This window comes from Salvelinus namaycush, chromosome 29 (assembly GCF_016432855.1).
Source record: "Salvelinus namaycush isolate Seneca chromosome 29, SaNama_1.0, whole genome shotgun sequence".
NCBI lineage: Eukaryota > Metazoa > Chordata > Actinopteri > Salmoniformes > Salmonidae > Salvelinus > Salvelinus namaycush.
The window spans coordinates 13173911-13245999 of NC_052335.1; the positions used below are offsets into that span (position 1 = coordinate 13173911).

General features: G+C 41.1%; 2 protein-coding genes across 2 annotated transcripts in view; both read right to left on the reverse strand.

The window, feature by feature from the left end:
- Positions 1-5319: 5319 nt before the first annotated feature.
- Positions 5320-41300, reverse strand: LOC120023961 (ankyrin repeat and SOCS box protein 2-like). The gene is made up of 8 exons (XM_038968061.1): positions 41101-41300; positions 22991-23160; positions 22031-22186; positions 21283-21528; positions 20952-21123; positions 8958-9531; positions 8571-8724; positions 5320-5477 (listed from the first exon to the last, which is right to left on the reverse strand). The coding sequence occupies exons 1-8, from the start codon at positions 41298-41300 to the stop codon at positions 5320-5322; spliced, it is 1830 nt and encodes a 609-aa protein (XP_038823989.1).
- A 20399-nt stretch (positions 41301-61699) lies between these two features.
- LOC120023962 (ankyrin repeat and SOCS box protein 2-like) overlaps positions 61700-72089 on the reverse strand; it is a 13132-nt gene continuing 2742 nt past the window's right edge. Inside the window, exons 5-8 of the mRNA XM_038968062.1 lie at positions 71670-71841; positions 70998-71586; positions 70723-70876; positions 61700-61830 (exon numbers count right to left, since the gene is read on the reverse strand). Coding sequence (XP_038823990.1) covers positions 61700-61830; positions 70723-70876; positions 70998-71586; positions 71670-71841 — 1046 coding nt within the window. The remainder of the gene's footprint in view (positions 61831-70722; positions 70877-70997; positions 71587-71669; positions 71842-72089) is intronic.

The window sequence follows — 72089 nt, forward strand, 5'->3', positions numbered from 1 at the left end:
AGTTATTCGGAAGATAACAGCTCTATAAACATTCTTTCGTGGTGCCCCGACTTTCTAGTTAATTACATTTACATGATTAGTTCAATCAGGTAATATTAATTACAGAGAAATTATTTTATAGAATAGCATGTCATATCACTTAATCCGGCATAGCAAAGACACAACATATAGTTATAGACAACTGCAAAAGTGTTTCTATACCTCTCAACAACATTGCTGCCCAACTTAGCTTGTGCTATCGACAAAAGCACAGTGGAAGAAAGTTATGAGAGACTACTTTCTGGAGGACAATTCCATGCTGGCTCGTGTTAACATGCGAATTCTTAAAGAGATGGGGGGGGGGGGGGGGGGGGAGTCGCCTCTACACTGTTGACGTTGAGACTGGTGTTTTGCGGGTACTATTTAATGAAGCTGCCAGTTGAGGACTTGTGAGGTGTCTGTTTCTCAAACTAGACACTCTAATGTACTTGTCCTCTTGCTCAGTTGTGCACCGGGTCCTCCCACTCCTCTTTCTATTCTGGTTCGAGTCAGTTTGCGCTGTTCTGTGAAGGGAGTAGTACACAGCGTTGTAAGAGATGTTCAATTTCTTGGCAATTTCTCGCATGGAATCTCCTTCATTTCTCAGAACAAGAATAGAACTCCATTGGAACACTGGAGTGATGGTTGCTGATAATGGGCCTCTGTACGCCTATGTAGATATTCCATAAAAAACAGCCGTTTCCAGCTACAATAGTCATTTACAACATTAACAATGCCTACACTGTATTTCTGATCAATTTGATGTCCTTTTAATGGACAAAAAATGTGCTTTTCTTTCAAACACAAGGGAATTTCTAAGTGACCCCGGTAGTGTATATTGAACGGTAGTGTATATTTTTAATCCAGGCCCCCGTCCCCGCAGGCAGCCTTTTGCCTTTTGCGGGGACGTCGTTGTAAATAAGAATTTGTTCCTAACTGACTTGCCTAGTTAAATAAAGGTTAAATAAAAAATAAATAAAGAATGAATGTGGTATAACCATGCTCCAGTCTAACAATATAACTGCAGCAGTGAAGCCTGCTGAGGGGAGGACAGCTCATAATAATGGCTGGAACGGAAAAAATGGAATGGCATCAAACCATGATTTTTGTTATACAAAACTATGTGGACACCCCTTCAAATTAGTTGATTCGGCTATTTCAGCCACACCCATTGCTGACAGGTGTATCAAATCGAGCACACAGCCATGCAATCTCCATAGACAAACATTGGCAGTAGAATGGCCTTAGTGAAGAGCTCAGTGACTTTCAACGTGGCACCGTCATAGGATGCCACCTTTCCAACAAGTCAGATCATCAAATTTCTGCCCTGCTAGAGCTGCCCCGGTCAACTGTAAGTGCTGTTTTTGTGAAGTGGAAACGTCTAGGAGCAATAACGGCTCAGCCGCAAGTGGTAGGCCACACAAGCTCACAGAACATGACCGCCGAGTACTGAAGCGCATAAAAATCGTCTGTCCTCGGTTGCAACACTCACTACCGAGTTCCAAACTGCCTCTGGGAGCAAGGTCAGCACAAGAACTGTTATTTGGGAGCGTAATGAAATGGGTTTCCATGACCGAGCAGCCGCACACAAGCCTAAGATCACCATGCGCAATGCCAAGCGTCGGCTGGAGTGGTGTAAAGCTCGCCGCCATTGGACTCTGGAGCAGAGGAAACGTGTTCTCTGAAGTGATGAATCATGATTCTCCATCTGGCAGTCTGACGGACGAATCTGGGTTTGGCGGATGTCAGGAGAACGCTACCTCCCCCAATGCATAGTGCTAACTAGTTTGGTGGAGGAGGAATAATGGTCTGGGGCTGTTTTTCATGGTTAAGGCTAGGCCCCTTAGTTTCATTGAAGGGAAATCTTAACGCTACAGCATACAATAACATTCTAGACCATTCTGTGCTTGCAACTTTGTGGTAACAGTTTGGGGAAGGCCCTTTTCTGTTTCAGCATGACAATGACCCCACGCACAAAGCGAGGTCCATACAGAAATGGCTTGTCGAGATTGGTGTGGAAGAACTTGACTGGCCTGCACAGAGCCCTGACCTCAACCCTATTGAACACCTTTGGGATGAATTGGAACGCTGACTGCGAGTCAGGCCTAATTGCCCATCATCAGTGCCTGACCTCACTAATGCTTGTAGCTGAATGGAAGCAAGTCCCTGCAGCAATGTCCTAGCATCTAGTGGAAAGCCTTCCCAGAATAGTGGAGGTTGTTATAGCAGCAAAGGGGGGACCAACTCCATATTAATGCCCATGATTTTGGAATGAGAAATTCAACGACCAGGTGTCCATATACTTTTGTTCTTGTAGTGTCTTTGATACCATACCACCAATTCCGCTCCAGCCATTACCACGAGCCCGTCCTCCCTAATTAAGGTTCCACCAACCTCCTGTGATCTACAGCAGTAGTTCTGTCCAACGCTAGAAAGCAAGAGGGATGAAGGTATAAACACAACTTTATCCATAGAGCAATCCTCTGTGAAGTCATTTGGTACCGTCATGAGGATTTTGTCTGAAGTGAAGTGCAAGCATGCACACACACACATTCTAATCAGCAATCACTATTTATTCAGGAATGCTAGACCCTAAAACTGGAATCGCAAACTATGTAATTATTGCATATCCCAATGAATACAATCAATTAGTATTTTTTTAACTGTTAATTACTGGACTAATGGATTATTTGATGACTAATGCTCAACCCATAGAAATTGATATTCAAATTATGTTTATTTTTTTCCAGACACAAGATTGAATTGTTTCCATGATCGGAAATAAAAGTACATGGAGGTCACCTTCTAGAGAAATATACCCAAATATTAGAAAAAGGTGACCCTTACCTCAGATGTCATACAGAATACTGCAAATACACAAATTGGAATCTATTTACACATATCAAATTAAATATAGTGCTTTGTTCTCATATTCTCAATCTCTCCTGTGAAATTTACTTTCAGGAAATGCTGTAAACCTTAATGTTCAACTGCTATCTTTGGCATAAGTTAAAATGTACAAATTTAATATTTACAAAAACACAACGTATATATACAGTTGAAGTCGAAATTTTACATACACTTAGGTTGGAGTCAATAATTCTTGTTTTTCAACCACTCCACATATTTCTTGTTAACAAACTATAGTTTTGGCAAGTCGGTTAGGACATCTACTTTGTGCATGACACAAGTAATTCACTTAATCAAAATTCCAGTGGGTCAGAGGTTTACATACAATAAATTGACTGTGCCTTTAAACAGCTTGGAAAATTACAGAAAATGATGTCATGGCTTTAGAAGCTTCTGATAGGCTAATTGACATCATTTGAGTCAATTGGAGGTGTACCTGTGGATGTATTTCAAGGCCTTCCTTCAAACTCAGTGCCTCTTTGCTTGACATCATGGGAAAATCAAAATAAATCAGCCAAGATCTCAGAAAATAAATTGTAGACCTCCACAAGTCTGGTTCATCCTTGGGAGCAATTTCCAAACGCCTGAAGGTACCACGTTCATCTGTACAAACAATAGTACGCAAGTATAAACACCATGGGACCACGCAGCCGTCATACCGCTCAGGAAGGAGAAGCGTTCTGTCTCCTAGAGATAGAGACTTTGGTGCGAAAAGTGCAAATCAATCCCAGAACAACAGCAAAGGACCTTGTGAAGATGCTGGAGGAAACGGGTACAAAAGTATCTATATCCACAGTAAAACGAGTCCTATATCGACATAACCTGAAAGGCCGCTCAGCAAGGAAAAAGCCATTGCTCCAAAACCACCCCAAAAAAGCCAGACTACGGTTTGCAACTGCACATGGGGACAAAGATCGTACTTTTTGGACAAATGTCCTCTGGTCTGATGAAAGAACTGTTTGGCCATAATGACCATCATTATGTTTGGAGGAAAAAGGGGGAGGCTTGCAAGCCAAAAAACACCATCCCAACCATGAAGCATGGGGGTGGCAGGATCATGTTGTGGGGTGCTTTGCTGCAGGAGGGACTGGTGCATTTCACAATATAGATGGCATCACGAGGAAGGAAAATTATGTGGATATATTGAAGCAACATCTGAAGACATCAGTCAGGAAGTTAAAGCTTGGTCACAAATGGGTCTTCCAAATGGGCAATGACCCCAATCAAACCTCCAAAGTTGTGGCAAAATGGCTTAAGGAAAACAAAGTCAAGGTATTGGAGTGGCCATCACAAAGCCCTGACCTCAATCCCATAGAACATTTGTGGGCAGAACTGAAAATGCGTGTGCGAGCAAGGAGGCCTACAAACCTGACCCAGTTACATCAGCTCTATCAGGAGGAATGGGCCAAAATTCACCCAACTTATTGTGGGAAGCTTGTGGAAGGCTACCCGAATCATTTGACCCAAGTTAAACAATTTAAAGGCAATGCTACCATATACTAATTGAGTGTATGTAAACTTCTGACCCACTGGGAATGTGATGAAAGAAATAAAAGCTGAAATAAATCATTCTCTCTACTATTATTCTGATATTTCACATTCTTAAAATAAAGTAGTGATCCTAACTGACCTAAGACAGGGAATTTTTATTAGGATAACATTTCAGGAATTGTGAAAAACTGAGTTTAAATGTATTTGACTAAGGTGTATGTATACTTCCGACTTCAACTGTACATATAAGGTAGCCTAAAAGAGTAAAATGTTTCCCCAAAAATACTGTGCAATCAAATAGGCAGCTTTCCAAACCTTGACAAAAATCCATTTGTGTATTTCTTTCATATTTATCTTCCATTGAGAAATTGAATAGACTATTCTCAATAACAATATTATGAAGTCTCAACTAAGGTTGAACTTACAAATTCATAAAAGCTTGCCTTACAGGGTCCTATAACGCCCCAAAATTACTGTACACTTAAACATGTAGATTTTCTAAACTTGACAAAATTCCCATTTCAATATTTGTTTAAAAATGTTGCTTAAATTGGTCTCACTGAAACAAACAAGTAATGAATATGTTATTACTATAATTAGCATTTTACCATGTACTTGCGAATACCTAGTAATTTAAATAAAAGTAATTACTAGAAAGTACCTAGTAATGTCTACAACAGTCAAATAAAATGCTACCAACTTTGGTAAGTCTACCTGTCGGGTGAGCTTATTAAATTACTATATAAGTCTGATCTTAAAGTTTAATTGTGAAATGTAACTGTACTCTACATTACTGCTCAAATATCAGTAAAAATATTCACACCATAAACACTGATTATGTCAATCGATTTTGTGAGGCATTCCCTCTGTCATCTCTTGTTTTGACTATGATGTCACTCTCTAGAATGCACAAAACTCTTCTTGGTTGCGCTCTTCGTGGTTAAGGTACTTGATTACTCGTGGTGGGAGGGGCAGTTTGTTGATGCACCTCAGTCTGTGGATTCCAACCTGCTGCCGGATCTTCAGCCTACACAGCTGCATCAGTGGACGCGGTGGCGCTGGAAGACAATGGCAACAGATACGGTAATATGTGACGCTTGTACATTATATAAACAGTGTACATATAACATGTGCACAAGTCACTCAAAATAAGTGCCTGTTTGGGCATTGGCGTGTGTGGCTGTGTGTGCACGCGTGCATGACATCCCCCCTCATCACAGAAGTAACCCCAGCAGCTGCTAGACATTAGCTCTGTGATCCAGGTCACGGCACCACTGTAACAGGCTCTTATTGAACCCTGGTTATCAACCACGCATACAGTACCGCTACACCAAAATTCTACCTTCTGTTGTGTAATAAACTCTTAGAAAAAAAGGGTTATTCGGCTGTAGGGGAACCCTTAAGGGTTCTTTGGCTGTAGGAGAACCCTTAGAATAACCCTTTTTGGTTCCATGTAGAAACCTTTTTGGTTCCAGATACATTTGAAGTCGGAAGTTCACATACACCTTAGCCAAACACATTTAAACTCAGTTTTTCACCATTCCTGACATTTAATCTTCGTAAAAAATCCCTGTCTTAGGTCAGTTAGGATCACCACTTATTTTAAGAATGTGATATGTCAGAATAACAGTAGAAAGTGATTTATTTCAGCTTTTATTTCTTTCATCACATTCCCAGTGGGTCGGAAGTTTACATTCACTCAATTAGTATTTGGTAGCGTTGCCTTTAAATTGTACACCTCCAATTGATTCAAATGATGTCAATTAGCCTATCGGTAGCTTCTAAAGCCATGACATAATTTTCTGTAATTTTCCAAGCTGTTTAAAGGCACAGTCAACTTAGTGTATGTAAACTTCTGACCCACTGGAATTGTGATACAGTGAAATAATCTGTCTGTAAACAATTGTTGGAAAAATTACTTGTGTCATGCACAAAGTAGATGTCCTAACCGACTTGCCAAAACTATAGTTTGTTAACAAGAAATTTGTGGAGTGATTGAAAAATGAGTTAACTTTTACCGCCTCTCAACCCCGTATCCGGGATCACCCCCCACCCCCCCCACACTGATTAGCATCGCTAGCATAGCTTCACAAGTAAATAGTAGCATCTAAATATCATTAAATCACAAGTCCAAGACACCAGATGAAAGATACAGATCTTGTGAATAAACCCATCATTTCTGTTTTTTAAAATGTTTTACAGGGAAGACACAATATGTAAATCTATTAGCTAACCACGTTAGCAAAATACACCATCTTTCTTTGTCCACCATTTTCTCTCTCCACCACTAGCTATCACCAATTCGGCTAAACTAAGATATTGATAGCAACAAACCAAGACAAAAACTCATCAGATGACAGTCTGATAACATATTTATGGTATAGGATAGGTGTTGTTAGAAAAAAGTGCATATTTCAGGTAGAAATCACAGTTTACAATTGCACCGACCATCACAAATCGACTAGAATTACTAGATAGAGCAACGTGTATGACCAATTTACTCATCATAAAACATTTCATAAAAATAGACAAAGCATAGCAATGGAAAGACACAGTTCTTGTGATTTCAGACCATATTTCAGATTTTCTAAGCGTTTTTCAGCGAAAACACAATAAATCGATAAGTTAGCATACCACATGTGAAAACGTTAGTAGAGTATGAATTCAAGGCAAAGGGAGCTATAACGTTATCATCGCCAAAATATATTAATTTTTTCACTAACCTTCTCAGAATTCTTCCGATGACACTCCTGTAACATCATTTTACAACATACATATACAGTTTGTTCGAAAAGGTGCATATTTAGCCATACAAAACCGTGGTTATACAATGGAAATAGTCACAACTCAAGCATCAAAATGAGGGACGTCAGCTTTCAGAGTGATCTAGTTTAATCGAAAGCTAATCATATACTTGACTAAAAAATACAGAGTTGACAGGAATCGAAAGACAAATTAGTTCTTAATGCAACCGCTGACTTACATTTTTAAAATTATCCTTACTTTTCAATACAGGGTTCGCCAAGTGAAGCTATACCAAACAAAATGGCGAAATATGCGTTTAAAATATTTCGACAGAACAACGATTTATCATATTAAATATTGCTTACTTTGAGCTGTTCTTCCATCAGATTCTTGGGCAATGTATTCTTTCTTGGGTTTAATCTTCTTTTGGTCGAAAGATGTCCTTTGTCCGTCTAAATGCCCGCTAACGTTCGACCGGGACCCCGAAATGTGCCCGGTGCTTCACATAGAAATGCATCAAAATCGCACTAAACGGATATAAATTGCTATAAAACGGTTTAAATTAACTACCTTATGATGTTTCTAAGTCCTATATCGAATTAAATTACAGACGGATACATTTTACGTTGATAACCGAGCCTTTGAAAATGGCATCCGGAGGTGTCTTCCTGCGTAAAGGCGAGCGTCGAAAGGGGGGCTACCCTCACTCCTTGGTCCTTTATAACCTCTGAGAGCTACGCAGAAGGCCCATTCCACTTCTCATTGGTTACTGACATCCAGGGGAAGGCGGGTGCAGTTCGTGTCGTTCCATAGGATATACACAGACTTTTAAAACTGATCTGAAATCAGAGCTTCGCTCTCAGACCTTTCACTGTCTGTCATGGATTTCGCTGTAGAAAGAGTTCTGGGTCACCCACAGACATCATTCCAACTTTGTATGAAACTAGAAAGTGTTTTCTATCCAATAGAATTAATAATATGCATATTGTACGAGCAAGAATTGAGTACTAGGCAGTTTAATTTGGAGACGACAAAATGCTAATTCGGAACAGCACCCCCTGTAGTCGCAAGAATTAAGGACGCCAACCTAAGTGTATGTAATCTTCTGACTTCAATTGTATAACCCTTTTAAGTTCCATGTAAAACCCGCTGTAGAAAGGGTTCTACATGGAACCCAAAAGGATTCTACCTGGAACCAAAAATGGTTATTCTAAGGGTTCTCCTGCAGCCGATGAATCCTTAAAGGTTCTAGATAGCACTTTTCTAAGAGTGTGTGTGTGTGTGTGTGTGTGTGTGTGTGTGTGTGTGTGTGTGTGTGTGTGTGTGTGTGTGTGTGTGTGTGTGTGTGTGTGTGTACAGTATGGGTACGTGTGTGTGTGCTTGTTTGCAAGTCTGGGGACACTCACTTGCTTTCTCCTTGATGGCTTCCCAGTCCTCAAAGCTATCTAGGTGTTCAGTAAGTCTGGAGCAGAGTTTCACATGGCCAACATAATCCAGGAGTATGTCTATGATGGGTCCTGCCCAGCGGTTTATTGCCTGAGTTGAGATTATCTCACAGAACTATTGATGGAAACACAAAAAGCGATGGTAGGCTATGGTATATTGTATTTTTAAGTCCCCACAAGAAAGTGTTCCAAATACCTGTGCTAACATGACAGCATGACAGTTACATAGGAGATTACAGTGTAGGTAAACATTGTTACAAAGTACTTACAGCTGTTATACCTGGCTGTGGTATAATTAGTACTACTATGTAGTATAATAACTTTAACTCCCATGTACATTTTGTTTACCTGAACAGCTTTCCCAGTATTCCTGCGTGTATCGTTATTGTAGCGCAAGTCATCCCTCTCAGATGTCTCTTGAATGGGTGGATGTGGACCACTGCCGTAAGTGCAACTAAAACAGGAGTGGGCATCACAGCCATTGTCCATCAAATACTTCAGCATGGACAGGTACTTCATACTGAACATGACAGTGGCCGGGAATGAGGTGGGGTGAGTGGGGACGTAGGCGTTAACGTTGGCCCCGTTCTCCACCAGCAAAGTGACCAATTCGATACTACCCTGCCTCACGGCCACCAGTAGCGTGTTGAAGGTGTCTAGGTTGGGGTTGGCACCGGCTTCTAGAAGCATGGTGGTCGCTTCCACATTGCCGTTGGTGACGGCAAAGTATAGAATTGTGCTGCGATGATCCTCGTACATCTTGGAGCGGTCCTCTGACAGCATGGCATTGACATCATAGCCGGCCTCGATTAGGACCCCCAGGACTTCATCCCTGTTGCACTCGGCGGCAAGATGGAGGGGACTGATGCCACTGCGATTCACTCTGGACTTGCTGGTGGCTTTGATCAGCAACGACACGATACTGAAATAGAAAACCACACAGGGGAAATTAGAGGGTGCCCAGAGTTGAGGATCAAGGGGTAGGGTTGCAAAATTCCCCCAAAACGTCCACGTTTTTCAGAAATCCCAGTTGGAGTATTCCCAGATGGAGAATGCCATCCCTGGTTTTTACCCTCCTGATTGTGGGAATCCTCCAACCGGAATTGTGTGCTCTACAAACTGAATGATTACTGTAGCATTATCATTAGTTGAGAATCCCTTTCTAACTTCTGTTACTTCCAGTTGATGTGCGGACTCCTGGAGGACTGTGCAAGTGAGAGGGAAGTCGATAGAGTTGGAAACATAAACTAGGGGGTAGGGTAGTGTAAAGGATAGAGGCAAGGCGGAGAGCACTATCATTATTTAAAAAAAGATATAACATGTGGTTGCAAGCAGCAATGAACAGGGTTCACTGGATCACAGAAAGGTCAAAAGATCAGTTGAATAACAAAGCAAGCACTCTATCATGTAGAAACTATCTTCCTTTATGTGGAATCAGTGAAAGCATTACCATGTTTATCTCGCAATACCACAAGGATGACGCAAGTTAAGTTTAGTCTAGTGCTGTAGGTTGGTTATATTTCTCAAATTCATTAGAGGCGACTTCACTGAATCTATAGGTACAATACTCCCATATTAGAATGTAGCAACTATTTTTTTCTCAAAACCATTAAAGACTGATGTAATGAGTCTAAATACAAAATCTGGAGTGAATCTGAAGTATGGTTAATGAGGAAAAGATGATTGCAGATGATTTTCAGCATTAGTGTTACATATGCAAATTAGTTGTTAATAGTTTCTTTGTTTTTTGAGACATCAAAAAGTCTGGTTAATCTTAGGGATGTCCTCGATAGCGATGACACGTTTCAAGTTGATAAGCCACTGTGGAGCCATTTTACAGGGGTTTAAATGGACACCTAAAATCAGATTTTTGATTTGTCAATAACTCAGTCATCTTTTTACCAATCCCTTAGATTTTCTGAAACTAAGTTAAGAAATGTACCATGGGCATACATTCCAAATTGTTGCATTTGGTCCTAGTGTTCATGACAATAAGAATTTTTAAGTGTTTTTAGCGTATCGTAGCATATCAATTTTATTTTCTGAAACTCTTTACGGACTATTGTGATGAGTCCAAAGACCACATTTGGAGTGAATCTGACTTTTAGTCCACAAGAAGATTTTTTATGATTATTTAAGCACTAGCGTTATATAGGCAACAATTAACGATGCACTATGCAGAAATCACACCAACATTTCCTTTTTGCTCAAATTTGAATAAGTTGCATAATTTCAGTTCATGTGACAAAAAAGCAAGTATAGTATAGATAATCATTGTATCATCTTTCCGTAACCAAAAATATTGTATTTTCAGCTGTGAAGCTGGTGTACAAGAAATGTACTTAATAAGGGGAAGCATAGCAATAGCACACACAGAACAGATCTACTGCTTCATAGACTTGCTTTCAATGAGAATGACAGATCTATAACTCACATTTCTATGTGGATTTGGTCAGGTCTCCCAAAAAGTTACACATTGCTGCTTTAAAGGGATAGTTCAAGTTTCCAAAATTACATATTGGTTTCCTTATCTTGTAAGCAGTCTATGGACAAGGTATGAAAGGTATTCGCATTTGTGGCAAAAACCCAAATTGAAATCATGGGACCGATATTAAAACATTTTCGTGCATCATGTACAAATCTGAACGTATCGAAAAATGTATTACAATGCTTAACATAGTCACTTATAGATGATTTGGGTGAGCTACCTTAAAATGGTAAAAAAGAAACAGAAATAGCTTCTTAGCAAATAGCAAACTCTCAAGCAAGAATGTTGCTAGTACTGTCTGGGAGTGGTCTGTGTGGGGATGGGAAAACTGAAAAGTAGCAGTAATTGGCATAGAGATTTGGAACTATTTTATTAACAAATTTATCACCAGGCATGCCAAAACTCCATCCTCCCAAAACAGGCTGAAAACAGGCTGAAATTGTTAAGTATTCCTTTTAAAATAATGACGTAATGGTGGAAGACTGTATATAAGCAATTTGCTCACCTTGTTCAAGCCCATGATTACATACAGTGCCTTCGGAAAGTATCCAGACCATTTTACTTTTTACACGTTGTTACGTTACAGCCTTTATCTAAAATGGATGAAATAAATCCTCAGTAATCTACACACAATACCGCATAAATGACAAAGCAAAAACTGGTTTTAGAAACTTTTGCACATTTATTAAAAATAAAGAACAGAAATACCTTATTTATATAAGTATTCAGCCCCTTTCATATGAGACTCGAAATTTAGCTCAGGTGCTTCCTGTTTCCATAGATCATCCTTGAGATGTTTCTTTCTGTGGTAAACTCAGTTGATTGGACATGATTTGGAAAGGCACACATCTGTCTATACAAAGTCCCACAGTTGACAGTGAATGTCAGAGCAAAAACCAAGACATGAGGTCGAAGGAATTGTCTGTAGAGCTCCGAGACTGGATTATGTCGAGGCACAGATCTAGGCAAGGGTACCAAAAAATGTCCTCGAAGACAGTGGCCTCCATCATTCTTAAATGGAAGACGTTTGAAACCACCAAGTCTCTTAATAGAGTTGGCCGCCTGGCCAAACTGAGCAATCGGGGGAGAAGGGCCTTGGTTAGGGAGGTGAACAGGAACCCAATGGTCAGTCTGACAGAGATCTAGAGTTCCTCTGTGGAGATGGGAGAACCTTCCAGAAGGACAACCATCTCTGCAGCACTCCACCATTCAGGCCTTTATGGTAGAGTGGCCAGACGGAAGCCTTTCCTCAGTAAAAAGCACGACAGACAGCTTGGAGTTTGCCAAAAGGCACCTAAAGACTCTCAGACCATGACAAACAAGATTCTCTGGTCTGATGAAACCAAGACTGAACTCTTTGGCCTCAAGGCCAAGAGTCACTTCTGGAGGAAACATTGCACCACGCCTATGGTGAAGCATGGTGGTGGGAGCATCATGCTGTGGGGATGTTGTTCAGCGGCAAGGACTGGGAGACTAGTCAGGATCGATGCAAAGATTAACGGAGCAACGTACAGACAGATCCTTGATGAAAACCTGCTCCAGAGCGCTCAGGACCTCAGACTGGGGCAAAGATTCCCCTTCCAACAGGACAACGACCCTAAGCACACAGCCAAGACAACGCAGGAGTGGCTTCGGGACAAGTCTCTGAATGTCCTTGAGTTGCCCAGTTAGAGACCGGACTTGGAACACGATCGAACGTCTCTGGAGAGACCTGAAAATAGCTTGAGAGGATCTGCAGAGAAGAAATGGGAGAAACTTCCCAAATACAGGGGTGCCAAGCTGGAGCGTCATACCCAAGAAGACTTGAGACTGTAATCGCTGCCGAAGGTGCTTCAACGAAGTATTGAGTAAAGGGTCTGAATACTTTTGTAAATGTGATAGCAGTTTTTATTGTTAATAAATGTGCAAAAATGTCTAAAATCCTGTTTTTGTTTTGTCATTATGGGGTATTGTGTGTAGATTGATGAGGGAGAAAAAACGATTTAATCAATTTTAGAATAAGGCTGTAACCTAAGAAAATGTGGAAAATGTCAAGGGGTCTGAATACTTTCCAAAGGCACTGTAGATGGCCATGACATGAGCGGCTCCCACGAAGGGAGTCAATAAATCATCAGTATCACCACAAGGGGAACAGCAACATTACCAGCTATTAAGACTATTTATATTATATATCTTAAATATATCTTAAATTAGCTCTTGCTGAAGCAAGCACACTGTTTTTTAGTGTTTTAGTATTATATAAAACTAGAAAAGTACATTTCCTGAAGAAAATGTGGTGTGCTTGCTAACTTGTTTTACAGTATTTATGGTTTTGAAAAGTTTAGAAAATGTTAATGTTATTTTAATGTTTATAGCTTAAACGGTTAAAGAGCAGTGCTAATAATGCTAATTAGCACTGTTTATAGTTTATAAAGGTGTTATATAATTTGAAGTTAGGATAGCCTGAACATGTGAAAGTTGGTTTGGTGTCACTAGCTTGAATGGTTCAAGAGTTACCGTCGATTAGTTATTTTATGCTAATTTATGCAAATATATACAGTACCTGTCAAAAGTTTGGACACACGTTCTCAATCAAGGGATTTTCTTTATTTTTACTATTTTCTACATTGTAGAATAATAGTGAAGACATGAAAACGATGAAATAACACATATGGAATCATGTAGTAACCAAAAAAGTGTTAAACAAATATGTTTTATATTTGAGATTCTTCAAAGTAGCCACTTTTTGCCTTGATGACAGCTTTGCACACTCTTGGCATACTCTCAACCAGCTTCACCTGGAATGCTTTTCCAACAGTGTGCTTTTACAAACATTTAAAATGGTTATAGTTCTAGCATGCTAGCAGATACCCATAGTCTTTGCGCCAACTCTAGTTTGCAATTACGCTAGTGCTAGTTAGCAACTTCCTTCAAACTGCAATCAGAGACATTAAAATGGTGTCCACGAGTTCTTCTGACTCTGGGGAAGTAGATAAAGGGCCTCATCGCCAAATTCCCGAAGTGTCCTTTTAACGTTGAGTTGGAGTTGATAAATGGTGAAAGAGTTTAGGGGCCTTTGAAATCGAAATGCATTGGGAGCTTATTTAAATATTGTTGTACTTCAAAAAGTATAAATGCTGTCAAAAATATTTTTTCAAGCAATCTAAGTTGGGGAAGTCTGGACATTTGGAAGTTGGTTTTGTCTTAATAGCTTAAATTGTTGAAACTCTAGAGCGGGCGGAAGAAATACAATAAGAAGAAGACAGAGAAATCTAGAGTTGTGCTTTGCCTTTAGCAAGCACACCTAATTACACTGAACAAAAATATAAACGCAACATGTAAAGTGTTGGTCATATGTTTCATGAGCTGAAATAAAAGATCCTAGAAATGTTCCATACGCACAAAAGCTTATTTCTATAAAATGTTGTGCATAAATTTGTTTACATCCCTGTTAGTGAGCATTTCTCCTTTGCCAAGATAATCCATCCAACTGACAGGTGTGGCATATCAAGAAGCTGATTAAACATCATGATCATTATACAGGTGCACCTTGTGCTGGGGACAATAAAAGGCCACTCTAAAATGTGCAGTTTTGTCACACAACACAATGCCACAGATGTCTCAAGTTTTGAGGAAGCGTACAACTAGCATGCTGACTGCGGGACTGTCCACCAAAGCTGTTGCCAGATAATTTAATGTTAATTTCTCTACCACAACCAGCCTCCAATCTCATTTTAGGGAATTTCGCAGTACGTCCAACCGGCCTTATGATATGGGCAGGCATAAGCTATGGATAACGAACATGATTGCATTTTATTAATGACCATTTGAATACACAGAAATACCGTGATGAGATTGTGAGGCCCATTTTTTTAAGGTGTCTATGACCAACATATGCATATCTGTATTTCCAGTCATGTGAAATCTATAGATTAGGACCTAATGAATTTATTTCAATTGCCTGATTTCCTCATATGAACTGTAACTCAGTAAAATCTTTGAAATTGTTGTATGTTGAGTTTATATTTTTGTTCATTTATATATTAATTTACTTCTGCCCAATGCATTCGACAAACATTTAGCATTTTCATGCATTTTTGCACTTGAAGTCTATTCAAAAGAATGGACACCAGCAGTGAAATCACAGCGTTGGACCGAGGTTACCTGAACGTATCCTCCTGAACTTGAATTGCGTCATCAGTAACCAATCAGAATGGTTATCTGTGGCAAGCTTACATAATGTAGAATGATTCATTATATTTCTATAGACAAGATGGCATCTTGCATAGCATCAAACTGAAGTTGTTTGCACTTTTAAAACTATCTTTTGCTAAATATATGGAATGTAACGTCTTTCCATCTTGTTGGTTTGGAAGTTATAATCCATGTGTCAGCGGAAAAATTTGTCCACTTTAGTGAGGCAAAGGTTTGATGGTAAATTGTTCCCTACAAGCCCCTGATCAAATTTATATCTGATACCCTCTCCAAGAAATGTGCTTTCTATGTTTTCCACACCTTTATATATCTTGTTGTAGTGAGTCTATGCAATAGAATGTTCACAGGCTGATAAAGGAATGTTAAAGGAATAATTAATAAAGGAATAATTATCATTGGACACATTCTACCTACAGTATTATTGAAAGAGTTGTGTCAATGTTAGACCAATCCAATTAAAACCAATGGAGCCGTTTGGTGGCCATATTGGAAAATGTGTACAATAGCAAGCCATCAATGTTTAGGCTTTTCCTAGCTTCATGTAAAGTTTGGTGCACTCATTATGATCTAATTACACCAATTATTTTAAACATTTTTGGGACCAGATGGTGAATCGATTTATCAGCTTTGGAGCCGTTTTCCAACATCCAACTCACTTTGTGTGAGCAGGTCTCCTCTGATACTGTAATGCTATAATGCTAAAAGCTTAGATAATTCTGTTGTCATACCACACACATTGAACACATGGGGATGAACATCATGGATATCATGCCACTCAATGGATTGAGTGTGAATGATTACATTAACCGACATTAATGACAAAAAAAACACATTAAAAAGCTAACCCAAAGTAAACCTCCATAAACAAAGCAATGGTTACAGAAAACATGAAAATATTAATATACAACAATATTACAGAGGACCAAAAAACATTCCAGAGATAACGTTTAAATAACGCATAAATAAATATTCTACTGAGCAAAGCTTGGGTTAAAGTCACATGTTAAAGGAGCGCTTATCTACCACATCTTCGTTGGCAACTCCAGTCAGACATAGGCACTTACTTAACTGACTTGTCATAATTGTAGAAGTCATAGGTCAGCAGGGTTTTTCTGGAAACAATAAAACAATGTATGATATTAATATATATATATAATAATAATAATAATAATAATAATAAGTGGGCCAGGGGTAAGCAACATAATTATAATAATTTGGCTATCCCTGGTGTAGGCTATTTGTAAAATGGAAATTGAGAATAAACATATAGTGTCTTCAGAAAGTATTTATAGCCCTTGACTTATTCCTTTATCGTTACACCCTGAATTCAAAATGGATTAAAAAAAAAAAAAAAATCTCACCCAGCTACACACAATACCCCATAATGACAAAGTGAAAACATGTTTTTAGAAATGTTGCAAATTTATTGAAAATAAAGTACAGAAATATCTAATTTACTTCAGTATTCACACACGTTGCTATGACACTCCAAATTGAGCTCAGGTTCATCCAATTTCCTTTGATCATGCTTGAGATTTCACTACAACTTGATAGGAGTCCACCTGTGGTCAATTCAATTGTTTGGATATGATTTAGAAAGAAACACACCTGTCTATATAAGGTCCCACAGTCCAAGGTACTGTCCGTAGATCTCCGAGATATAATTGTGATGAAGCATATATCTTGGGAAGGGTATAAAACAATTTCTAGTGTTGAAAGTTTCCAAGAGCACAGTGGTCTCCATCATTGAGAAATTGAAAAAATATGTAACTACCCAGACTCTGCCTAGAGCTGGCCGTCCGACCAAACTGAGCAGCTGGGCTAGAAGGACCTTGGTCAGGGAGGTGACCGAGAACCTAATGACCACTCTGACGGAACTACAGAGTTCCTTGGCTGAGATAGGAGAACCTGTAGAAGGACAACAGTCTCTACAGCACATCCCCAATCTTTGCTTTATGGGAGAGTGGCCAGATGGACGCCACTCCTGAGAAAAAGGCACATGACAGCAAGCCTGGAGTTTGCACAATGGCACGTGAAAGACAGAGAGCATAGGCAAAAATATAACTCTTTGGCCTGAATGCCAAGCGCTATGTCTTGTGAAAACCAGGCACAGCTAATCACCTGTCTAACACCATCCCTACCGTGAAGCATGGTGGTGTCAGCATCATGCTATGGGGAAGTTTTCAGTGGCAGAGACTGGGAGACCGAAGATAGAGGGAACAATGAATGGAGCCAAACACAAGAAAATCCTTGATGAGAACCTGTTTCAGTGCAAATTACCTTCGACTGGGTCAAAGATTTACGTTCCAACAGGACTGACCCAAAGCATACTGCCAAAGCAATGCTGGAATGGCTTCAGAACAAGAATGTGAAAGTCCTTGAGTGTCCCAACCAAAGCCCAGACTTGAATCCCATTGAAAATCTATGGAAAGACTTGAAGACTGCTGTTTGTAATGTCCCGCTGTTTAGATTGAGGTTCTGGCAGATTCTGTATGGCTTTGATTTTCTTTGGATCAAATGCCCTTCTCTGAGAAAACATAGCCATAAAACTCAAGTGTTGTTTTGCTGTATTCGCATTTTTCTTTGTTCAGCGTGAGATTTTTCTCTCTCAATCTCTGAAACACAGCTTTGAGACTTGTGTTGTGTTCATCTTGAGGTCTACCTTAGACTAGGATGTCATTGCTCATGTTTCTCACATTGGGAATTCTCACATTGGGAAATTTAGGCCAAAGTTCAGTCTGGTGTATCTCCAGCGGCCAGTATGTGTAGTGACGGTTGTGATATATCTTGAGTCTGGATGTAACTTAAGCTGGTGGTATCCAGCATTAAGATCTAGCTTGGAGAACACCACTGCCCCATTCAGATCATGGATGAGATCATCAACCGTTGGTGTGATTTGTCATTCACGTTGTATTGCTGTGTTCAGAAGGCGCATGTCGACACAGACAAACTTTACCAGGGGTCTTGGGTTTTGGTCTGGGATACCCATAGTGTTGGCCCGCTGATTTTTTTCAACGATGTCTTGGCTTTGTAGTGTGTAAAGCTCCTGTTGAACTTTTTCTTTCATGTGGAAAAAAATCCTCCTATGTGGTTGTACTGCTGTTTGAAATGTGTCATCAATGTGCAGCTTCACTTGAAAGTCTTTGAGTTTTCCAATGCCTTGGAAGAGGTCCTGGTATTCGTTTGTAAACTGGCTTATGAATGAACCATCAGCTGGTTCACTTGGAGTGGACAGAGAGTTTATTATTTTCAGAAGTCCAAGGTCTGTTGCTGTCTGACAGCGAAGTAGTGAGCCAGAGTCACATTTGACTGCATAGAAAGTGGTATCCACCATCTTAGTCTTGGAGCAGACTGGTACTGTGCATTTTCCTTTCAGTGGAAGTGGTTCGGAGCCATAAGCAAAGATGTTTGTTTTAGCCTGTTTTAATTCACAGCTGGGCTTTAACTTGTCATATGTGACATCAATGTTAACGCTTGCTCCCGAATCAACAATAACATCCATAGTTGTGTTCAAATTGGTAACTTGGATGTGTGGTTGGGATGGTTTCTGTAGTGTACACACAACATACACATAATCATCATCAGAGCTTGGTGAGGTGTCTTGTTTTTGTGTCTTTTTGTTGTCTTGTGATTGCACTTTATGCACTTTGTTTCGGACGCTGTTGGGTTAGTTTGTCAGCAACTGGAGGAGTGGACTCGGTGGTTTGTGATCTACAGCATTTTTTAAAGTGATTCAACTTTCCACATCTTTTCCTTTTTTTCCCACTTGCAGGGCAATTTGCTTGTCCTCCTTCGTTGTGGGAATTTTTCTCCACAGTTATTGCGTATTCTGTTTTGACTTTTGTCGCTTTCATTTTTGTAGCCCTGGCTTTTGTTATATTTTTTATTTTGTACAGTGCACACTGAAAGTTATTTTTGTGATTTTGAATGAGCATTCTCCATGCCTGCAGCTTGTTTATCCGACATCTCTTGTGCGCTGCATGTATCAAGTAGTTGTTGGAGAGCCATTGAACCATCTTTTAGCCCCATCCGGTGGATGCTAATTGCTTCAATCTTGTGTGGTAAGCATCCAAGGTTTCGTTTTCATTTTGTCTCGCTTGTCTGAAAACGTAGGTTCCATATTCTGTGTTGACTTTTGGACAGAAATTTGCATTGAGCTTGGCTACAGCTGTAACATAGTCATCAGCTGCTCCGGTATCTTGCAGTTTGTCAAGTATACCGTACACATCCGACCCTGCATAGTGTAACAGTAATGCCATTTTCTGTGTGTTATCCGCAATGTCTAATGCAACTAGAAAATTCTTGAATCTGTTGATCCATTTTTTCCACCTCGAGCCGATTGAGTTGGGCTCTAGCTTTCGTGGTATTGTACCGTAATGTACGATGTTAGCTGAATATTATGTTAGCTAGGCTGTTGTTGCTATCTGTGTTTACTCACATAGGTACGTAGTTTGTCTTGTATATTGCGTTCTTCTCTTGCGCGTTTCACTCGTCGCCAATGGTAACATCCCGCTGTTTAGATTGCTTATGTTTATAAGAACTGAGGTCGGAGGCATTCGTATACTTTAGTTTAACTTTACTCAGAAGTATGCTGACATTACATGGTTCACATGGCATATCACTCCCACTGTCTGGCTACTGTAAAACTTGGAACTGGAATCCCACAGTATGAATACAGACTGGATTATGGCATAATGTTCACTACATTACACTGTTCACCTTCTCTCCCCATGTAATTTAACAGAGTTTGAGAAAATCTGCAACGGGGGAAATCCCCAAATCCAGATGTACAAAACTGATACCCACGTACCCAAGATGACTCAAAGCTGTAATCTCTGCCAAAGGTTTTTCTACATAGTATTGACTCAGAGGTGTGAATAGTTATGTAAATTAGATATTTCTGTATTTCATTTTCAATAAATATGACAAATTCTAAAAACATGGTTTCACTTTGTGGTCTAGAGCACTGCATCGCAGTGCTAGCTGTGCCACCAGAGTCTCTGGGTTCACGCCCAGGCTCTGTCGCAGCCGGCCGCAACCGGGAGGGCCGTGGGGCGACGCACAATTGGCATAGCGTCGTCCGGGTTAGGGAGGGTTTGGCCGGTAGGGATATCCTTGTCTCAGTATGTAAATGTAATAAAATGTATGCACTCAACTGTAAGTCGCTCTGGATAAGAGCGTCTGCTAAATGACTAAAATGTCAAATGTCAAATGTTGTTGTCATGGGGTTTTGCGTGTAGATGGGTGAGAGAAAAAAAACAGTTTAATCAATTTTGAATTCAGGCTTTAACACACAAAATGTGGAATAAGACAAAGGGTATGAATATTTTCCGAAGGCACTGTGCCTCTCATATAATGAGACATACAGCATCAAAAATCATCTATAAGTAACTTCATTGAGCTGATTTGGACTTGAAGTGCGAAAAATGCTAATATCGGTAGCATTGCCTTGGATTTGTGCCACAGCATTTGGAAACAGTGGCCAGGCAAACAAAACATGGATTGCTGTCATACCTTGTCCACAGACTGCTCACAGGGTAAAGAAACCAATATGTAATTTTGTAATTTGGGCAAACTATCCCTTTAAGTGTACTGTGCGGGGATGTCTGTGCGGGGATGTCTTCCCATATTTCAAGGTTATTTAAGCTAATTGCGCCTACCCATCAGTTCCTCGTTGGGCAGCGATATGTAGTGGCAGAAGTCCTTTCTTGCCCGCTTTGTTGGCATCAGCATTCTGAGAAAGAAGAAGCTTCACAATGTCTTCATGGCCATTCTTAGCCGCCTCATACAGAGCTGTGGCCCCATCGCTGGCCTCGCTGTTGATATCAGCACCTACAACATATATTCAGTGTAACATACAGTAAGAAACGTCAACCAAAGATCCATGGTTAGAGCTCCATAACAGCTCTATGTGGTGTGTGGACTGTCTCAATTCGGTGTAATGTCATTTGGCCTACAGAATTCACCCGCTTTTCGAAGGGAAAATCGTACCGTGTTTAATGAGAAATCGAAGTGTTTCCACGCATCCACTCTGGGCTGCAGTAAACAGGGGCGTGATACCGTACATGTTGGTTGGGCTGAGCTTAGCCCCGGCCTGGACCAACATCTCACATATCTCCACACTGTTGCGGCTCACAGCCTCCTGGAGAGCCGTCCAGCCCTGGATGCAGTGTTTGTTCACCACAGCACCGTGATTCAGAAGCATGGCCACAATCTCAGCATTCTCCCTCTCACAAGCTGTGGAATACGGTCAAAGATTGACAGACAGGGGAGAAATGGAAGATTTCCCAGCCTTTGTTAGTCATGGTAGGCAGTGTTTCCTAAACAAGGGTTTGAGGTTATTCCCAGGGTACAGCTTGCAGGTACTGGGAGAGCGAATCTGTAATGGCAGATTTTGGGTGTAGTTGTATTGGTCTTCCAATCACCTCTCCTTCTCCGGAAGTGTGCACTTGTTCACTAGTACTCCCCACAAATGTAAAAGCATTCGATCGGTGTAGGCATGGTCTGGAGGGATTTTCCACCACCATGTTTCTTATACCAGTGATTTTCTTTCAAATCTGCAGCCCAGCCAACCCAAAGGCTAGTTTTTCAGCCAAGGTTTTCTCACAGTGTTGCTGCCCAACAAGTTATTTTACTGTCAGTCAAGTAGTCTATGACTTACTACGCTTAGAATAAAAGGATAATGACAAAGAGGTTGGAAGATATAGGTCTTAGTTGGTCTCTAAGGCAAATGTGTTACCTTTGTAGAGGGGGGTCTCTCTCTCCTTGGTGGCGAGTTCTGGGTCTGCCCCTTTCTCCAGAAGCGCCTTTACACAGGCCACCCTTTCCCTGCCCACCGCCAAGATAAGAGCAGTCTGGCCTTTCAGGTCGCATTTGTTAATCATTCCAGGTTGAGCTTGAAAAGTGGAAAGAAGAACACAGGAGACAAACATGAGAATTTTTACTTTATTTTATACCGTTTTTTTAAATCAGCTATTTAGCTGGCATTTACATGGAAAACTGTAAAATACTTGGTAATTAAATGTTAACCATAAAAGCGCCCACAGGGGTACATTTAGAATAACATCATTTCGAAACCCTTTTTTTAATGCTTCTGAATGTTTTTTACTTTGTCAACCAACTACTTACAGACAAAAATATATAATTTATCATGAGTTCTGTGTTAATATGGAGGAATGAAAAATTATATTTATTTTGTATACTAGTGAGGGGTGGCACGTTGCGTAATGGTTAGAGCATTGGGCCAGTAACAGAAAGGTTGCTAGTTCAGTATTATTAATGTTGTATGGCTAAGCTGAAAATGTGGGCTCAATAGTAAACTTTGTGGTAAAAGCACAACATTTGGCACAGTTGTACATGTATGTACCCTGAAAACGTAAATCTATTTACTTGTATTACAAAAGGTTAATAAATGAAAAGTGTTAATGCTTGACAGACAGTGTTTCTTTGCAATGAATACCAATTTGGGGTAAAAAATGACCCCCGTGCTTTTAAGCAAAAAAATATGTTGGCGTTTTTAGGGTTAAAATGGGTGTACTATTTGGTATGGACTACTATTGCGTTCAATTGTAAAAAAAATAATAATAATAATTGTCGTGAGCCCAGAAAATGTCCATTGTTAAACCAAAAAGGACAACAATAATCCAATTAAGGACTTTGCATCACTATTAACATCTATGGAGTTTTGAATTGCACTTACCCCCAAGAAGAACCCTGACACACTGGTCTTGGCCATAATATGCAGCCTCGTGCAGCGGGATCCATCCATACTTGTCAGGCCGCAGTATGTTATTCCCGGTGTCTTTAGCCATAGCTCGTAACGTAGTCACATCACCATTCATGATCGCTTTCACAATAGTGTCCTCTTCTCTAATAGGCAAACATACCCACCATCATCCACTTACCCTTTTTCACCTAGTCCACATACAATGCCTTCAGAAAGTATTCATACCCCTTGACTTATTCCACATTTTGTTGTGTTACAGTCTGAATTCAAAATGGATTCACTTTTTTTACCCATCTACACAATACCCCATAATGACAAAGTGAAAACATGTCTTTAGACATTTTTGCTAATTTATAAAAAATGAAATACAGAAATCTAATTTACATAAGTATTCACACCCCTGAGTCAATACATGCTAGAATCACCTTTGGCAGCGATTAAAGCTGTGCGTTTTTCTGGGTAAGTCTCTAAGAGCTTTGCACACCTGGATTGTGCAATATTTTAACATTATTATTTAAAAAACTCAAGCTCTGTCATGTTGGTTGTTGAACATTGCTAGACAGCAGGCTGAGGGGAGAACAGCTCATAATAATGGTCAGAATGGAGTGAATGGAATGGCATCAAACACTTGGAAACCATCACATTAAACATCTCCAATCCAAAATTAAATCTAGAATCGGCTTCCTATATCGCAACAAAGAATCCTTCACTCATGCTGCCAAACATACCCTCGTAAAACTGACCATCCTACCGATCCTCGACTTTGGTGATGTCCTTTATAAAATAGCCTTCAACACTCTACTCAACAAACTGGATGCAGTCTATCACAGTGCCATCCGTTTTGTCACCAAAGCCCCATACACTACCCACCATTGCGACCTGTACGCTCTCGTTGGTTGGCCTTCGCTTCATACTCGTCGCCAAACCCACTGGCTACAGGTTATCTACAAGTCTCTGCTAGGTAAAGCCCCACCTTATCTCAGCTCACTGGTCACCATAGCAGCACCCACTTGTAGCACGCGCTCCAGCAGGTATATCTCACTGGTCACCCCCAAAGCCAATTCCTCCTTTGGTCGTCTTTCCTTCCAGTTCTCTACTGCCAATGACTGGAACGAACTGCAAAAATCTCTGAAACTGGAAACACTTATCTCCCTCACTAGCTTTAAGCACCAGCTGTCAGAGCAGCTCACAGATTACTGCACCTGTACATAGCCCATCTATAATTTAGCCCAAACAACTACCTCTTCCCCTACTGTATTTATTTCTTTATTTTGCTCCTTTGCACCCCATTATTTCTATTTCTACTTTGCACATTCTTCCACTGCAAATCTACCATTCCAGTGTTTTACTTGCTATATTGTATTTACCTCGCCACCATGGCCTTTTTTTGCCTTTACCTCCCTTATCTCACCTCCTTTGCTCACATTGTATATAGACTTATTTTTCTGCTGTATTATTGACTGTATGTTTTGTTTATTCCATGTATAACTCTGTGTTGCTGTATGTGTCGAATTGCTATGCTTTATCTTGGCCAGGTCGCAGTTGCAAATGAGAACTTGTTCTTAACTAGCCTAACTGGTTAAATAAAGGTTAAATAAATAAATAAATAAAAATGTGTTTGATGTATTTGATATCATTCCACTGATTCCGCTCCAGTCATTACCACGAGCCCGTTCCCAATTAAGGTGCCACCAACCTCCTGTGCTAGACAGCCATGTTCAAGTCTTGCGATAGATTGTCAAGCCAATTTAAGTCGAACTGTAATTAGGCAACTCAGGAACATTCAATGTCGTCTGGGTAAGTAACTCCAGTGTATATTTGGCCTTGTGGTTTAGGTTATTGTCGTGCTGAAAGGTGAATTTGTCTCCCAGTGTCTGGTGGAAAGCAGACACAAGCAGGTTTTCCCTCTAGGATTTTGCCTGAGCTTAGCTCTATTACGTTTCTTTTTATCCTAAAAAACTCCCTAGTCCTTGCCGATGACAAGCATACCCATGGTACATGATGCGGCCACCACCATGCTTGAAAATGTGAAGAGTGGTAATCAGTGATGTGTTGTTTTGGATTTGCAAAAAAAAAGCGGTTTGTATTCAGCACATAAAATTCCTTTCTTTGCCACATTTTTTTCAGTTTTACTTTAGGGCCTTATTGCAAAAGAGGATGCATGTTTTGGAATATTTTTTATTCTGTAGAAGCTTCCTTCTTTTCACTCTATCATTTAGGTTAGTATTGTGTATTGACTGAGGATGGATCAACAACATTGCAGTTTTCTCCTATCACAGCCATTAAACTGTAAATGTTTTAAAGTCACCAATCCCTGGAAGGACGCTTGTATCTTTGCAGTAACTGAGTATTGATACACCATGCAAATGGCAATTAATAACTTCACCATGCTAAAAGAGATATTCAATGTCTTTTTTTTTTTTTATACCCGTCTACCAATAGGTGCCCTTTGTGAGGCATTGGAAAAGCTCCCTGGTCTTAGTGGTTGAATCTGTGTTTGAAATTCAGTGCTCGACTGAGGGACCTTACAGATACTTTAATTGTATATGTTGGGTACAGAGATGAGGTAGTCATAACAAAACAATGTTAAACACTATTATTGCACACATAGTGAGTCCATGCAATGTATTACTTGTTAAGCACCAAGTATGTGTCTTGTTAATCACATTTTTTATAACTTATTTTTACTTGCCATAACAAAATGGTTGGATACTTATTGACTCAAAACATTTCAGCTTTTCATTTTTTATTAATTAGTAAACATTTCTAAAATCATAATCCCACATTGACATAATGGGGTATTGTGTGTAGTAGGCCAGTTACACAAAATCTCAATTTAATACATTTTAAATGTATTGGTTAATTTAAAGGGGAATTCCACTACTTTTCAACCTCATATTCATTATCTCCAGCACCATAGTGTCTATATAAAGTATGTGAAAGTAGTGTTGTAGTTTAAATAAGATTAAAAAAGTGTCATTTTTTATTAATTATTATCATCATCATTGTTATTATTTTGAACCCACCTCCCACATATGGGGGATTAAACTATATATATATTTTTTTTATTCTTTATTATTCCAAATATTTAAAGTATTTTTTTTTGCAAGGAGACGTTTTTTTACTACATTATTTGGGGTATTTCTTTCCTTGTCTTCCTTCCCATCACTAACATGTCAGAGCCTGCAGGGTGCTCTTTTAATGAAGTTAGATCAAAGCTAAATCAATGTCATGATCACATAATGATTCATTAGTGTTCTGCATAACATAACCGAATATAATAGTATAACATTACCGTTAAGACAAAAGCACCACCAAATTTCTTATGACATTTAGGATGATAGTTGGAATGTTCTCATTTCTCTCTCAGCGCACGCCACCAGGCCTGCTCTAAAATTCACTCACGATGCAACACTACATAATTCAAGAAAATATTAATTCATATTCCCATGAAACTGATCGAGATCAAATGGTTAGCAGGAATGATCAATTCACGATTGAGAGTTACTAAAGGGAGAGTAAGCAGCAGCTAAGGAAAAAAGATGTGTTTGTAAAGTAGGCCTCCAGGGGAGGAACTGGTGGTTTGATCACACAGCCTTAGCCTTTTAACTACAGAATGTAGAAATGCGTCCAGAGTGTGAATTATACCATGAAATCCGAGGGAGCCTCTATATTGGGCCTTAATCGTAAAGACGTAATGTAAGGGTAAAAATGTATTACATTTGTGGCATGAACACAACCAGTCATGATGTTTTCATCTGATTGTTAAACAAATCACTTAAAAAAAAGTAGGATACCTGCGGCATCAAAATAATTCCAGCATCCAACTGTGCATGCTCCATTTGATGAATGTAACAGATGTCTCTTTCCAAACACCATAAGTGTAATGACATTCAGCGATTGTCATAAGGCCTACTACAGAGGTGTGTATTCATGGATGCCAAGGCAAGCCATGCTCCCCCAAAATGTGAACAATAACATTTTTAAAAACCTATCATGTATCATAATTTTCCTTCAGTTTGCAGTAAGTGGCTGAAAGCATCTGAGCGAGTGAAACAGCGCCCCCTCTCTCAGTATATGCAGCCCATGTATCAAAAAGAGTATGATGTGAGATTGATGCATCTTGCTGTCGGCACGGGTCTCTGTCAAATTCTGTATATTTAGAGACCCCCTAAAGTTGGACATTTGTTGCCTTTAGAGGAGCCTATTTCTCATTCTGTCCCGTAATTCGCACTTGGAATGCGTCATTTTAACATATGTAGACACTGATATGGTGCCAGAGATGAGGTTAAAAGTGGTGGAATTTCCCTTCAACAGATCTTTCCCAGCAGGTTTGTATCCTATAAAGTGGGAAAATAATGTAAAACGTACAACAAATGTCATCACATATAATATACAAACATCATTACATATCCTAAAGTGTTCAAGTCTTGGTGTGAAAGCAATATTTGTTGTCTTTTGTGAAAGGACACACTTACTCCTTTGCCTCTGGCACGTACTAAATGGAGCCATTGCCTGTGATATGCCAGCATGCGCTTTCCACCAAGTGAGTCACTGCAACGTCGTCATATTTCCTCCTCCTGCTAGATGTGAGATACAGTGCCTATTATAAGTATTCACCCGAGTTGAATTTATTAATATTTTAATGAAACAATATATACTAATATATCTTGATTAGATAAGTATGCAATACATGATAGAAACACCCTTCACAGCGATTACAACTGAGTCTTTTTTGGTAAGTCTCTAAGAGCTTTGCATACCTGGATTGTGCAATATTTCAACATGGGTCTGGCTCCAGCAGTTACCTTTTCACGCCACAGACGCTGTGAGACATGCAAGGTCAGGCAGGATGTCGAATGGTGCCAGAGAGTATGGTGTGTTACCACCACCAACAGCATGTGTAGTGAAATTACATTTAGAATGTGCTAGTGTACTAGCTAGCTCCACAAGCAACAGTAAGCAACAGTATTAAAACCTACCCTAACCAGAAACCGTGGATAGATGGCGGAATTCAAGCAAAACTGAAAGCGCAAACCACCGCATTTAACCATGGAAAGGTGACTGGGAATATGGCAGAATACAAACAGTGTAGTTATTCCCTCCGCAAGGCAATCAAACAAGCGAAATATCCGTATAGAAAAAAGTGGAGTCGCAATTCAACGGCTCAGACACGAGACATATGTGGCAGGGTTTACAGACAATCACAGACTACAAAAGGAAAACCCGCCACATCACGGACTCTGACGTCTTTCTACCAGACAAACTAAACACCTTCTTTGCCCGTTTTGAGGATAATACAGTGCCACTGACATGGCCCGCGACCAAGGACTGTGGTCGCTCCTTCTCTGTGGCCGACGTGAGTAAGACATTTAAACGTGTTAACCCTCGCAAGGCTGCCGGCCCAGACGGCATCCCTAGCCGCGTACTCAGAGCATGCGCAGACCAGCTGGCTGATGTGTTTACGGACATATTCAATCTCTCCCTATCCCAGTCTGCTGTCCCCACATCCTTCAAGATGGCCACCATTGTTCCTGTACCCAAGAAAGGAAAGGTAACTGAACTAAATGACTATCGCCCCGTAGCACTCCTGTCATCGTGAAGTGCTTTGAGAGACTAGTCAAGCATCATATCACCTCCACCTTGCCTGTCACCCTAGACCCACTTCAATTTGCTTACCGCCCCAATAGGTCCACAGACGATGCAATCAGCATCACACTGCACACTGCCTTATCCCATCTGGACAAGAGGAATACCTACAGTTGAAGTCGGAAGTTTACATACACCTTTGCCAAAAACATTTAAACTCAGTTTTTCATCTAATCCTTGCAAAAAAATTCCCTGTCTTAGGTCAGTTAGGATCAATACTTTACTTTAAGAATGTGAAATGTCAGAATAATAGTACTGAGAATGATTTATTCCTGCTTTTATTTCTTTCATCTTTCAAACACAAACAACGCACTGACATGAAAAGAGTGAATAACACCGGAGGAAAGAACCAAGAAGAGTGACCGATATAGGGAAAATAGTCAAGGGGGTAATGGAGTACAGGTGAGTGTCATGAGGCGCAGTTGCGTGAGAGGATGGTGACAGGTGTGCGGGATAATCAGCAGCCTGATGACCTAGAGGGGGGAGTATACGTGACCAAGCAGCCTTCATTAAATTCTTGGGTCATTTTAGAAAAACCTAACTTGTTTTGATAAAACACAGAGTATGTTGCTGTAGTTGGTCCATAAATCAGAAAAATGGTATACTAGTTGAAGTTTACATTAAACTATAATATGTATTACTTAAAAACACAATGTCTTTGGACATGTTTCTCTTTACCGTAAATTGCTGTAAAAACTTCCGTAATTGTTTTAATAAAGTTGAATTCACCCATGATGCATCTTCTAGAGGAGTAGTCCTTAGCATACTTTCATTACATTTTTTTCATGTATATGCCTTCAGAATAGGGTTGCAAAGGGTCAGAATTTTTTACCCTGGAAATTTTCAATGGGAAGTTAGGCTGGGAATTCTGCTTAAATTCATCAAGAAAGTTAGCTTATAACAATGTACACATAAGGCAATTCTAGGTCTTGTGGCATATTTTGGTTAAACTATCCCCAATTCAATGAAATTGCAACCCTCTGCATGCACAGTGCATTCTTCCATCACATGTGCAGTGCACTCTTCCACCACATGTACAGCTGATTCTCAAGATCTTGCACACTAATGAGATGCTATTGAGCCCACACTACTACACTGTCTGAGCAAAGGACTACATGCTTTCTGGTAAGTTTTTATTACAATACTGTCACGATCGTCGTATGGTGGAAGAGAGGACCAAGGCGCAGCGGGATAACAATACATCTTCTCTTTTAATGAAACGAAGACGAAACGAAGAACACTTTACAAACTAAACAAAAACAACAAACCGACGAACGTGAAGTTATATAAACAATGTGCTGACATGCAACATAGACATAGACAATCACCCACGAACTACCTAGTGAATATGGCTGCCTAAATATGGTTCCCAATCAGAGACAACGATAGACAGCTGTCTAATTGAGAACCAATCTAGGCAACCATAGACATACACCTAGACTAGACACTTTAACCAACTAAGCCACAGCACCCATAAACATACAAAACTCCTAAACAATACAAAACACATACATCCCCCATGTCACACCCTGACCTAACTAAAATAATAAAGAAAACAAAGCTAACTAAGGCCAGGGTGTGACAAATACTGGGTGGGGTGAATATATTTTATATGACATACATGATTTTTTGTTAACCAGTTAATAGTAGCCTACAGCAAAGTGTGTTTAAATTATTTTTGCTACTGTAACGGCAGTCTAGCTCTTCCTCCTCCTCGGACGAGGAGAGGCGAGAAGGATCGGAGGACCAATGTACAGCGTGGTAAGTTTCCATGATTTAATATATACGAAGACAAGACACTATACAAAATAACAAACGTACTAACCGTCACAGTCCCGTGTGGCACAAACACTGACACAGGAAACAACCACCCACAAAATCCCAACACAAAACAAGCCACCTATATATGATTCTCAATCAGGGACAACGATTGACAGCTGCCTCTGATTGAGAACCATATTAGGCCGAACACAGAAACAGACAAACTAGACACACAACATAGAATGCCCACCCAGCTCACGTCCTGACCAACACTAAAACAAGCAAAACACATAAGCCCTATGGTCAGGACGTGACAGCTACCATGTGGGTTTTAGCTTGCTTGAGCCTGCTAACTGAGTGGTGTTAATTCACCTGTTTCTATACATGTTTCATTTTAAAACATTTATCTTACAAAGGAGTTGTTTAATCTAACTACTTAACTATTTATCTGTACATGGAATTGTGTGTGTATATATATATATATATATATATTATTATTTATTGTTTTACTCATTCTTTTCTAATCTTTACAGGAAAATGCCACGGGCACTATCTGATGTGTGGAGACATTTCACTGCAGCTAATGTAGAAGGAAAAGCTGTGTACATTTGCAAATACTGTGCCAAATCATATGTGAAGAATGCAACAAAGATGCAGAATCATCTGGCCAAGTTCATAAAGTTCCCTCAGCGCTCACAACAAGCAACTTCTGACAAAAGTCCTTCTACTTCTATTCGAGGTGAAAATGATGAATCAGACACCTTATCGATAGCAACAGCTCATAGTCCTCCTGGAATCATATGTTTTTTGACTCAATGGAGGAACGGAGTCAGAGAAATGCTGATAAATGTCTTGCTCGAGCTGTGTATGCAACTGGTTCACCTCTGATGCTCACAGGCAATGTGTATTGGAAGAGATTTCTGAATGTTCTTCGCCCAGCATACACCCCTCAAACCAGACATCCTTTATCTACTAATTTGCTGGATGCAGAGTTCAACAGAGTTGAAGTGAAGGTCAAGTAAATCATAGAGAAAGCAGACTGTATTGCAATCATTTCTGATGGGTGGTTGAATGTTCATGGGCAAGGAATAATTAACTACATCATCTCCACCCCTCAACCAGTATTCTACAAGAGCCCAGACACAAGGGACAACAGACACACCGGTCTCTACATTGCAGATGAGCTGAAGGCAATCATCAATGACCTTGGACCACAGAAGGTATTTGCACTGGTGCAGCATTATCTGTCGAACATGAAGGCTGCTTGGTCTACGGTTGAGGCATCCTACCCTCACATCGCACCCATTGGCTGCGCACCCATTACTGCTCATGCATTGAATCTGCTCCCCAAGGACATCATGGCACTGAAAACAATGGATACACTTTACAAGAGAGCCAAGGAAATGGTTAGGTATGTTAAGGGTCATCAAGTTATAGCAGTAATCTACCTCACCAAGCAAAGTGAGAAGAATAAGAGCACCACATTGAAGCTGCCCAGCAACACTCGTTGGGGTGGTGTTGTCATCATGTTTGACATTCTCCTGGAGGGGAAGGAGTCTCTCCAAGAAATGGCCATATCACAGTCTGCCGATATGGACAGCCCCATCAAGAGGATCCTCCTGGATGATGTATTTTTGGGAGAGAGTGGTAAGCAGCCTGAAACTCCTGAAACCTATAGCAGTAGCCATTGCACGGACTGAGGGAGACAATGCTATCCTGTCTGATGTTCAGACTCTGCTTGCAGATGTAAGAGAAGAAATCCTTACTGCCCTGCCCACTTCACTGTTGCTCCAAGCAAGGAAACTGCAGTTCTGAAATACATCAAAAAGCGTGAAGACTTCTGCCTGAAGCCCATACATGCCGCAGCATACATGTTGGACCCCAAGTATGCTGGCATGAGCATCCTGTCTGGTGCAGAGATCAGCAAGGCCTATGGTTTCATCACTACCGTGTCTCGCCACCTTGGCCTGGATGAGGGCAAGGTTCTTGGCAGTCTGGCGAAGTACACTTCCAAGCAAGGGCTTTGGGATGGAGATGCATTATGGCAGTGGCGCTAGCATATCTCATCAGCTACCTGGTGGAAGGGGCTTTGTAGATATGAGGCTCTTTCCCCTGTTGCCTCCATTATTCTCCAAATCCCACCAACATCAGTCGCTTCAGAGTGCAACTGGTCCTTGTTTGGGAACACGCAAGCAACAGGCTGACCAATACAAGGGTTGAAAAATTGGTGGCCATCCGGGCAAATTTTGGGCTTTTTGAGCCTGATATAATATTCCGTATCTTTTCTTGTTCAGTGAAATCATCCCATGTGAAGAGTCAACTCATTAAATTAAAGTTCAATTCGTAACTAAATCGTTTAAAAAAAAATTCTATTGGAGGGATTTAATCATTTGCCATTATGTCTACTTATGACAAGGTAAAAGGTTTATGTTTCTGTCTCCATATGATATGGTAAATATATCCAATGCAAAAAACTAATATTAATTCCCATATATTCCCATTTTGAATCCCACCGTACCTTCTCCACTATGCAATCTGGTTTCTGAGCTGGTCATGGGTGCACCTCAGCCACGCTCAAGTTCCTAAACGATATCATAACCGTCATCGATAAGAGACAGTACTGTGCAGCCGTCTTCATCGACTTGGCCAAGGCTTTCGACTCTGTCAATCACCACATTCTTATGATTTTATTGTCAAAATACTTTTTGTCAAGTGCCAGTTTCATGAGAATCACCCAAGTACATATAGGTAACTACCAAAATAATGGAAACACTTGAGTAAATCAGGGATAAACTGGGTATATTGAAAGCAGGTGCTTCCACACAGGTGTGGTTCCTGATTTAATTAAGCAATGAACATCCCATTGTGCTTTGGGTCATGTATAAAAATGCTGGGCAGGCCATTATTTTGACTACCATGGCTATGCCACCAAGTGAATGGTTTGATGATCATGAAAAAGATGTAACCCATATGCCATGGCTGTCTCATTCAACAGATCTCAACCCAATTCAAATCAATATTGACAAAGCGGAAACAGGTTTTTAGAAATATTAATATAAGTATTCAGACCCTTTGCTTTGAGATTTAAAAATTGACCTCAGAGGAGATCACGTGACCCCTGAACGAGATGGCCGCATGAACTAGGAGCTCTGCACAAGTAGTTTCCAATTCCTAATCTTACCTCCACTTCAAGTTTAAACTCATTTAGCTTTAGTCAAAAAGTCATGGCGGCTACAAAAGGCGACACTGCAGGTGACATTTTTACCCGGACTCGAGCACTAGCGACGGAAAAAGCCTCCAAGAAGCAGCTAGCTTCAGAAAAAGCTAGCGCCATTAGCCAGGAGCAAGAGGACCCGTTCCCCCCCGAGGCCCAACGAATGCCAACCTCGCACTCTGTCAAAGACATCTTTTCTGAGCTGAGATCCCAACGTACAGAACTCAACACTAAACTAGATGCCATTAACGCTCAGCTCAGTGCGATAGGGGGCAAGGTGACAATCCTGGAAAATGCTTTGCCTGACATAAACAACAAGATAACCATAAACGCGGGGCGCCTGGACGAGGCAGAGGGGCGAATCCTATCCACATTTATTTTCTCCCATTTGTAATGGGGTCTGGACGGGGGCTACGTTGTCACTTACTCAATGCGGGGCGGAGAGGATGAGGCATTTCTTTGGTGGGGAGGGGGAGACGTTGTGCGTTGCTAACTGTTCCCGGTTTTTTGTTGTTGTTGTTGGAACACAGAATTGTGACTGAGCGGGGAGGTAATAGATCCAACGGGATATGTCGAGTTGTTTGGGAACTCGGCTGGGGTGTTCAGAGATTGTTATTTTATGTAAACCATTTATTTTCCTTTTATGTGAACGCAGCTGTAACTACTATCCACCTTTACCCAGAGATGACTTGCACTAAAGTTCGATTACTGTTCGATGACGATGACTAGTACCTTAAATCTATTGACATGGAACTGCCATGGTCTAGGTCATGCAATAAAACGGAAAAAGATACTATGTGCTCTAAAAAAGGAAAAAGCAGACATCGCGCTATTGCAAGAGACACACCTCTGTGATGCTGAACATGTCAAACTCCGCAGAGCTTGGGTGGGACAGGTGTATTTCTCATCTTTCAAATCAAACAGTAGAGGTACAGCCATACTTATCCATAAGAATGTTCCATTCATAATTGACAAAAACATATCTGATCCGGAGGGGAGATTTATTTTGATAACTGGGTCACTGTATGGGCAACCAATTACTATTTTAAACATATACGCCCCTAACATAGATACTCCTGCTTTTATGTCGAAAATGATAACCCTGTTCAATGAGCATTGTGTTTCCTTTGGAGTTTTGGCCGGAGATTTTAATTGTACCCGGAACCCAACCATAGACAAATCATCTCAAGTCCCCACCACAAATCCTAGATCTGCAAAGATGTTGAACTCTCTTACTAAAGAGATGGGACTGATAGATATCTGGAGAGAGACTAATAGCTCATCTATGGACTATACATACTACTCTAATGTCCATAACACCTACTCCCATATAGATTACATTTTTATCCCAACGAGTTTCATAAATTCAGCCACGTGTACAATCGGACCCATAGCGCTTTCGGATCACGCCTTTGTCCACCTCCGCTTTGACCTCTGCAAAAACATCCCGAGGTCAAAGAGCTGGAAATTCAACACCTCCATGCTATCAAACGAAGCATTCCATACATTGGTAACTACATGGATAGACAACTACACACAAGACAACAAAGATTCTCCTGTTTCTCCGGCCACAATGTGGGACGCTGCTAAAGCCACACTAAGAGGTCATCTAATTGCATATGCTTCCTCTAAGAAAAAAGCAATGGAAGCACACAGGCTAGATCTGGAGAGGGAGCTGGAACGCTGTGAAAAAGTACATAAACAATCCCCAGACAGCACCTCCTGGAGTCAACTCAAAGCAGCCAAAGCCAAACTGAATTTGGACTATACTCGGGAGATAAAAAAAAAGGTTTTCTTTACTAAACAGAAATACCATGAGTATAGCAATAGGCCTAGTAGATTGCTTGCTTATCAATTAAAAAAAGAGCAGTCAGAGCGTACAATTATGGCTATCCGAACAGCAGAGGACGAGGTCACATATGACCCAAAAAATATAAATTTAACTTTTCATGATTTTTACTGCAAACTATATACCTCTGAGAGAAAACACACGGAGGCAGAACTCCACTCCTTCCTAGAGGGAATCTCGCTACCTAAACTATCAGAGACCGACCAAGAAGATCTCAACTCCCCCTTCACTCCTGAGGAGATCCTGGAGGCAATTACCTCCATGCCACCTAACAAGTCCCCAGGCCCAGATGGATTCCCCAGAGAGTTCTACAAAGCTTTTTGGCCCCAGCTTAGCCCTATTTTCATGCCAATGCTGGAGGATTTTTGCAAAAACGGAGTTCTCCCAGACTCAATGCACACAGCTCGCATTACAGTGTTGCTCAAAAAAGACAAGGACCCCCTATCCTGCTCCTCCTTCCGTCCCATAAGCTTGTTGGATTTCGACTACAAAATAATTACCAAATTGCTCGCCAAAAGACTAAACACTCTTCTTCCCAAAATAATAAAAGCGGACCAAACGGGATTTATTAGAGATAACTGATAACTCTTCTGATAACATTCGCCGTCTTTTTGATATTATTGATCAAGTAAACGCACAGAAGACCCCTGTCCTGCTGGCTTCACTGGATGCTGAGAAGGCGTTCGACAGGATGGAGTGGAGCTTTCTGTTCTCAGTCTTAGAAAAGTTCAATATGGGCCCAAACTTTATTAAATGGATCAAATCACTATACTCTCATCCAAATGCCATGGTGACTACTAACGGACTGAACTCTGACAGATTCCCTTTGGGACGGGGCACAAGACAAGGGTGCTCGCTGTCCCCCCTGCTCTACTTGTTGGGGGCGGAGCCTCTGGCAGAGTTGATAAGGAGCAATCCAAGTATTATAGGTGTTCCTGCAGGCGGCCTGCAGCACAAGATTTCGCTTTACGCGGATGATGTCTTGCTCTACATATCCAACCCTGAGAAATCCCTTCCTCCCATTTTAGACACAATTGCTCAGTATGGCACGTTTTCAGGTTATAAGATTAATTTTAACAAATCCACTGTCTGCCCTCTCAATATTACACTCACCAGTTCTATGAAGACACTATGCCCATTCCAATGGAAGACACAGGGGTTTCAATACCTTGGGATATTCATAACACCAGATCTGAATAGGCTTTTCAAGGAGAATTATCTTCCACTCCTGGATCGAATCAAGAACAACCTCCAAACCTGGATCTCCCTCCCAATTAGCTTAGTAGGAAGAATTAATGTAATCCGTATGAACATCCTCCCTAGACTGAACTATTTATTTCAGATGCTCCCATGCTATCTCCCAGCTTCCTTTTTCAAAACAATTAACCAAAGCATCACCAAATTTATATGGGGCAATAAAAAACCTAGGATCAAGCTCTCCACTCTATCGAAACCTGAATCTAAGGGTGGTCTTGCCCTTCCCTCCCTTCAATTGTACTACTGGTCTGCCCAAATCCGCAACATGCTAACATGGATCACAAACAGACAAGAGTCAACGTGGATCCAGATAGAAGCCCAATCCTGTGGTTCATTGCCACTAAGCTCAACTATATTCATTAATAACTTTAGTGAAGTGGGCAACATAGCCAAAACATTTGTGATTTACAGCACCCTACTAGCGTGGAGGGACTGTGAGAAATACCTCGGCATCTCCTCCCAAATATGTTCTCACTCGCCTATAGTAGGCAACCCAGACTTGCCAAAAGCCCTGAGGGATGCCAACTTTAATCTTTGGCATACTCTAGGAATCAGGACCTTTTCAGACCTATTTCATCAGAAGACCACTACACTGAAATCCTTTCAAGAGCTCTGCAGTGAATTCAATGTGCCAAGATCCCATTTTTTTAAATATCTTCAAATTAGACATGTCATCTCCTCACTTACTTCCAAGAGGAGGTTTAGAACTCAGTTGAATGAAGTTGAAACCCTTCTTGTCACAGCACAATCCATTAAAGGCAAAATATCCTATATCTATAGACTCCTTTCTGAGAAAGGAGGCTCCTCCTTTACTCCTTTGAAAATAATCTGGGAAAAGGACCTTGGTCTGTCTATCAGTGATGAGTTATGGGCGGAGGTGTGCGACAGGGTATACTGCTCCTCTACTAATGTAAAAATGAAAGAATCTAATTACAAATTTTTGTACAAATTTTATTACACTCCCTTGAGACTCCATAAAATGAAAACAGACATTTCTCCTAACTGTAAAAGATGTACCTCTGAAAGTGGAACCTATATGCATGTATTTTGGAGCTGTAGAGAGATTGCCAGATTTTGGCAATCTATACATACTGCTGCACAGAAAATACTAGATGTACAGTTTGATATGACCCCGTGTCTCTATCTTCTTAATGCCCAGCAGGACTTTGTTCTTGATCCTGACAGAGAAAATTTGCTCATGACCATTACATACTTTGCTAAGAAATGTATTCTTCTATTGTGGGCCTCTAGTACCTCTCCTACATTTAAAATGTGGATTGACCAGATTGTTGACTTTCTCCCTCTTGAAAAGCTCACTTATGACCTCCACAAGAGACAGCCCAAGTTTGATAGACTCTGGTCTCCACTACTCAACTATATCTCAAATTGGACAGAGTGAATGGGGGGATCGGGGAGGTAAGCAGATGCGTGTTGTGTAAGGTGCTGTAAAATCTAAAAACTAACCATCGGCTCGTCATCTCAGCTAAGGCTGGAAATAGCTAATAAGAACCTTGATAGTGCTGCTGCAAGTTCTATATTTTAAATGTTGTTATAATTATTATTTGTGTGTGTGTATGTATGTATGTATGTATGTATGTATATATATATATGTATATGTATGTATATATATATATATATATATATATATATATATATATATATATATATATATATATATATATATATAAAACTTTTTTATTTTATTTTATTTTTTTTATTATATATATATATTTTTTTTAAGTCTGTCACATCTGTGAATGTGGAATGTGTTTGTTTGGTTGATTGAAAACTTAATAAAACTTTAAATTGAAAAAAAAATTGACCTCAGGTGCATCCTGTTTCCATTGACCATCCTTGAGATGGTTCTACAACTTGATTAGAGTCCACCTGTGGTGAATTAAATTGATTGGACATGGTTGGAAAGGCACACACCTGTCTATATAAGGTCCCACAGTTGACAGTGCATGTCAGAGCAAAAACCAAACCATTAGGTCGAAGGAATTGTCCGTAGAACTCCAAGACAGGATTGTGTTGAAGCACAGATCTGGGGAAGGGTACCAAAGCATTTCTGCAGCATTGAAGGTCCCCAAGAACACAGTGGCCTCCATCATTCTTAAATGGAAGAAGTTTGGAACCACCAAGACTCTTCCTAGAGCTGGCCATCTGGCCAAACTGAGCAATCGGGGAGAAGGGCCTTGGTCAGGGAGCTGACCAAGAACTCGATGGTCAGTCTGACAGATCTCTTGAGTTCCTCTGTGGAGATGGGAACATGCTAACAAAATTGCAAAAGGGTTTTCTAATGATCAATTAGCTTTTTAAAATGATACACTTGGATTTGCTAACACAACGTGCCATTGGAACACAGGAGTGATGGTTACTGATAATGGGTCTCTGTACACATATGTGGATATTCCATAAAAAAATCACCAGTTTCCAGCTACAATAGTATTTTACAACATTAACAATGTCTACACTGTATTTCTGCTCAATTTATGTTATTTTAATGGACAAACATTTTTGCTTTTCTTTCAAAAACAAGGACATTTCTAAGTGACCCCGAACTTTTGAACGGTAGTGTATGTATGGGGAGCAGTCTGGACAGAGGAAGGGGTAGTCATTCAAAAATCATGTTAACCCCTATTATTTCACAGAGTGAAACCTTCTAACTTATCATGTGATTTGTTAAGCCAAATTTGACTCCTAAGCGAATTTAGGCTTGCCAAAAACAAAGCGCGTGAATACTTATACAACTATACTGAACAAAAAATATAAACGCAACATGCAACAATTTCAAAGATTTTCTTGAGTTACAGTTCATATATGGAAATCAGTCAATTGAAAAATAATGTTATTAGGTCCTAATCACAACTGATCAGGGGTGCAGCCATGGGGGAGGGCATAGGCCCACCCACTTGGCAGCCAGGCCCACCCAGCCAGGCCCTGGTCGACATTCCTGCAATCAGCATGCCAATTGCACGCTCCCTCAACTTGAGACATATGTGGCATCTCGTTGTGTGACAAAACTGCACATTTTAGAGTAGCCAATTATTGTCACAAGCACAAGCTACACCTGTGTAATGATCATGTTTAATCAACTTCTTGATATGCCACACCTGTCAGGTGGATGGATTATTTTGGCAAAGAAGAAATGCTCACTAGCAGGGATATAACAGGGATATAAACAAATTTGTGCACAACATTTGAGAGAATTAATATTTTGGGGTGCGTATTAAACATTTCTGGGATTTTTTATTACATGTTGTGTTCATGTTTTTGTTCAGTGTATATTAAAATGATTTGACATTAGAGTATTGGGTAGATCAATGACCCAAAAAGAAATCACAATTAAATCCATTTCAACCTACTTTGTAACAAAATGTGTAAAAATCCAAGAGGGGTGAATACTCAGTAATATAGCTGACTGCTGCAAATGTGTACTTTAAATTAACTAAACTAATATGGAGGGATCCCAAACTCAATAGATAATGTGTGTTTCTTCAAAAGTTAATTGTTTGATTCCTTAATCAATTCTCATTGCTCTTATTACATCTAAAATACCTGTCCACTATCATAATTTTAGTTCATATCTCCCTTCAAGTGTTTCTCTGAATGCTTTTCTAAGGGGTAGACTTTAGACATATGCATAGTATGTTAATATCCAACATGTACAGTTGGAGGGCACAATTATTATACTTTTTTTTTAAACAATTTCCCTAGATGCTAGAATGCCAATTTACACACACCATCCAGAAATTGTCCTGCCAATACTGTAACGTGACATAGCTAACTTTTTAGAGCCTACAACAGTACGTCCAACTCTACACCAAGACTTGTTTTCGTTAGTGTTTCTATTTCTCTCCATGGTGGCATATGAACTTCAGACTGCTACTTGGATCTATTCCTAAAATGCCCGTTGGGTAAGAATCCAGTGCCATGAGATGCGATAGGACAGGTGTTTCGCACGTGGCCCAACGGGAAGCAATGAGGACAGCATGTTAACGAGGTGTCGTATGTCAACAACTGATACTCGGGGCCTCTTGGTTTGCCGGCTAGCAGTATTAGCAGGTAGATAGTTTAGTCACGTTAACTAAGTCATTCATTTAAGAAAACAGTCACTCGTGCATACATCTGCAAATAACATGTCAAGAAATTTGAATTGCATGTAACTATCTGTAGCCTACAACTTAATGTAAAGGGTGTCCCAATGACCCTGTGGATAATGAAAAACAATGAAGGATCTTTTCAGCTGGTACATACGCGTCAGTTGGTTTGGCAGTAGGCGGCCTGTGGCTTGGTTCCTGCCTTGGTGGATTTGGTGGGTTCACCCTGGTTGGGGGTGGATTTTCCCTATACTGGACTATTCTTCTTCCTAGAGCTGTGGTGGTGTTGCTGGCTTCACCCGGTGCAGTGGCATCGTGGGTCTCACTGAGGCTGCGTTCGATAGCCAGCTGCATCAGCTCATCATCTGACAGGTTGCTGTAGAGACTGTAGTCATCAAAACCCAGTGTGGGGCCTGCTGTGGAGCCAGGCATGGCCATGCTGGCAACTGCCATGTTGAATCTCGAGAGAAAAAAAGGGCATGCAGTTACGTATTATGCATTATGTTCACCAAGTTGGATCTTGCGAGACCCATTCCTAAGCACACCAAGCCAAAATATTATTTTACCCAAATTACAAAATGACATATTGGTTTTAATTGTGTAGTTTAATTATGTTACTTTAAGATGACTTGGACATGAAGTGTGAAAATGCTAATATCAGGGATATTGCAAAAAAACTTGGCCAGGTAAATAAAACTAGCATGGATTGCTGTCTAACCTGTCCATACTGCTTACAGGGTAGTGATATCAATATATAATTTTGTCCTGGGTTCAGTGGCAATTTTAGCATGCAAATCTTGGTGGGGCAAAAAAAAAAAAAAAACACTAAACAATACATGAATTGCACTATAACGGTGACAAATGGTGCCCACAAACTGTTAAGGCCTACATAAAGCTGTCCTAACAGCAGTCCTAACATCTTACCACTGCTACACCTGGCTTTCAGCGGAGCCTTGTCTGGCAGCGAAACAGTTCATTCAGCCTCATTTACTGCCTTTTTAAAGAAACATAGCTGGTATGGCTGACTTGCTTGAACAAAGGTGGTTTCTGCTGACAATTGAGATGTACAAACTATGGCATATGGGGACGACAAGCAGATAAAAGGCAATCCGTCATTTCGATTAAGACATTAATAAGCGAGCGACAACAGACGTAGTCAATAACTATTTGTTCAGCACTTTTGAAATGTACAGCGACAATTCAGAACATGGGCCGTTCTTACAGTACACTACTATCCGTAGCACTGTCAAAGCTGTAACAAAAGGTTTGCAAACAAGCACACACCGGCCACGAACAATGTGTTTACAATGTGAAAATAGACCAAATTATTAGGGTGAGGCACATGGGCTACTAACAGCTTACTACACAACAAACTTATGTATACTGTAGCTAAGAAAGTAATACTATCTCACTGGCATCCTACATCATTTAAGAAGCAACATAAGACATTTTTGGACTCATGTTGCGATGTGCTTGAACAGGAAAGTGGCGAGGCTGTCCTTCGTGGGTAAATTTTGTCATCAAAGAGAAAGATGCCGGATTTACAATTCCGAGTTGAATGACTGTTCAAAACGTATCATTCCCGACTTCCCAGTTGCAATGCTTGCAGTTAGCCACTGTCACCGATTCCTTACAAACCACTCATTGTTGAATGTGAAATCTCAACTGTTGTGTAATGTTTATGTCCAATGGCCGATGAGCACTGATATGTTTTATCTATATTTTCTCTTCATTTTTTTCTCTTCATATGACAAGCATTAAAAAGGATTTGCCAGTAGACTTGATTCATGACGATGACTGCTAGCTAAGATTGTGAAAGTAAGATGTTGACATGAATCAAAGCTACCCTGCATATAACGTGATTTGACGTCATTTCTGTGGCCAATTTGAGCCTTCTTGGAAGGGCACTTCTAATGTAACTCTATGGCAGCACCCAAAGGGCTCACATTCTTGTGTCTACCCTTACTAAAGGCAGGTGACAGTGTCCCCATGAGTGACAGAACACTGAGCCAATCACGGTGCAATGCTGAGCCAATCACGGTGCAATGCTCCTGTTTTCTGCTGGCCTGCCCCACCACCACAGAAAGCACCTAGCTAGGCTGAAACACCTGCATTTTGGAGCTGTTTGTATGCGGCTCAATTCTATATTTATTTTTTTACATTGTTTGCAAACTGATATGTGACACGTATTAATGCCAAAATAACATGCAAAAAGAGGCACAATACCATATAATGACAATGCAAAAACTGTTAAGAAATTTTAGCAAATGTGTATATATAAAAAAGAACTGATATCACATGTACATAAGTATTCAGACCCTTTCCTCAGTACTTTGTTGAAGCACCTTTGGCAGTGATTACAGCCTCAATTCTTTGTGGGTATGGCGCTACAAGCTTGGCACACCTGTATTTGGGGAGTTTCTCCCATTCTTCTCTGTAGATCCTCTCAAGCTCTGTCCGGTTGGTTGGGGAGTGTCGCTGCACAGCTATTTTCAGGTCTCTCCAGAGATGTTCAAGTCCGGGCACTGGCTGGGTCACTCAAAGGCGTTCAGAGACTTTCCCCGAAGCCACTCCTGTGCTGTCTTGGCATTCAGGCCAAAGAGTTCAATCATGGTTTCGTCAGACCAGATAATCTTGTTTGTTAAGGTCTGAGAGTCCTCTTTACTGAGGAGTTGCTTCCATCTTGCCGCTCTACCATAAAAGCCTGATTGGTGGAGTGCTACAGAGATGGTTGTCCTTCTGGAAGGTTCTCCCATCTCCACAGAGTAACTCTAGAGCTCTGTCAGAGTGACCATCGGTATCTTGGTCACCTCCCTAACCAAGGCCCTTCTCCCCCGATTGCTGAGACTGGCCGAGTGGCCAGCTTTAGGAAGAGTCTTGGTAGTACCAAACGTCTCCCATTTAAGAATGATGGAGGCCACTGTGTTCTTGGGGACCTTCAATGCGGCAAAATATTTTTGGTACCCTTCCCCAGATCTGTGCCTTGACACAATCGTGTCTCGGAGCTCTACGGACAATTCCTTCGACCTCATGGCTTGGTTTTTGCTCTGACATGCACTGTCAACTGTAGGACTTTATAAAGAAAAGGTGTATGCCTTTCCAAATCATGTCCAATCAATTTATTTTATCACAGGTTGACTCCAATCAAGTTGTAGAAACATCTCAAGGATGATCAATGGAAACAAGATGCACCTGGGCTCAATTTTGAGTCTCATAGCAAAGGGTCTGAATACTTTCCAAATATACTGTAGAATCATCATTTTCAAACCTTTACAGTCCTTTGCAAATATTGTATGCTCCCCAATAAAATGGGAAATATGTTTTTACACTTTTACTATTGCTCAGAAAAAGAGATTGATATTACTTGTTAAACATTTTTTCTCAAAATGTAGGGGTAAAAATTGACACCTAAAGATTCAAAAGCTTAGTATTTGGTCCCATTTTCCTAGCACGCAATGACTATTGTACATTAAGCTTGTGACTCTACGAACTTGTTGGATGCATTTGCAGTTCGTTTTAGTTGTTACAGATTATTTTGTGCCCAATAGAAATGAATGATAAATAATCTATTGTATCATTCTGGAGTCACTTTTTATTATAAAGAATAATATGTATATCAACACTTCTTCATTAATGTAATCCTGAATGAATTGTGAATAATAATGAGTAAGAAAGTTAAAGGGTCAAAGACATGCTAACCTCTCATCATTACCAATAACAGGGGAGGTTAGCATGTCTTGGGGATATGATCTTTGACCCTCTAACTTTCTCACTCATCATTATTCACGATTCAGTTGGGATTATCCGTAATCATGGTAGCATTCAGATTAATGTAAAAGTGTTTAGAAACATATTATATTCTTATTTATAATAAAAGTGACTCCAGAATAATATAATACATTATTTACCATTCATTTCTATTCGGCACAAAATTATCTGAAACAACTAAAACGAACTGCAAATGCATCCAACAAGTTTGTAGAGTCACAAGCTTGATATAGTCATTGCGTGCTAGGAATATGGGACCAAATACTAAACTTGTACTACCTTATTCACAAGACTCTTTAGGGGTGTGAATAATTTTGAACCCTACATTTTAGGGAAAAAATATGATTTGTTTAACAATCGCTTTCTCTGAGCAAGTGAATAAAATAATATAAGTTCCCCTTTTTTTTTTTTTTTGAGCATACAATATACTGGAGCTCAGTATTTGAATTATTTATACAGTCATTATTGCTCATCTTTATCAAGGATTTCAGTCAGTTCAGACACCACTATTTCTCAAGCAAGGAATTAGGACAAGCACACTCAGCATTTGAAGTAAAAAATACTTTAAAAGAAAATAAATACTCTGTTCTATAAATTGTTTTGTCACGTACTGTTCATTCATTCATTCAAACAATCAGGCATAGTCTTCAACACACCTTATTGCCAAATAAGTTGCCCTACATACTTACAAGTGCCCAGTTGAAGGGCAGCGTATAATTTGCTCCATATAAGATGTGTTTTGCAAGACAGCTACAGTATCCGATTAGCCCATTTGCAAATATCGCCCTGCGTGCAATGTAGATACAATTTATAAATAGACCTGCAAACCAAAATCCCATGGGTCCATTGCACAGGACTGTTTTAGGCTCTCAAGTGCATATGTATTAATGTACTCACTGCTGAACATTGGCTGGCAGGCAGAAACTGCAAGAGCAAAGTAAAGGAACATATGTACAGGTGGGCTTGTCAATTAAGGAGAACTCCCTTTGAACCCAAGCATGCCATTCAAATGGATAGATTTGAAGAGAACAAAATTGAAGGTTGTATTTAGGTTGGCTAATGCTGGGATTATGTTAGGATTGGACCATGAAATGAGGATATGCTCCCCTTGAAAAAGTGTTAAAATCTTAAATTCTAATAATTTAAGGATTTCTGAAATAACTAATGGAGTGTACTACTTCTAATAATAATTCTAAAATGCTCATTACCATCGGGTCCATGTAGAAAAAATGTCAATAACTAAAAAATAAAAAAAAGAGTGCACCAACGTTGTCAAATAACAATTTAATAGAAAAATATGTCTTACCTTTCTCCCAAACTTTTACTGTTTTCCTAAAAAAAAGTGTCCAAGTTTTCCTCTTTGGTTAGTCTCCCCTACTAAGACTTCTCCACTTCTCTGTCAGTGGAGGTTTCTGAAACTGGGCTTCTGTCTGGGATATTTCTTGAGGCATATGATATGGTGGGGGGGGGGGTCAACTTTTCATCTACCTCCTTCATAACTCAGAATGCTCCTGGGGGGGAGCTGGCCCACTTTTTTGAAGAGGGACGGATAGTACTGAACAACAAAACAAATAGCTGGAAGTCTTGGCGTAATAAATTAAACACGTTTATTTGTCACGTGCACAGGACACAGTGAGTGTAAATGGTACAGTGAAATCCTTACACACAAAAAAATAGCAAGGTTGAGGAGGAGCTAGCAAAACGGACACCATCTTGTCTAATAATAATGTGGTGAATATCTTCATCAGGTAATGTGACTCATAGAATTCGTACATATTACAATTGAGTGATATTGTCTGTGTTCAATGTAAACCAACTGGTGTGAGTAGTCCCAAGTACAGTGTTTTGGATTGTAGTCCTCCTGTGCTAGGTCAATCATCTGCTGAGTCTGGATCAGGTTTTGTTGCGGCGAGTCGGTGTGACTTGTTCCTTATGTTGAGTAGTCTGGTATTGTCTTGTGTTACAATCACTGCAATGCAAAGAGGTGTTAAAATTCATTGTGGATGCCTGTTCCGTATTTTTAGACAACAAAAAAAAGGGTCAAGTTTATTGACAAGGTAACCTTCCCGTTGTGTTGGCAGGCCAATCTGCATCATGTGTTAGTTTAAATTCTGAACCTTGTACACTTTACATGTATTCTCGTATGAGGGAAAGGTCACAGATACCCCACAGGCTGGATTCCAGAATACCAGCCACTAGAGTTACAGTTGTATCATCAGTAAGTCTTTTAATACCCTGTTGAGTGTAGAGCTTGGAGGTTAGTTTAGCACTGACCTCAGTACTATGGTTAGGGGTTAGTAAAGTACTTGCTTAATTGTTTGTTGTGGTGCAGAAGAAGAAGTTAAAGGCTGTTGCAGAAAGCCTGGCGTTGACAGAAAACACAATTTATATAAATGTTTTCATTTAGCAGACAGTCTTATCCAGAGCAACTTACAGGAGCAATTAGAGTTAAGTGCCCTTCTCAAGGGCACTTTGACAGATTTTTCATCTAGTCAACTCTGGGATTCAAACCAGCGTCCTTTCGGTTACAAGCCCAACACTCTTAACCAGTAGGCTACCTGTTGCCCAGTTTTGCCTACAGTATCAAAGTGGAAATATAAGTGTGAAAATTACAAAATTACATTGGTTTCCTTACCCTGTAAGCAGTCTATGGACAAGGTATGACAGCAATTCATGCTTTGGCAGAGGTTCCTTCACCTAATGTTTTAGTATTTGTGGCACAAATCCCATTCAAGTCATGGTACCATTATTAGCATTTTTCACGCCTCATGTTCAAATGCTCTGTGACTTTTTTGACCTTCAAAATTTGTTTTTAGATACTTTTCTGATGATATGGGCATAATGCGCTGAAAATGCTAATATCAGTACGTAGTGGCACTCGAGGCGTCGGAGGAAGCATTTCGGTGGACGTCTTTTCCCTCCAGGAGCAGGCCAAGACTAAAGTTGAAAACAAAATGTTGAATTGTTTAAAAAGTAGCTTGTTAGTCAATCAGGCCCAGGTGTAGCAGACCTAGGCCAACTCCTGTCTCCTTTACTAAACAACTACTAATATCCAACTTCGGCTTGGAGAATGTCTGTTCTTTACTATAAATATTTAGCTAGGTAGCTGTCCATTGCTAGCTGGTCGGATGGGAATCTAGGCAGGTTGGAACTGCATAGCTAGCTAGCTAGTATTAAAGATCAACAAACAAGGCAAACAGTATTATGCAGGCTAGATTAAGCTAGCTTGCAACCTTCGCTAGATGGGTTATGAAACAAATGCCTAATTGGAAAATAGTTAGCTAGCTTGCTGTCTTTGGGTTGCTAGAAAGTTGTCACAGTCAAAGTGCTCAACAGCTACCTAGCTAGCTCAGCCGCTTAAAGGGGCAATCAGCAGCTGCTACATAAATTGTTGTTAATGATATGTGTCACGTTCCTGACCTGTTTTCTGTTATTTTGTATGTGTTAGTCGGTCAGGGCGTGAGTTTGGGTGGGCAGTCTATGTTATGTGTTTCGTGTTGGTTAATGGGTGACCTGATATGGTTCTCAATTAGAGGCAGGTGGTTTTCATTTCCTCTGATTGAGAGCCATATTAAGGTAGGTGTTTTCACATTGTTTGTTGTGGGTGGTTGTCTTCCGTGTCTGTGTCTATGCACCACACGGGACTGTTTCGGTTTGTTCGTTCATTTTATGTAGTCTGTTCCTGTTCATGCGTTCTTCGTGTATATGTAAGTTCGTTAGTTCAGGTCTGTCTACGTGCGTTTGTTATTTTGGTAATTATATAAGTATTTCGTGTCAGTGTTCGTCTTGTCAAATAAATCATTATGTATTCATCACCCGCTGCGCCTTGGTCCACTCTCTCACCCAAAAACGATCGTTACAATATGTACCCATTGATTCTTGAAGAATATCACTTATGAGCTTAGTTCAACAGTCGTACCCCATCAGAACCCAAAAATATAAGCTTGTTTTACTTCAATGTTTGTAAACAAAGAAAATGTAAACAAACACTACAGTGGCTTGCGAAAGTATTATATTGGCATTTTTCCTATTTTGTTGCCTTACAACCTGGAATTAAAAATTATTTTGGGGGGATTTGTATCATTTGATTTACACAACATGCCTACCACTTTTTTTTATTGTGAAACAAGCAAGAAATAAGACAAAACAGTGCATAACTATTCACCCCCCTAAAGTCAATAGTTTGTAGAGCCACCTTTTGCAGCAATTACAACTGAAAGTCTCTTGGGGTATGGTATGTCTCTATAAGCTTGGCATATCTAGCCACTGTAATTTTTGCCCATTCTTCAAGGAAAAACTGCTCCAGCTCCTTCAGGTTGGATGGGATCTGCTGGTGTACAGCAATCTTTAAGTCATACCACAGACTCTCAATTGGATTGAGGTCTGGGCTTTGACTAGACCATTCCAAGACATTTTAAATGTATCCCCTTAAACCACTTGAGTGTTGCTTTAGCAGTATGCTTAGGGTCATTGTCCTGCTGGAAGGTGAACCTCCGTCTCAGTCTCAAATCTCTGGAAGTCTGAAACAGGTTTCCCTCAAGACTTTCTCTGTATTTAGCACCATCCATCATTCCTTCAATTCAAAGTCCCTGCCGATGAAAAACATCCCCACATCATGATGCTGCCACCACCATGCTTCTCGGGGTGATGAGAGGTGTTGGGTTTGCGCCAGACATAGCATTTTACTTGATGGCCAAAAATCTACATTTTACTTTCATCTGACCAGAGTACCTTCTTCCATATGTTTGGGGAGTATCCCACATGCCTTTTGGCAGACGCCAAACGTGTTTGCTTATTTTTTTCTTTAAGCAATGGCTTTTTTCTGACCACTCTTTCGTAAAGCCCAGCCCTGTGGAGTGTACGGCTTACAGTGATCCTATGGACAGATACTCCAATCTCCACTGTGGAGCTTTGCTGCTCCTTCAGGGTTATCTTTGGTCTCCTTGTTCCCTCTCTGATTAATGCCCTCCTTGCCTGGTCTGTGAGTTTTGGTGGGCGGCCCTCACTTGGCAGGTTTGTGTGGTGCCATGTTATTCCATTTTTTAATAATGGATTTAATGGTGCTCCGTGGGATGTTCAAAGTTTTGGATATTTTTTTAGAACCCAACCCTGATCTGTATTTCTCATGTGACAGATCATGTGACACTTAGATTGCACACAGGTAGACTTTATTTAACTAATTATGTGACTTCTGAAGGTAAATGGTTGCACCAGATTCTATTTAGGGGCTTCATAGCAAAGGGGGTGAATACATATGCATGCACCACTTTTCCGTTTTTAATGTTTTAGAATTGATTGAAATTCTTCTTGAAACACCAGTCTCAACGTCAACAGCGAAGAGGCGACTCCGGGATGCTGGCCTTCTAGGCAGAGTTGCAGAGAATAAGCCATATCTCAGACTGGCCAACAAAAATAAAAGATTAAGATGGGCAAAATAACACAGACACTGGACAGAGGAACTCTGCCTAGAAGGCCAGCATCCCGGAGTCGCCTCTTCACTGTTGACGTTGAGACTGGTGTTTTGCGAGTACTATTTAATGAAGCTGCCAGTTGAGGACTTGTGAGGCGTCTGTTTCTCAAACTAGACACTCTAATGTACTTGTCCTCTTGCTCAGTTGTGCACTCGGGCCTCCCACTTCTCTTTCTGTTCTGGTTAGAGCCAGTTTGCACTGTTCTGTGAAGGGAGTAGTACACAGCGTTGTACGAGATCTTCAGTTTCTTGTCAATTTTTCACATGGAATAGCCTTCATTTCTCAGAACAAGAATAGACTGACGAGTTTCAGAAGAAAGGCCTTTTTTGAGTCTGTAATCGAACCCACAAATGCTGATGCACCGATACTCAACTAGTCTAAAGGAACGTTTTATTGCTTCTTTAATCAGGACAACAGTTTTCAGCTGTGCTAACATAATTGCAAAAGGGTTTTGTAATGATCAATTAGCCTTTTAAAATGATAAACTTGGATTAGCTAACACAACGTGCTGGAACACAGGAGTGATGGTTGCTAATAATGGGCCTCTGTACGCCTGTGTTAATATTCCATAAAATATCTGCCGTTTCCAGCTACAATAGTAATTTACAACATTAACAATGTCTACACTGTATTTCTGATCAATTTGATGTTATTTTAATGACAAAAAATTTGTTTTTCTTTCAAAAACAAGAACATTTTTAAGTGACCCCAAACTTTTGAACGGACACTTGATAGAGGAAGATTGGAAAAAAGTGTTATGGATAGACAAATCTAAGTTTGAGGTGTTCGGATCACAGAGAAGAACATTCGTGAGATGCAGAACAATTTTAAAGATGCAGGAGGAGTGCTTGACACCATCTGTCAAGCATGGTGGTGGCAATGTGATGGTCTGGGGGTGCTTTGGTGGTGGTAAAGTGGAAGATTTGTACAGGGTAAAAGGAATCTTGAAGAAGGAAGGCTGTCACTCCATTTTGCAACGCCATGCCATACCCTGTGGGTGGCGCTTAATTGGAGCCAATTTCCTCCTACAACAGGACAATGACCTAAAGCACAGCTCCAAACTATGCAAAAACTATTTAGGGAAGAAGCAGTCAGCTGGTATTCTGTCTATAGTGGAGTGGCCAGCACAGTCACCGGATCTCAACCCTATTGAGCTGTTGCGGGAGCAGCTTGACTGTATGGTACGTAATAAGTGCCCATTAAGTCAATCCAATTTGTGGGAGGTGCTTCAGGAAGCATGGGGTGAAATCTCTTCAGATTACCTCAACAAATTGACAACTAGAATGCCGAAGGTCTGCAAGGCTGTAATTGCTGCAAATGAAGGATTCTATGACAAAAGCAAAGTTTGAAGGACACAATTATTATTTCAATTAAAAATCATTATTTATAACCTTGTCAATGTCTTGACTATATTTCCTATTCATTTTGCAACTCATTTCATGTATGTTTTCATGGAAAACAAGGACATTTCTAAGTGACCCCAAACTTTTGAACGGTAGTGTTAATTGATTATTGCAGCCTATTTCTGTAACTCAGGTCTAACTCATTATAATAGTTTATTTATTGTTCTAAATGAAAAGTAGATATATATCCTTTATAGAATTAGCCTTGAGTTTGGTTTGGATGTGGTTGATAGAAAAGGTATCCAAGGCACGGCTGGAAATGGAGCACCAAAAGGTGACTTTTTCAAATCATCATACTGTCTGTCGTATGCAGGTAAATCTTTTTACATCAGAAATAGACTAATCTTTTAAAGTTACCATATCACCTACCTTTGCCAAACAATGCATAAAAAATGTGCAGATCGGTTTCAAAATATAGGCCTAACTTTTTGGCCCACATGTAGGCACTCTTAACACTTAAGTACAGTAACGTAATTCAACTCAAATATGCTATTCTGTTCTTTTAAAAATAATTTTCTTATATTCATAATGTTCCTTAAGACCTGCCTAAATGAAGAAACATGGGTTTCTTTGATGATGTATATTAAATGTAGCCTATGTATTAACACTTGAATTGTGGTGTTTTAGAGGTTTTACATTTTTACTTTGAATGTTACCTAAGACAATTGTAAACACAGCGAAATGATTCATTTTGCGATATCATATATGAAATGTATTTATTAGGCTGTTGGAATGTTGAGGCGCGCATCGGCTGAATTGGGATGCCTCGAGGCCGGCTATTCTAGTGAATAAACGTAACATTTTTGTTTGTTGTTTAGGAACCCTCTTGAAGCTAGGGGGCAGTATTTTTATGTTTGGAAAAATAACGTTCCCAAAGTAAACGGCCTATTTCTCAGGCCCAGATGCTAGAATGTGCATATAATTGACAGATCAGAATAGAAAACACTCTGAAGTTTCCAAAACTGTCAAAATATTGTCTGTGAGTATAACAGAACTGATTTTGCAGGCAAAAACCTGAGGAAATCCAACCAGGAAGTGCCTTTTATTTTGAAAAATCCCCATTCCATTGCCTGCCTTTCCTCCATTTAAAGGGATATCAACCAGATTCCTTTTCCTAAGGCTTCCACAGGGTGCGAACAGTCTTTAGACATAGTTTCAAGCTTTTATTCTGAAAAATGAGCGAGATTTATCAAATCGCGTCAGTGGACTGCCAGATGTCCTTCGATTAGTTCATGCGCGCGAAAGTGGTAGCTCAACATTTTCTTTCTCTCTTGTATTGAATAGTTTACCATCCGGTTGAAATATTATCGATTATTTACGTTAAAAACAACCTGAGTATTGATTATAAAAAAACATTTGACATGTTTCTACGAACTTTACGGATACTTTTTGGAATTTGTGTCTGCCCTTCATGACCGGCACGAGCCTGTGGATTACTGAACATAACACACCAACCAAATGGAGGTTTTTGGATATAAAAATTATCTTTATCGAACAAAAGGAACATTTATTGTGTAACTGGGAGTCTCGTGAGTGCAAACATCCGAAGATCATCAAAGGTAAGTGATTCATTTTATTGCTTTTCTGACTTTCGTGACCAAGATACTTTGCTGCTAGGTGTTTGTAATGTTTTGTCTACTGATCGATAAACTCACACAAACGCTTGGATTGCTTTCGCTGTAAAGCATATTTTCAAAATATGACACGACAGGTGGATTAAAAACAAGCTAAGCTGTGTTTTCGTATATTGCACTTGTGATTTCATGAAATTAAATATTTTTTTGTAATTTTTTTAAAATTTGGCGCTCTGCAATTCAGTGGATGTTGACGAAAATGATCCCGCTAAAGGGATCGGTGCGCCAAGAGGCTATTAGGAACTAAACTCTTGTAATCTAATTTCGGGTCCTGTCTGTATTTCACATTTTTACACAGACTCGAGGTCCATGGCCACCAAACAGGACCCGACCCATATCCGAGTGTCAACTACAGAATTTCAGACTGACAAATGCTGATGGACAGACAAGTATAGGGCAAAAGATGCAACTGAAATTGTGCGGGTGTGGGGAGAGAGGGGTGGACATGGGAGGCTTGGCTTGACACGCTGGGCATCATGAAATTAGTTGCATTATAATGTATTTAGGATATTAGAAGTAGGCCTATCATTAATTAACTGAATTACATAATTATACTAGCTAGATACCTACGGAGGAGCGACTAATATGGAGAAACTTTGAACATCCGAGAGTTGGCTCAACACCCTAGACCAGAGCCAGCTAACAAGCTTACGGCACCAGAATAAAAAAATGTAAAACGCTTGGCATGTAAAATAACATTATTAACCAGTTCCAATGCTTTTAAAATAATGGTTCTGTTTCAGAACACAAGAGATCCCTTTCGTTCCCGGTTCTGTTTCATTCCTCTGAAAATGTCATAATTTTTCTGTGTTTTGGTTCTGTTCCCTGAACCGGTTCCAACCCCTAGCTCTCATCCAGTTTATGCAACCTGTTCAACAACTCCCTACACACTGTGCAGGTGCCATCACTGTTCAAAGTATGCTGCCGTCACCCTCTTGCTCAAGAAACCATCCCTCGACCAAGACCTCCTCTCAAACTACAGGCCTATTTCCAACCTCCCATTTCTATCTAAAGTCCAGCTTCACTCACACCTCACTGCTAACCAACTTTTACCAGTCTGGCTTCAGGCCAGCTGGCTAACATCAGGCCAGTTAGCTAGCTAACATTTAACCTAGTTGGTTAGCTTTAGCTACATATTTATGTAACGTTATGAGTTGGAATTATGGTTCATTGTTTAGCTAGCTAGCAAGTAACCATTTCAATATACAGTTTACACCTTCTGTATCCTGTGCATGTGACGAATAAACCTAGATTGTATTTGATATAGTGTGTTTACCAGAGTCGGTAACATGAAGAAGAACATAACCTGCACCAAAGTCAAGTTAGGATATAACGTTAGGCCGATTAGACAGTGTCCAAGTTCTAAAATTCTCAGGTAGAATGCCATGTTTTTATTTCGTCACACTCCCAACCGTAAGCTATTTTCTGTAATTAGCTTTCCATTAACTTCTACTTGGTCACCATCCCGGATCCGGGAGCATCCTCATCAGTAAAAAGCTGACTAGCATAGCCTAGCATAGCGCCACAAGTAAATACTAGCATATAAATATCATGAAATCACAAGTCCAAGACACCAAATGAAAGATACACATCTTGTGAATCCAGCCATCATTTCCGATTTTTAAAATGTTTTACAGCGAAAACACAATATGTATTTCTATTAGCTAACCACAATAGCAAAAGACTCAACTGCATATTTTCACAATTTTTTTACCGCTTAGTTAGCTATCACAAAACCACCCAAATAGAGATATAATTAGTCACTAACCAAGAAACAACTTCATCAGATGACAGTCTTATAACATGTTATACAATAAACCTATGTTTTGTTCGAAAATGTGCATATTTGAGGTATAAATCATAGTTTTACATTGCAGCTACCATAAAAAATATCACCAAAGCAGCCGGAATAATTACAGAGAGCAACGTGAAATACCTAAATACTCATCATAAAACATTTATGAAAAATACATGGTGTACAGCAAATGAAAGAAACATCTTGTGAATCCAGCCAATATTTCAGATTTTTTAAGTGTTTTACAGCGAAAACACAATATAGCATTATATTAGCTTACTACAATAGCCAAACACACAACCGCATTCATTCACCGCAAAGGTAGCGATCGCAAAAAAACAGCAAAAGATATAAAATTATTCACTAACCTTGACAAACTTCATCAGATGACAGTCCTATAACATCATGTTACACAATACATATATGTTTTGTTCGAAAATGTGCATATTTAGCGGTACAAATCGTGGTTTTACAATGTGAATACGTAGTCAAAATGCACAAAATTCTCCGGAGATATTTTGGACAGTCACCTAATCTAATCAAATAACTCATCATAAACTTTACTAAAAAATACATGTTGTACAGCAAATGAAAGATACACTAGTTCTTAATGCAACCGCTGTGTTAGATTTTTAAAAATAACTTTAGTAGGACATACAGCTTACGTTATAGCGAGACAGCGCCCGCAATAAGTGTGGAAAATATGACTAAACATTTTCCACAGAAATACGAAATAACATCATAAATGGTTCCTACTTTTGCTGAGCTTCCATCAGAATCTTGTACAAGGAGTCCTTTGTCCAGAATAATCGTTGGTTTTAGAATGTCCTTTTCTCCTGTCGAATTAGCAACCATAGCTAGCCATGTGGCGCAAACGTGCCCAACTTCACATGACGCAAAGAAAAGAAAATTCCAAAACTCGCAATAAACGTTCAATAAACTGATATAACTCGGTTTTAAAAAACTACTTTATGATGTTTTTATCACATATATCAAATAAAATCAGAGCCGGAGATATCTAACGTGTATACCGAAAGCTTTTCAGAAGGCAATCGGGGGTTCCTTCTCGCGCCTTCGAAGACAATGACATTTCCAGACACGTCATTCCAAAAGCTCTTGTTCGGCCTCAGATCAAGCTAGACACCCCATTCCACCTCTCACTGCCTGTTGACATCTAGTGGAAGGCGTATGCAGTGCATGTATATCCATAGATTTCAGGCAAATTAATAGGAAGGCCCTGGAACAGAGCCTCGATTTCAGATTTTTCACTTCCTGTCAGGAAGTTTGCTGCAAAATGAGTTCTGTTTTACTCACAGATATAATTCAAACGGTTTTAGAAACTTGAGTGTTTTCTATCCAATAGTAATAATAATATGCATATTGTACGAGCAAGAATAGAGTACGAGGCAGTTTAATTTGGGCACGATTTTTTACAAAGTGAAAATAGCGCCCCCCTATTTGTAAATAAGGATCTTGTGAGTTTATTTTTTTGTAACAATGAATACAAATGAGTTACAGTTAAGACGTTGTCAGCTATATGATATGGTCATTATTTGAACTGGCTAGCCAGCTAACTTCATGTTAGCTAGCTTAGCAAGCTAGAAACTAACCAAAACATTCTTTAGAATGTTGATTTTAGTTGCCTGGTTAGCTAGATTGACATATACTAAATTCATTTTTAAACGGATGGGTTTATTGGTGTTAAAATACACCACTTTTGCTATTTTGGACCACCAAGCTGCTGATGTCATGCAGCCTGTCATTTTTGTTTTTATACTTTTTCATAAAGACAATGACAAGTTTGATGCCGGATGGCAATAGAATGTTCAAGATGTCACTGCGACAACAGTCTACAGACATGTCGATAGGCGTAGTACAAACCTGCCTTTAGTCTTGACATTTTTGGTTGTTTAGTACAGTACCATACTCACTCTGTTTAGCACATGGCCTCATATGTGAAGATGGGTGGGGATAAGGCTTAAGAGGGTGTAAACAATGCTGAATGGGTGTAGACAAAAAAAAAGGTCTCCAGGAAATGTACCAAAAAATTAAATGGGCCATTTTCTCAAAAGTGGGGTTACAAGTTTATCAACTTTCAAAGCAGAATTACTTTCCCATTGTTCCTCAACTGTAATGTATGATCGAGCCAGTCGGTCACAAATGGTTAAGGTTAGGTACCTTCTCATCCAGAGTCACAGGAATCATTCCAAATGGTTAAAGCAAGGGTTAAGGTTTGGGATAGGGTTAAAACCTACATTTAAAAACCTGTGTCCATGACTGGGATCGAACACACAACCTTGTGATCCAGAGTTACGGGATTACATAAATTTGCTTGGTGGTTGTGTGTGGGGAAAAAACAGTATCTATGACTGTAATCAACTTGAATCAAACACACAACCTTCTGATCCACGGGATTACAACAATTTGCTTGGCAGTTATATGGGGGGGGAAAGTGTCCACGACTGGGATCGAACACACAACCTTGTGATCCAGAGTCACGGGATTACAACAACGTGCTTGGTGGTTTTGGTGGGGGAGGGGGGGGGGGAACAGTGTCCACAACTGGGATTAACTGGGATCAAACACACAACCTTCTGATCCAGAGTCATTGTTGCCTCTAGTGGCTGGATTTAAAGGCATTTCCTGACATCCTCAGGACATTTTATAGACGTCCAATTTTGCCATCAATCTTCAACGACTTTGCTAGTATCTTATGTGTGTGTTCACAGGTGGGAAGAGTTAGCCAAATAATTTCACCAATTAGCCGGCTGGTTTGCAACCGTGGCAAAGTTGGTTAGACTTTGGATATCTCTGGGGATAGTTAGGGACCATCAATGAATTACACAATGTAAATAGGGTAATATTTTCATGTTGCACATCTTTTAGTTGTCTCATTAAATGCTCAATATTTGTATATGAATTTATAGTTGGAGTTTTTTTGTCATTGAAATTTGGAGCTATTGACCTTTTAAAATATTGTCCCGTGTAATTTACTGATGGTCTCAAACTAGCCCCATAGGGATATCGCATGTGGAACTAAATTGACGATGAAAGTTACGATTGGGTCGCGTGCAGCTGCACTCCGAATTGATGATTACCTGAGTGCTGCCGGCTGAGGGCATGAGGGCAGGATTAAAATAAATCCAACCCACAGAAAACTGTTACGATACCCTTCATTCCATGACAAATACTTCACCTGAAGGCTGCATCTGCTGTGTTTGCCTGGGTTACGGTTTACCCCGAATCTTCACTTTTGCTCCTACTCTTTCTCCCTATTCCTCACAGACTGGCATTGTACAGGTATACGTAAGCAAACCCCTTCATTGTCCTTCTCTCCTGAAAAGCCTCCTCCCTCCTGAATGCTTTCGGCTACTCACTTCTTCCTCTTGTCTTTTAGGATCGAGCACCTGACGACCACACTGACGCAGTTTAACTTTTACTTGGTACTCATCCCGGATCCGGGAGCACCCTCATCAGTAAAAAAGCTGACTAGCATAGCCTAGCATAGCGCCACAAGTAAATACTAGCATCTAAATATCATGAAATCACAAGTCCAAGACACCAGATGAAAGATACACATCTTGTGAATCCAGCCATCATTTCTGATTTTTAAAATGTTTTACAGGGAAGACACAATATGTATTTCTATTAGCTAACCACGATAGCAAAAGACCCAACTTTTTTTTTTCACCATTTTTTTACTGCATAGGTAGCTATCACAAATTCGACCAAATAAATATATAATTAGTCACTAACCAAGAAACAACTTCATCAGATGACAGTCTGATAACATATTTATTGTATAGCATATGTTTTGTTTGAAAAATTTGCATATTTCAGGTATAAATCATATTTTTACATTGCAGCCACCATCACAAAATCTCACCAAAGCAGCTAGAATAACTACAGAGACCAACGTGAATTACCTAAATACTCATCATAAAACATTTATGAAAAATACACAGCGTACAGCAAATGAAAGACAAACATCTTGTGAATCCAGCCAATATTTCAGATTTTTTAAGTGTTTTACAGCGAAAACACAATATAGCATTATATTAGCTTACTACAATAGCCTACCACACAGCCCCATTCATTCAACATAACGTTAGCGATAGCGAATAAACCAGCAAAAGATATTAATTTTTTCACTAACCTTCTCAAACTCCATCAGATGACAGTCCTATAACATCATATTACACAATACATATATGGTTTGTTCGAAAATGTGCATATTTAGCGGCACAAATCGTGGTTATACAATGAGAATAGTAGCCAAACTGCAAACAAAATGTCGGGAGAAATCTTGGGAGAGGCACCTAATCTAATCAATAACTAATCATAAACTTGACAAAAAAATACAGGTTGGACAGCAAATGAAAGATACATTAGTTCTTAATGCAACTGCTGTGTTAGATTTTTAAAATTAACGTTACTACGACATACAGCGTGCGTTAAAGCGAGACCGCACCGAAATTAATGGCGGAATAATAGTTTAACTTTTGACAGAAATTACGAATTAACATCATAAATAGTTCTTACTATTTGATGAGCTTCCATCAGAATCTTGTACAAGTTGTCATTTGTCCAGAATAATCGTTGCTCGGTTGTAGAAGGTCGTCTTCAACTGTGGAATTAGCAGCAAACGTTAGCCATGTGGTGCAGACGTGTCCAACTCAGCATAACGCAGAACAAAGAAAATCCCGAAAATCGCAATATACTGATATAAACTGATATAACTCGGTTTTAAAATAACTACATTATGATGTTTTTAACACGTATATCGAATAAAATCAGAGCCGGATATATCTAGCGCCTATAACAACAGCTTTTCAGGACGCAATCCTGAGGTCTTTCTCGCGTCATGACGAACGTAGAAAAGACTGCACACCCGGTTCCAAGAGCTCTTGTTCGGCCTCAGATCTACCTAGACACCCCATTCCAATTCTCACTGCTTACTGACATCTAGGGGAAGGCGTATGCAGTGCATGTAGACCCATAGATTACATGCAAATTAATAAACTGACCCTGGAACAGAGCCCCCGATTTCAGATTTCACACTTCCTGACAGGAAGATTGCTGCAAAATGAGTTCTGTTTTACTCACAGATATAATTCAAACGGTTTTAGAAACTAGAGAGTGTTTTCTATCCAATAGTAATAATAATATGCATATTGTACGAGCAAGAATTGAGTACGAGGCAGTTTAATTTGGGAACGAATTTTTACAAAGTCGAAATGGCGCCCCCCTATTGAGAAAAGGTTCAAGTACAGGCTTAACTGAATGAACAACGAAGACAGAATGCAATATGGAATTTTATTAAATAGTTTGGGGCACGGCCTCGTCCCCGAGGAGCCAGATGCTGATGACAGCTAGCCCTTTGGTGGGCAGCTGGAATTGAGGCCCTCCAAAATAGATAACATACTCACAAGGAAGAAGGGACATAGCGGAGAAATGGTTCAATCTAAAGGTAAGAGAACACAATGATCATTAGAGGTAAAGGAGATGCATGCGAAGAATAGAACAAAAGTGCAATTATGCTGTTATGGAAAGTATTATATGAAATGTTTATCAACGCAAGTACGCTGAGAGCAGGATTTAAGCATCGTTATGTGTTAGAATAAAATGAGACGTCTGCATGTACATCTACCCAACCACGCCTGCCGTAATGTGATATGTATGATTAACGTGAAACGCTAGCTGAGCAAGATGCTGACTGTTAGAACTGTTAAGGCTCCATGGATTGATGAGGAATTGAAAAACTGTATGGTTGAAAGAGATGGGGCAAAAGGAGTGGCTAATAAGTCTGGCTGCAATTCTGACTGGCTGACTTACTGCAAATTGAGAAATTATGTGACTAAACTGTATTATGACAACACAACAGTGTTGATCACCGACAACGATGAGTCAGCCTATAGGGAGGAGGTCATAGACCTGGCAGTGTGGTGCCAGGACAACAACCTCTCCCGCATTGTGAGCAAGACAAAGGAGCTGATCGTGTACTACAGGAAAAGGTGGGCCGAACAGGCCCCCATTAACATTGACGGGGCTGTAGTGGAGCGGGTCGAGAGTTTCAAGTTCCTTGGTGTCCACATCACCAACAAATTATCATGGTCCAAACACACCAAGACAGTCGTGAAGATGGCACGACAACACCTTTTCCCCCTCAGGAGACTGAAAAGATTTGGCATGGGTGCCCGGATCCTCAAAAAGTTCTATAGCTACATCTTCGAGAGCATCCTGACCGGTTGCGTCACCGCCTGGTGTGGCAACTGCTTGGCATCTGACCGTAAGGCACTACAGAGGATAGTGCGTACGGCCCAGTACATCACTGGGGCCAAGCTTCCTACCATCCGGGACCTATATACTAGGCGGTGTCAGAGAAAGGCACAACAAATTGTCAAAGACTCCAGTCACCCAAGTAATAGACTGTTCTCTCTGCTACCACACGGCAAGTGATACTGGAGCGCCAAGTCTAGGACCAAAAAGCTCCTTAAATTAAATTATGGTCAGAAAGACATTGAATCAGATGGCTTATTCATCACAAAACCATTTGATGTTGCCAGTTATTTTTTAATTACTTAATTGGCAAAGTGGGCAAACTTAGGCAGGAAATGCCAACAACGAACAGTGCGCCATTGTATTCAAGCATAAAAAACAAATAATGAAAGAAAAGCATTGCGAGTTTAGATTTTGTCAAGTTAGTGTGGGAGAGGTGGATAAATTATTGTTATCAATCAATAATGACAAACCTCCTGCCATTGACAACTTAGATGGAAAGCTACGGGTTGATGGCACAGTCCCAGCGGCGATGAAGAGGAAGACCGGTGGCGGTGGTCTTGGACAATACCTCCCGCAGGTCCTGGTATACCTCCGGGATGTTGGGCTGAAGGGCAACCACAGGACTCTCAACTGACATGGAACCACATGGGATGGGGATGCAGGTCCTCCGGCATTCAGGTGACCAGTCTGATTTTCATCCACGACCATGAGATGGTGGGGTTATGGCGTTGAGGCCAAGGATCTTGTGAACGGGTGCACTGGTGATGAAGAAAGGGATGTTCTCCTGATGAATGGACTCTACGGTGAGGTTGAGTGGTTGGGTGATGTGTATGATGGTTCCGGATCTTAGTGGCCGATTTATTGAGGGCTTGAACCAGGAAAGGAGAGGAGAGCGGGTATGAGATGATGTTAAGAGAGGAGGCAAGGGTCTGGTCACTGGCACCGGAATCCACTAATGCTGTAGACACTGTACATGAGGGACAGTCAACTAGTGTGATGGACACCAAAAAGAGTTTAGCAGAAAGTGATGAAGTTGGAATACTCACTCCTGCCCCAAGAGGTGGAAGATCATGTGACCGTCCCTCTGCTCTTGTGGATCCCAGATCAGGAAGCGCCGGACACCACTGGAACTAGTGCCCTCCTTGACCACAATACAGACAGAACCCCAGCTGTCTCCGTCTGCGTTGCTCCACCGCGGGGAGGCGTGTGACCCCTACCTCCATGGGTTCAGGCTCTGATCCAGAGTGTTAATTGAGGGAGGGAGGGGGAGAGAGAGAAGCAATGAGAGTACTGATGCTCCCGAAGTAGGTTATCCAGACGGATGGCCATCGCAATGAGTGAGTCCAAGGAGAGGTTGTCGTCTCAACAAGGCCAGTTCTGTCTGGACCTCCTCGCGCAGACCTCTTCTGAATAGTGTACGAAGTGCCAGCACGTTCCATCCGCTGGATGCTGCTACTGTCTGGAAGGTGAGCGCATACTCGGCAGCTGTCTGGTCCCCCTGCCTTAATTGGAGTAGGCGCTCACCCCCCTCTCTGCCCTCCGGGGGATGATCAAAGTTGCATTTGACCAGAGCCATGAACCCCTCATATGAATCTAGCTCCTCCTCTCCTCTCTCCCAGTAGTAGTACCAAAAGATTCAAAGGCCATTTTCTTAAAGTGAGTTTATCAACTTTCAAAGCAAAATTACTTTCCCATTGTTCCTTAACTGTTGTGTAAGATATGGCATTTTGTATCTCTGAATCTTTACTTTTATCCAACGTAAAAAAACGTTAAAAAAACAAACATTTTAAATGTTTCTACGTATGACCAATTTGAGCCAGTCGGCTTTCCCCACCAGACATGCCACCGGGGGTCTTTTCACAGCTCCCAAATCCAGAACAAATTCAAGAAAGCGTACAGTATTATATAGTCATTATTTCCATCTCATATTGCTCAAATAAACAGCAAACCTGGTTTTAAAAAACAGATGAAACAACACCTCACGGCACAACGCCTCACCCCTATTTGACCTAGATAGCTTACATATCAATACATACACACAAACTAAGTGTGCCTTTTAAAAAATTATGAAGTTCTGTCGTTGAGCTGTTCATGTCTATTAAAGTTCTGTAACGGCTGTCGTAGTCGTTCTCCTCCTCAGACGAGGAGGAGCATGGATCGGACCAAGATGCGGATTGGTAAGTATTCATGTTTTAATGGGAAAACAACAAACACTACAAAATACAACAACCAACAAACGTGACTAACCTGAAACAGTCCTGTGTGGCCCAAACACTGACACAGGAACAAACACCCACAAAACACAAGTGAAACCCTGGCTGCCTTAGTATGATTCTCAATCAGGGACAACGATTCACAGCTGTCTCTGATTGAGAATCATACCAGGCCGAACACAAAATCCCAACATAGAAAATCAAACCTAGACCAACCCACCCAACTCACGCCCTGACCAACTAAAACAAATACATGACAAAGGAAAACAGGTCAGGAACGTGACAGAACCCCCCCCCTTAAGGTGCGAACTCCGGGCGCACCAGCACAAAGTCTAGGGGAGGGTCTGGGTGGGCGTCTGTCCACGGTGGCGGCTCTGGCGCTGGTCGTGGTCCCCACCCCACCATAGTCAACCCCCGCTTCCGTGGCCTCCTCCCAATATTCACCCTCCATGTCAATCCCACTATTCCAAAGGGCAGTAACAGACTGAGGGGTAGCACCTGACTGAGGGGTAGCACCTGACCGAGGGGTAGCACCTGACTAAGGGGCAGCACCAGGATAAGGGGCAGCACCAGGATAAGGGGCAGCACCAGGATAAGGGGCAGCACCAGGATAAGGGGCAGCTCATGACTGGAGGGCAGCTCATGACTGGAGGGCAGCTCATGACTGGAGGGCAGCTCATGACTGGAGGGCAGCTCATGACTGAAGGGCAGCTCATGACTGAAGGGCAGCTCATGACTGAAGGGCAGCTCATGACTGAAGGGCAGCTCATGACTGTAGGGCAGCTCATGACTGTAGGGCAGCTCTAGACTGTAGGGCAGCTCATGACTGTAGGGCAGCTCATGACTGTAGGGCAGCTCATGACTGGCTGACGGCTCTGGACGCTCATGGCTGGCTGACGGCTCCGGCAGCTCCTGACTGGCTGGCGGCTCCGGCAGCTCCTGACTGGCTGGCGGCTCCGGCAGCTCCTGACTGGCTGGCGGCTCCGGCAGCTCCTGACTGGCTGGCGGCTCCGGCAGCTCCTGACTGGCTGGCGGCTCCGGCAGCTCCTGACTGGCTGGCGGCTCCGGCAGCTCCTGACTGGCTGGCGGCTCCGGCAGCTCCTGACTGACGGACGGCTCTGGCGGCTCCTGACTGACGGACGGCTCTAGCGGCTCCTGACTGGCGGACGGCTCTAATGGCTCGGGACAGACGGGCGGCTCTGAAGGCTCGTGGCAGACGGATGGCTCAGATGGCGCTGGGCAGACGGATGGCTCAGATGGCGCTGGGCAGACGGATGGCTCAGACGGCTCTGGGCAGACGGATGGCTCAGATGGCGCTGGGCAGACGGATGGCTCAGACGGCGCTGGGCAGACGGATGGCTCAGACGGCGCTGGGCAGACGGATGGCTCAGATGGTGCTGGGCAGGCAGGCAGTTCAGACGGCGCTGGACAGACGAGCAGTGCAGGCGGCGTTGGGCAGACGGCCGACTCTGACCTGCTGAGGCGCACAGTAGGCCTGGTGCGTGGTGCCGGAACTGGTGGTACCGGACTGGAGACACGCACCTCCAAGCTAGTGCGGGGAGCAGGAACAGGGCACACTGGACTCTCGATGCGCACTAAAGGCCTGGTGCGTGGTACCGGCACTGGTGGCACCGGGCTGAGGGCACGCACATCAGGACGAGTACGGGGAGAAGGAACAGTGTGTACAGGGCTCTGGAGACGCACAGGTGGCTTAGTGCGTGGTGCCGGAACTGGAGGCACTGGGCTGGAGACACGCACCATAGGGAGAGTGCGTGGAGGAGGAACAGGGCTCTGGAAACGCACTGGAAGCCTGGTGCGTGGTGTAGGCACTGGTGGTACTGGGCTGGGGCGGGGAGGTGGCGCCGGAAATACCGGACCGTGCAGGCGTACTGGCTCCCTTGAGCATTGAGCCTGCCCAACCTTACCTGGCTGAATGCTCCCCGTCGCCCGACCAGTGCGGGGAGGTGGAATAACCCGCACCGGGCTATGTAGGCGAACCGGGGACACCATGCGTAAGGCTGGTGCCATGTAAGCCGGCCCGAGGAGACGTACTGGTGGCCAGATATGTAGGGCCGGCTTCATGACATCCGGCTCAACGCTCAATCTAGCCCTACCAGTGCGGGGAGGTGGAATAACCCGCACCGGGCTATGAACACGTACAGGAGACACCGTGCGCTCTACTGCGTAACACGGTGTCTGCCCGTACTCCCGCTCTCCACGGTTAGCCTGGGAAGTGGGCGCAGGTCTCCTACCTGCCCTCGGCCCACTACCTCTTAGCCCCCCCCCAAGAAATTTTTGGGTGAGCCTCTCGGGCTTCCAGCCGCTCTGCCTTGCTTTCGCCTCGTAATACCTCCTCTCCGCTTTCGCTGCCTCCAGCTCCGCTTTGGGGCGGCGACACTCCTCTGGCTCTGCCCAGGGTCCTTTCCCGTCTAGGATTTCCTCCCAAGTCCAGTCCTCTTTTCCCCATTGCTGTTGTTCTTGCCTTTCTTCTCCAATCCGCTTGGTCCTGTTATGGTGGGTGTTTCTGTAACGGCTGTCGTAGTCGTTCTCCTCCTCAGACGAGGAGGAGCATGGATCGGACCAAGATGCGGATTGGTAAGTATTCATGTTTTAATGGGAAAACAACAAACACTACAAAATACAACAACCAACAAACGTGACTAACCTGAAACAGTCCTGTGTGGCCCAAACACTGACACAGGAACAAACACCCACAAAACACAAGTGAAACCCTGGCTGCCTTAGTATGATTCTCAATCAGGGACAACGATTCACAGCTGTCTCTGATTGAGAATCATACCAGGCCGAACACAAAATCCCAACATAGAAAATCAAACCTAGACCAACCCACCCAACTCACGCCCTGACCAACTAAAACAAATACATGACAAAGGAAAACAGGTCAGGAACGTGACAAGTTCTGTATTATGTCATGTTTCATGTGGACCCCAGGAAGAGTAGCTGCTGCTTTTTCAACAGCTAATGGGGATCCTAATAAAATACCAAAACCAAATAGTGCATGCCAAAATGCGGGACGATATGGGCACCTGCTAAAAGTCCCGGCCCAATGCTGATATGCTGAGTGCCTCACATTGTTACAATATGATAAGGTGTATTGATGAATGACCGCCACTTCTATAAGCATGAGTGTAATTTGATAATGTGACATTCCTCAATCAAGCATGGCGCGCTGAGTGCCAGATAAACATTTGCTTATGTGTTTAGATGAAATAATATCTATGCTTGTACTTAGAACTTAAGCACGCATGCTGTAAAACTACTTAAGTAAAAATACTTTAAAGTACTATTTAAGTACTTTACACCACTGGCTACCTACAAACCAATTAGCCTGTGATGTAAACCAATGAACAGCAGACAATGAGCCTGAAAGTCCCCCAAAAGTACATGGATGGGAAGCATCCATAGTAAAACCTGTCCTCGAGAGTCAACTGGGGTCAACAACCACAGATAATGAGATTGAGATCAGGCACTGTTTCAACAACCATAGTAAAAGTGTTACCCCTCAATCACACCGACAGTGTCATTGTGCAAAATGGTACGGATCATCATCTGGATATGTGTGCAACAAAAGTTCAACATTCACCTTCTGATACCATTTCTGTCAAGCATTCTATGCATACAGTTTGATGCATATGTTCGATAAATGCAATGTATGCACCACACAGAACGCACTTCAACTGCCTCTGCAATGCAATGCTGCAAGGCAAACGCAGCGTTCCATTGGAAATCAATGTACTTCTGGTGTACCAAAATGCAAACTGGGTGCTAACCAAGAACACACTGGTGCCAGATTAACCTTGCATACTAGCAGTAAAGGAACCAACGTGGTGAAACCCATTGCTGGGTAGCCTTAATATGCAAAGAGGTGGTGACTGTGGGACCAATTATTGTTAAATGAGTAGGATGTTTGAAGCTTGCATAGAGAAGCATTTCTCAGAATCAATTCAAGCAAGGTGTAACCCGGTTCTTAAAAACTGAAACTCCACCTGTAACAATGAACACATTTATTAGAATGATGATATGAAAAACAGGAAATTATGCTATAGGCAACATAACTGAAGCTAAAAGTCACAGTTCTTATTTGATATATTATTGGCCACCCTGCCACTTGGTTTGCTGCTTGGAGGCTGGAGAATAAAACCATTATTCGAGATGGAACTGATTGCAAGGACTGGCTCAACAGTTATTGCAAAACAGGTTCATAGCAAGTCCTATATTGCACTAATAGTTCCTTAAAACAAACTCACCTTTATACATGCATAAATATCAATAATGTATTTATAATGCATTACATAACAGGTAACTTAGGAAGTGTTAGCAAACTTGTTTGTGTCTCCCAAGCTGACACGAGACATTCCTGAAATACTTCACGATGGTATTTCTGTCACGCCTGCTCCCGCTCCTCCTCCCTGGCACTCGAGGGCGCCAGGCTGCCCTTCATTACGCACACCTGTCACCTTCATTACGCGCAGCTGCGCAATATTGGACTCACCTGGACACCATTACTTTATTGATTGCCCTTCTATATCTGTCTGTTCCTCAGTTGGTTCCCCGTGTCAGCAATATTGTCTTTATGTCGTTTTGTTCCCCCTGTCCATAAACTGTTCTTGTTTTGGTTTGATGTCCATTTTCCAGTAAATGTTCACTCCCTGAACTTGCTTCTCATCTCCAGCGCCGATCCTTACAATTTCAAATAGTGTTAAGTAGAGCTATGCATTTCTAAGACGTCATCTGAATTATAAGGGATAATGTTTGAACGTTTACTTCAAAGAAAATATCAATATGATGTATGTCACGTAGAGTAGGCCAGAAGGCTAAACTGGAAAACTTAACCGCTATCAAAATAAAAAGATGGCGGAGCCGCAAAAGTTATTCTGTGCAAGGGTGTTTATTTACAAAGTGATTCCGGAACAAAAACAACAGTACTGCCATCAAACATATACCTTATGGGCCAGCTAAAAACAATGCTACCCCATCCACAGCTCAATCCAAAATTGCCTCTCCATGAACTGAAAGAGAGGCTCCTTTTGTAGGGCTAGCCCCTCCCCTCAGAACAATTAACCCTAATTAATTGAGCAATTACCTATACAAACCTACATTTACCATTTAACTAAACATACTAAAGTATATACATTGCAACACGTTTATGAAACAATATCACAACATAACATTTACAAAATTACCTCACTACTGACAGTGTCTTTCAATATGCCCGTTTACATTAATGAGCCAGTCGGGACAGGCACTACAAAGTCAGCCCATTCCCTTAGCTCGGGTCCTTATCCAGCATACCCGGAAGCTACAGAGATGGAGAGAGAGAGGAACAGAACAAACAAACAACGCGCTCATCCATAACATCGATAAGTATAATAAATGTTATATTTATATTAAATATGAACACTTGTTTGTTTATTTCTTTATACCATAACCGGTTACTGACGTAAGTGTGAAATGTATGTACTAAGATAGATAAGTTAACTTGTGTGTCGACCCACATTGTTAACTTATCTGATAACGGAGCAGGGAGGAGTGATGAATGTGTGCGTGCGTTAAAGTACCAAATGCTGCCCACAGCCAGTGACGGACTTCTACATAGATGATGCTATGTAAGTTGTTTAGTTGGTCAAAGGTCAACTTGGTCTGAAGGCTTCACCTCATTCTTGTTCCGCCCCTCTTTCACATTATGTAATAAGCACACACAGACACACAAAACAAACTCCTTTTCAGATACTCAACCTCGTTTATTTTTCAATTTTTTCCAAATACAAAACACAGACTGTACATTTTCTACAAGTTCCCAATCAACATCAAAATAATGAAAGTTCATATTACATGGTTTGAACACCAGATATATACAGCCTGATGCACGTCGACTCTGACCTCAACTACTGTAGTAGATCAAATAAAATAATTTACTTTTTAAACAAAATGTTAAGACTTTGTTTACAGTGTTTGTTTTTGTTTTTAGACATTGTATGGCTGTGCTTTAAGCAAGCACTGGTGATATCATAATAAATCTGTCAATCTGCAGTATCCATCAATAATTTTACTTCAGTCTATTTGTTTGTTTTTTTTAAGTTGAAATAAAACACTGAAATAGCTCCACCCGCCTATGGCTGCCAACCAACCTACACAATACAAATAACTATATCACTTCAATTATAAAATAGATGTTTCCGTATTGATAATTTGATCTGATTGCCCAAGAAGCGTTCCAAGCTGTGCTTCATTCTCTGATGCGGTCACATCTACCAAGCAATTTCACTTTCTTTTAGTGTAAAAAAATAATCTCACTGCGCAGGGTAAACATTAATTTAGTAGGCCATAAGAGTCCGTGTGGCTGTTGCTAACCAAACCCAAGGATTCTACACTCTTAGAAAAAAGGGTTCCAAAATGGTTCTTCGGATGTCCCCATAGGATAATCTCTTTTGGTTCCAGGTACAACACTTTTTGGGTTCCAGGTAAAACCCTCTGTAGAAAGGGTTCTACATGGAACTAAAAGGGTTCTTCCTGCAACCAAAAAGGGTTCTTTAAAGGGTTCTGCTATGGGGACAGCAGGGGAACCCTTTAAGGTTCTAGATAGAAAAAAGGTGCTAAGAGTGTACCTCTAAAATATTAAATGTATACATACAATTTACAATAGGTTCATTAAAATGTTACTCTTGCCATTGTAATATCAAATCAAGCCTATTAAACAGTATGCAACTGGGCAAAGATACATTCCCTCTTCATCTCAGCTGGCTTATACAATATACATTTTTGTTTTATTGGAGACGATTCATGGAATCAACAAATGAAAAATACATTTTAGACATTCAGTCAATCTCCCTTTTTATAGTTAAGGAACTTGATTAGTATTGGTGGGAGGGGCAGGGTGTCGATGTGCCTCAGTCTGGGGATTCCAACCTGCTGACGGACCTTCAGCCTACACAGCTGCATCAGTGAATATGGTGGCACTGAAAGAAAGTGCAAAGAAGTTGCTTATTAAAGGGACTGTGCGATTGGAGAGCAACATATTTATCTGCTTAACACACATGAGAATAGTCAAGTATGCAACAGTACAAAAATAAGGGCATAACCTTAGAAAATAGATGCTCATGTGCAACCTGACATTATGCAGACATATCCCATTGACACCCATGCATAATTTACATGAAACTTTGCGATACATGCTAATTTCTTTAGGTAATTGACCCTAAGTGATCACAGACCCTAATGATTATATCATGGTAAATGAAATACTCCAAGCTCTGTTATTAGTGGAGATCGCTGGCATAAGCTCACTTACTTGCTTTCACTTTGATCCCTGCCCAATCATGGTTGCTATCCAGGTGCTCGATCAGCCGGGAGCAGAGTTTCACATGGCCAACATAATCCAGGAGCGTGTCTATGATGGGTCCAGCCCAGCAGCTTATCGTCGGATCGTTGATCGTCTCACAGAACTGAAAATAAAGGGTTCAAATTGGATTCAAAGAACAGCCAATAATAGGTGAATTGAGCTGAGATGGAATTGGAAACTAATAGACCAGCAAACTGTCTGTTTTGCATATTAACCCAACCTACCTGGATGCACATGTTGATTGGAGCTTCGTCCTCATCCGTAGCGTAGTGCAACATTTCGGCGAATCCTCTGCCCCTACTTAAAGTTTTCAGGGGTGGGTGTGGCTTGCTGTCATATGTGCAGTCGAAACAGGAAAGGGCATCGCAGCCATTGTCCATCAGATACTTCAGGATTTGTGAATACTTCATACCGAGCATGACCACTGCCGGGAAGGAGCAGGGGTGTGTGAGGATGGACGCGTTCATGTTAGCTCCGTGCTCCACCAGCATTGTGATCATTTCCATGCAACCCCGCCTCACAGCGATAAGAAGAGGGTTGAACATGTCAAGGTTGGGGTTAGCGCCGGCCTCCAGAAGCATTTCGGCAGCCTCTAGGTTGTTGTTGGCGACAGCGAAGTAGAGCGCTGTGCTGCGACGGTCCTCATACATTTTGGATCGGTCTTCTGCCAGCTGGAGATTGACGTCATATCCTCCCTTGATAAGCACTTCTAGAATCCAGTCCCTGTTGTGCTCAGCAGCCAGGTGGAGGGGACTGATGCCACTGCATTGAACTTTGGCCTTACTTGTGGCAGGGATCAGCATGGATACAATGCTACAAAAGGGAAGCAAAGAGATCACTTTTCAAAGAGAAGCCAATGCTTTGAATTAACCAATCAATTAATTCACTGCACTCACTCAAAATGTCCTTTCTGGACAGCAACATGAAGAGGCACGAGGCCAGACTTGGTTGTTCGGTTTGCATCTGCTTTCTGAGATAGAAGCAGTTCCACAACTTCCTTGTGACCATTCTTACTTGCCTCGTACAAGGGTGTTGCCCCATCACATGCCTGGCAGTTCATATCAACCCCTACAATACACAGGAGAATAGTCAAAATATTTACAATGTTGAAATACTGGAAAAGTGGCAACACTAACACCACCAGCATCAGATCGTCTGGATGCTTAATGGTTATTTTTGAATCTATTCATGGCGTTGTAAGGAATGGAATACTGTTTTTCAAGATATAGGCATCTGATACTAGGAAACCGAATAGGTTTTGCACATAGAAGTCATTTTCAGGTTCAGTTTGGGTTGTAGGATTTCATTGTCATGCC

Coding starts and splice junctions, on each gene's coding strand:
- LOC120023961 (XM_038968061.1), bottom strand. CDS start 41,300: ATGGCAGTTGCCAGCATGGCCATGCCTGGCTCCACAGCAGGCCCCACA. Junction 21,124..21,282: donor TCGATTTCTCATTAAACACG/GTACGATTTTCC, acceptor TATATGTTGTAG/GTGCTGATATCAACAGCGAG. Junction 5,478..8,570: donor AGCCATCAAGGAGAAAGCAA/GTGAGTGTCCCC, acceptor ATTGTCTTCCAG/CGCCACCGCGTCCACTGATG.